This window comes from Thalia democratica, chromosome 2, assembly GCF_965202585.1.
Source record: "Thalia democratica chromosome 2, ktThaDemo2.hap1.1, whole genome shotgun sequence".
NCBI classification, from domain to species: domain Eukaryota; kingdom Metazoa; phylum Chordata; class Thaliacea; order Salpida; family Salpidae; genus Thalia; species Thalia democratica.
Window position 1 is genome coordinate 51,894,200 of NC_139166.1, and position 67,893 is coordinate 51,962,092.

The following is a 67,893-nucleotide window of genomic DNA, read 5'->3' on the forward strand; positions in this document are numbered from 1 at the left end:
GTTAAACTGTTAAAATGTTTATTTTTATTACATGCATCCTAGATGTTTTTCAATATCATTACTTATTCTGTAAAAAAAAAAATATTAAAATAATAATTAGGACTAGATTTTTAGGCTTTTTGTTTTTCTATAACATACTAACTTTATCCTTTTTTTTCAGTTTTGAAAACAAAACTTGAAAATTTTAGTTCGTTCTTTGTTTTTTTTTTTAAAACACTGTCTTTAAGCACAGTTTGATAATAAAAAACTTTTGCTTTAATCATAAACATATTTTTTTTAAAATCTTTAGATCTGCATTTCGTTGAAAGTATTTTTTTTATTAATAAATGTATTTACATTTTTTTCAGAAAAAAAAAGTTAGTACTCGTTTGGAAAACAAACTAAATATAAAAACTTTGTGCATAAAATAGTTGTTAGCCCTTAAATATTATTGATTTCGCCTAATAACTACTTAGTTGTAGTGCTCAAAACAATACACTTATATAGAAAGTATACACACTCTTTAGCTGTATTTTCGAAAGGTTATTTTATGTGTCAGTTGACAATAAAAAAAATTAAAAAAATTTTAATTAGTTTTTCTTAAATCAATATTTTTAATGTTTGTAAACAGACAGTTTTGTACCTATTTCAAAAATAAATTTTAGCTTGATAACGCACAATTGACCTAAATTGAGCTGAACTTGAAATAGTCTTATACATAATTATAAAATTACTTACACATAGGATAGCTATATCATATAATTTCATAATTTCAAAATTCATTTAGAAAACTATTTTTTTTAATCTGATATGATTCTAAAAGTAGTAAGTCTTTTTTAGTAATGTATATCTACGGTTTAAATACTTCAATATAACTGAATTTTTTTTACATATTAAGTATGAAGCTGAAAATTAATTATGCTAAAAATTCATAGTTATTGTGTTGCTTTGATTGAATTACAAACTAAGTTATGGTTTAATTGTAATTAGTTAAAAGTAGTAAAACTGAAATTTAGTTCTGGTTTTTTTTATTTAGACTGTGGCAATTTAATGGTAACAAAAAAAAGCTTATAATAAAAAAAAAAACCACAAACCTTTTGATAAAATATCTAAACGCTAATAAAAAAATGAACAATAGTGTTTGACTTTAATTCAACTAACTGAACAAAAAAATTACCAAAGATAAAATTCATGTCAAGGTGAAATAAACTTCCTTACAAAGGAAATAGAAATCAGTTTTTAAATTAACATACACATTTTATAAAAACGTAAGTATTGTAAAAGTGTAATTTAAATTTATTTTAAGTGTAACATTTTTCTTAAATAATATATCGATTTATTCATGTTGTTTATTGCAATATTAAGTTTTATTTACCTTTAAAAGCTTAATTAAAAAAATTAAGAAATCATCAAAACACAGCTTAACTAATCTTGATAAAAAAGCAAACACTTTTTATTTTGAAAAATGTATTGAATATTATTGGGTTTAGTTGTTTTGTATAGATTAAAACAGTTTTTGTGTATCTTTTTTATATCCAGTTTTCTACTTAAAACTTTTTTAGAATTTTCTCCTATTTACTCTTTATTTTAATTTTATAACAGTTGTAGCTCTAAAAAACACTTGAACTAATAAGCATTGTATTAAAATAAAGCTTAATTAAAAGTAAAAAATAATTTAGTTTAAAAAAAGTAGCTTAAAATATTAAATATTTAATTTTAAAAGGAGCTACTCAAAAAAATTCTCAGTAGATTTGATTAAAGTTTAAATTCAGAAGTTTTAAAACGTAAAAAATCAATTATAGTATATTCGATGTAAAGTAACATTACTAAACCAAAAAAAAAAAAACTTTAGAAAGTTTACTTTCAAATCAAATATTTGTTAAATTGATGAAAGTGATAAGAAAATACTTAAGTTACAAAACCTTATTTTTAACATTATCTTTAAATAGCAATTCAACAACTTTTTTTATTATAAAATTTTATTTTTAACACTGATCTTTAAAACAGATTTATAAAGTAAAAGTCTTTGTTTTACTTCTTAGAACTATTTTTAAAAGGGGTCAATTTAATCAATTTTACAATTCTAAACCGGGGCTGGCAATTTTTATGGCTAGGTATATGTCTAAGCAGGTCAACTCGCTAAGCACTGTATTCTTTAAAACATCATTACAAAAGGATATAAACTTTAAAAAATTGTAAAAAACATAAAATAAGCTTTCTAAACAGGAACCGCTCAGTTTCAACCCGCAACCATTTCCAACTCGATCAAATCCTAGAACCGCTTACCAACCAAGGGTATAAGGTTTAGGCGTAACAGTGAAAGTAAAAAAAAAAAATAAATAAATAAAAAATAAATACATAAAAATTAACAAATAAAGATCGAAAATTAAAATAAAATTTGTTGGGAATTGTACAGGTGGGAAATGATCGTGGGTGGGAATTGTTAATACTCGATGTATTGTAGCTAAAACACGTCGTAGGTCGATTTTTTAATTGGGTGGCCGCAGTTTGTTGACCTTATAAAAAGTTCTTGAAAAAAACATACTTAACCAAAATATAACATACTAAAATAATAATGATTTTTGTTAAAACTTTATAAAACATTTTATTGAGCTTAAAATAGACCAACTTATTTTAAAAAAACATAGAAATAAAAGTAAATCAGCATTTATAAATATGGTCGATAGACCTAATGGTTTATAAAAATAATTTATTTACAAATAAAATCTGAAATTTCTAAAACAAAAGTAATCTAAAATATTTTTCAAGTACAATGTTTAATTGTATAATATTTTTGCATGGAAAATAGATTTTTTTTAAATTGTTATTATAGGTACATATTCCGGACCATTATTTTTATAAATCGGTATAGAAAAAAAATGGAATGATAAAAATTATACTTTTTCAAAAAGCCTGTTCTTTTTATTTTTAGACTTTAGTTGTTACAACTCTGTAAACATTCTAATTTGAAAAATTTAAGTAAAACTAAATAAACGATGTAAACAAATACAAAATACTTTAACTAATTAGTATATTAATAAAAAAAAAGATAAATAAATTAGCTAAAATTTATACTAGCTTTATATTTAGTCAGCTAGTCTATCTAATGATGTAACTGTTACATAATTTCAATACATATTAATGAAGAACTTCATAAATTTAACTACGCTAAAACAATTGTTAACTATTAAATTCAATAAATTTTCATATCTAATACAAACAACAGTTTTGTTTGAATTACAATAATCTTGACTAAAAAATACCCTTCTAAAATATATGAAATTACAAGTATATTCTAAAAATATTTTAAGATACTATTCTGGCAAAATACGCAAAATATTTATATTTTAAATACTCAAGTGGTCTTTTTTTTAGTATCTTTCAGTTTAACTTTGAATCTTTAAAAATGGCCCCGGTCTTTAAATTGTTATGTATTTTGGTCCATAGCTTACTAAATTAAAAAACTAGAATTTAAAAACAAAATTTAATATAAAATTTCGATGTAAACTATTTTCTTAAAGAACATCTTTATAAACCGCTTTAAACAGAACTTTAAAATTAAATAGTACTATTTAAATGGTAAATAAAAAATCGAACTAAAAATCAATAAAACTAAAAAAAAACAATTCTAGTAATTTATATCATAATCGTTATGTTTTTGTTTAAAAAAATTAGTTAAACATGTATATAACTTTAATTTTTAAAGGGATGAAATTATATAAAAGGTAAAAAACTAACTTTACAGCGAAATTATAATATTTTATATAAAAGTTAGTATAATATTGCATTCGTTTAAAGACTTGTAAAAGAATATCAAACAGCATTTAATAACTATTTAAACGTAATGGAAATTTTTGAGTTAAAGTTTTTGTTCATCACAGCGTTTAAGAGAAAGCTTGCAAGGTCACGTGTTTTACTGATGCAACATTGCGTTTGCATACTACCGCCATGTATAAATACTCATCAGTTGGAGAGGAGATTATTCTGGACCCCCTTACTGCTGCTAAGATATAATAAAAAATATAAATTTATATTGTTTCATTATTTTATTTAAGAATATTTTCTTCTCATAAGTATTTTTATAATATTAAGTTCAAGCAGCTAATTATCATTCGAATTTTAACCTTCTCAAAGTATAATTCTTGGAGATTGAAATTGTGTTTAAAGGTTTTATCAACACTCAAAGTAATTTCTAAACTTTTTTCATTATTAAAACAAAAAAAAACTTTTCAGAACTAAAAGACCATTTGTTAAAAATCTTTAAGTTATTTATTTTCTAATATACCTTAAATCTTTTTCTTTTTTGATTAACATAAATAATAGTTTTGAGACCAAGTTAAATTTTGATATGTGTTATTTTTTTCTTGTTTTAGAAGGAAGGGTGGTGTTTATCTTCCAAAAAAAAAAAGGCAGAAGAGAAGTAGAGGAATTATATTATTCCAAAAGTAGAGAAAGAGGAAGTGTAACATAATATCAAACTGCATTTGATAACTGTATATGACCAACCTTACAGATTGTTAAGATATAATAACATTAATAAAGTGTTTCTTTTAATTAAACTCTTTTTAATGTATTTGAGTTTATAGTTTTCTTTTAAATCAGTCGTGCATATCGATAACAGTATAATTTTTATTATACCCTAAGCACATGGCGAAGTTTGCAGTATTTGTAGTCAGTTAACTGAATTCATAAAGTTCTTCTAAACTGACATTTTTATTTAAAACACTCTTATTTTATGTTTACAAACATAAAGTTTTGAGACTTAATTCAATAGAAGTTAAAAGTTTTCACAAATTTTAAAGATTAAGTATTTTTAAGCAACAACAGAATACTTGTAAAAGCCTTGTTTAAATAAAGGAAAATATAGTGGTGAAAATGATAACTAGAATTTAAGATGATTTATTGGAATTACAGTTTTTGTAAGTTAGCAATAAAAATGTTTTAAAAGAGCTTTAAAAGAAAAAAATATCTTTGTTTGTACAAGTAAAACAAATATTGCTGCTCTCTTTTTAAAATAAACTTGTTAAACTATGTCATTACGTTTTTACTCTTTTTAAGTTGCTATTGCACTCCTAAGCTTAAAGAAAAATCAAGTAATTAATACAATAAAACATTAAGTTACATAACGACAAACAACCATATTTAAAACAAAACTTAGATGTTAATCATTACTGAGTTAAGTAGTATTTATATTATGTTTATACGTAAAGTTTTTGTTTCTTTGTTAAGTTTTTGTAATGGTTAAAAAAGAGTTAAAAACTTTAAAGTTATAATTTATTTTTTAAATTTATAAAAGATTTTTTAAAGGGTGCTATTGTCCCTTATAGATTGTTATTTGATATAAAATTATTTTATAAACGTCTCAATAAGATAGTTATACTATTTTTATAAATATGATATTTTGAATATCAAATTTAAGTAAAGTCTTGATAAAAAGTTCCAACTGTATATATTTAATGACATTATATATTAAATGTTTACATTTAAAAAGTACTAGCTTATAAACTTTAAACAGGAATCATTAAAAAAAATGAAAAGTACTGCCAACTTCTTTTTAGAATGAAATCATTCAGTCAAACTAATAAACGCTAAGTGGTGTATTAAACAAAGTATGAGTTATTGCTTATTAATTGTCAAACACTTGTGTTAAGAGATAACTGTTTTGATTTTGTTATTTAAATTTTGTTAAAAACAGTTATTACATAGTTTCTTAATTACATACAGTAAAATTGTGAGGCATAGCTTGCTTGCTTTATTAAAATATTAGTTTTTTTTTAAATTGATTTAAAAACATCTACAAAAGTTAGATAAAGTTTATTTTTTAGTTAATACAAAGTATATTATAGTTTATATTTGTCTATGTTTTTATGATAACAGTATAATAAAAAATTTATTTTTTTATTACAAATTAACTTCTACTAACAATTAAAGTATTTTTCAATTTTTAAGAAAAAAAGCTTCTTCGTCCTTTAATCTATTTTTTAAATAATAAAAGTTTGTATTTATTTAAATTGTGTTGACTTCACTATGCTAAATCAGTATACACAATTAAGACGAAAACAGGAATTTATAGACAAACTAATGTTATTAACGAATCCTAACTGAAAATGAGCTTAAATTTGTCAAACATGTCACCTGCAAAAGTGCGTCAGTTGATCAGAGAGGGAGGTATAAAAGACGTACCAACTACTAAGTTTTGTCAAGGTTGAGCCTAACTACATATTAACTAAGTAAAAGTATTTTGACTATCACTTATTAAGTCCTGGACAAGACTTTGAACTGAATCCGTGGTGTACGACTCGATAACCGAAAGGTTTTTTCGTACACCAGGTTCTTAAGCCAAACTTTTTGAGCGTTCAAAAAACAGTTAATCTTTTCCTATACATTTTGTAACAATTTTCACAACAGGTTACGACCAAGCAAATATTATGATTATTCCTTCCAAGTATGCTGATGATTTTCGAAACTTTGCCGAAAAAAATAGCGGTGCTCTTCCACTGCTCTTTGCCAGCAAGCCAGGACAGTTTACAGCTCCTGAAATTTGCTTTGAAGAAAGTTCAGACATCAGAACTGATGTGCCCCTGTACTTGAAACTAGTTGATGGAAAAGTGCAGAAAGAACTTGCTGATCTTAAAAGTATTTTTATATGTGTTTTTTTTTACAAAGTTCCATATGTTTTTCATCTAAACACTTTTTAAATTACTTATGTTTTGATCTAAATACTTAATTACTACTTATATAAGATATATTAATTTAGAGTTTTTATTCGTATTTTTGTAAAATAAACCAGTTGTATTGTTTTAAGTGTTAGCTCTTAAGTAAAACAACTTAGGTAAAATATAGTAATAATTGTGTTTTAATATGTTTTAAAAGAAGATATGATATAATAGTTTATTTATAATCCTAGAGTACCTAAATTTATCTAAAATTTAAAAAAGTAGTTCATTGCTAACCAGATAAATTTAAAAATATATATTTCAGATGAAAGTATTGACGATTTTGTTTCGTTATATCTTGGGTGCAGCTTTTCGTTTAACAGAATTCTGATAGAAAACAGCATCATTCCGAACACGGGTTTCGACATGAACTCGAGCAAAAACGTTTCAATGTACAAAACAAACATTCCTTGCATGAAGTCTGGATGTTTTAGTGGAAATATGGTGGTCAGTATGAGATACATTCAAAAAAGTAAACTGGATTCAGTAACTGACTTAACATTTCCTTTGGTTCATGTGCATGGGGCACCAGTACACTACGGAAACCCAAGTTTTTTATTTACTATTTTGAATTACGTTCTGATAAATATTACTCGCTGAAGTTATGTGCTTTCATTATAAAAACTTTTTATCAAGTTAATAACATTAACTTTTAATTCATTTGCATTTAAATAATCCAAAAAATAGGTTAGAAAACTGTATGAATTGGAGTGCTCAATACATAAGAGCTTAATTATTAAAATTTGTTCAACGATTGTTACTTTAGCTGACATTGTTTCTCCTGGAAGGGTCTTCAGAGCTTTTAAAGTAACAACAAAATAACACAAAGCAAACAAATATATATAGTAAGATCAAGTAAAAAGAAAATAATTAATTATTAAGTATTGTAATTATGTACATCAGTAAATATAAGGAAAATTAATTAATTTAAAATGAAAACTAAGCAAAAACACTCGTCAAAATAAAATTTACAACAATAAATAAATACTAAAAATAACTAGATCTTAAATGTGGACACATAGAAGTTAGCTCTTTTCTTGTATTAAGTGTTTTAACTCTGTCCGCATCGGGAATGGCCATTCTTTCTAGATTGCAAATAGAGCAATTATCTGCCTTTCTGGGTACTGAGCAGTTTATTTTAAATAGCATTTGCCTTTTAATTTCTGAGAAATCGATACTATTTAATATAGTGAATTTAGCTAGGGCTGTTGCTTGTAATTTCTTGAGGATGCTTTACTTGTGTTCTTGCGATCTTGTTTGAAAGAAAATCCCGTTGAACTAATGTATTTCTATCTCTGACTGTAGCTTTGTATACACCCTTTAAAAGACATTCACCATTAAATGTGCAAATTATCTTGTTTCTGCATTTGCACGTTCTGTTCGTTTTGTTTGTAGCTATACCGTTTGCAGCATTTAAATTATCAAGTTTTTATTGACATTCTCAAAAACAGATACATTGTTAATTTTTTAAGTTAAAAAAAACAAGAATTTTAAACAAATAAGCTTGCTGTGGTGGAAACCTTAACATTTTTATATTTATAATACCAAAACAGAAGGTTTTGTAGGTGAAAAGCTTTTGCTAGTCCGTTTTAAAAATTCCTTTGTTTAACCAAAACATTTTCTTGTATAACTGAGGATTGAAAAAAATCTTTAAAATTGTTTTGTGTAGATTAAAACTACTTAAAACAAGCCTATAAACATGATATATACAAACTACTATGAGTTCATACTTTTGGGTAACCTTTTTTTAAATTCTTAAATAAAACATTCAGAAATTATTGGAATAAAAAACGTTGATCAACCGGACTATGGCGAAGTATCAACAATGACGAGCGAAGACGATGTGGCTGTGTTCTGGTGTTGCGGTGTCACGGGCGTTGAAGTGCTGAAAAACTCACGAATTTCGCTCGCATACACGCATGCCCCTGGCCGCATGTTCATCACTGATAAGTTGACGACTCCGGTTAGCAAAAATGAAAGTGTTCACGGAGGTTAAACAATAAATTGTTGCTTGATTTAGCCGTAGTTTACAGCAGCGTTCTTATTACTTACCGTAACAGGTTTTTTTAGTGTTCACTTGTTTTAGAATTATAAATGTTTAAGTACGTATAAAGTGGATTTTTAAAAGCATGCTTTACAGATTGCAAAGTCGTTGAAATTAAAAGAGGAATGTACAGCGTTGTTTCAAACAGTACATACAAGAGGTTAGGCAAGTTAGCAGAAATATGTGGTAGAGATATTGGAAATAGAGGAGTTGAGGATCTAAAAGTTGAAGGAGATTTTGAAAAATCGTGCATGGCTCTTTTTCAGGCAAAAAATATCGCCCTTACGACCGGCTTTCCCGTAAACGTTTCTCCTTATGACGAAACTGACGGATTGCCTGGTAATTTATTTTTTTTACTAACAATTGCTTATACTGTAATGTAAAGTTTAAAAACGATTTTTCAAAATAGTGATAAAACGTTAAGTTAATAAAGTATTTACTCTTTTTGATGTTTTATCTATCGAAAAAACTTAATGTTAAAATAGAACTTTAAAAACCACACAATCTTAACGTTACAGGAATCATCACTTTGCTTTCCACGCTCACTAGTTTAGATAAAAAAGTTACTATCATAAGTGACGATCACAATCGTAAGCTGTACCAAGATATCATGAAAGAGAGCTACAAAAATGAATACATATCTAAAACTGTTAAAGTTTTGTCTGCATCCGAAATTAGTCAGAGTAAGCTCGAGTTCGACTTGGTTTTAGCAACTGAAAGAGCTGGTAGGGCGAAAGACGGAAAGTAAGAAACTTTTAATAGCTAAAAAGTTGAAACTAACATACAAATTAAATCATTTTTAGCTACTACTCAATGAAAGCGCGCAACATATCCGATCGAGTCAATCGTGAAGTCGATGACCTTTTTGACGAAGTTACTAAAAGTGACGTCAAAGTGACCATCGGAATAGGTGACGGCGGAAACGAGGTGGGAATGGGAAGAGTTTTCGATAAAGTAGTAAAATTTATTGGCAACGGAGAGAAGATTGCTTGCGTCACGAAGACAGATTTACTGATGGCATGTGGTTCGTTTTATCTGATATATTATATGTTTTGGTTTTAAGAAAACAAATAGAGAGATCTCAACTACTGGAGGAGAAATAATGAATTTATTCTTTCAAGAATTTATTTTACAAACTAAGTTTCGGTAAAAGACCTCGTCAGTGCTTAAATAAATTTAAAAAGACATGTGACAGTCATGGAAAATAGCATTTAAACAATTAAATTAAAATAAAAATTTACTCAACATTTTTTACTTAAAAAACTAAACGAATTATGTTTTAATATTAAGATTGAGTTTAAGGTGAAGTTTAAATTCTAGTTAAGTTTTAAATCAATATAACAATAATGATAATAATAAAAGCTGTATGTAGCTTTCTTTTTTCTTTTAGTTAATTTTCAAAGTAAACATTGCTTAAGCAAAAATGTAGTTAATAAAGTGAGCTAAAAGTTGAGGTGCATTTTAACGTAGCTTTTTTTAATCGTGACGAAACTATTGAAAATTTAAACAATCTTGTGCTTGCAATAGCTATGAAAATTTGAAATCCCGCCCGAATTCTTTATATAAAAACTTATAGTTAAATCAAATTTTTACCTAAAAACTAAACAAGTTAAATTATAATATTAAAATGAATTTTTGGCAAATTTTAAATTTTTTAGTTAAGTTTGAAAATCAAAGAATTACACATAATATCAAAAAAAATCTGTATGTAGCTTTCTATTTTCTTCTAGTTGATTTTCAAAGTAAACATTGCTTAAATAAAAACTTCTTAACTTAAGCTCACTTATTACTATTAACTACATTTTTGCCTACTTTGCCACAAATTCAATCTTAATATTATAATTTAACTTGTTTTGTTTTTAGGTAAAAATTTGTTATAATTATAAGTTTTTATATAAAGCATTCGGGCGGGATTTCAAATTTTCGTAGCTATTACAAGTAGAAAATTATTTAAAATTTCAATAGTTAAGTCACAATTAAATTTAGCTTTATTAAAATGCATCTCAACTAAAACTTACTTAGTACCATTAACTACATTTTTTTAAGCAATGTTTACTTTGAAAATTAACTAGAAGAAAAAAGAAAGCCACATACAGATTTGTTTTATTTTATTATTATTTGTGTTGTTTTTTAATTTTTAAACTTAACTAAAGTTTTAATTTTACAACTTGTTTTGTTTTTAAGTAAAAATTTTTTTCAACTAAAAGTTTTTATAAGATGTATTCGGGCGGGATTTCAAATTTTCATAGCTATTACAAGCACAAGATTGTTTGAATTTTAAATAGTTACGTCACCATTAAAATAAGCTACATTAAAATTCACCTCAACTTTTAGCTCACTTTATTAACTACATTTTTGCTTAAGCAATGTTTACTTTGAAAATTAACTAAAAGAAAAAAGAAAGCTACATACAGCTTTTATTATTATCATTATTGTTATATTGATTTAAAACTTAACTAGAATTTAAACTTCACCTTAAACTCAATCTTAATATTAAAACATAATTCGTTTAGTTTTTTAAGTAAAAAATGTTGAGTAAATTTTTTTTTTAATTTAGTTGTTTAAATACTATTTTCCATGACTGTCACATGTCTTTTTAATTTATTTAAGCACTGCGAGATCTTTGACCGAAACTTAGTTTGTAAAATAAATTCTTGAAAGAATAAACTCATTATCTAATGAATAGTAAAGTACTTAATGCTAACAAAACATTAAAACGACCAAAAACATGCAGAGTATAAACTCTTAATAAACGTTATTTACAATTTAATTATTTTTATATATGAACAAAAATTTCATAAACCAACGAAAAGCTTTTTTTTTTCAATTCGATATTTAATTAAATTGTTAAAAAAAACAATCAGACATTTTTACAGGTGTTAGTAATTGGGGATGCCAAGCATTGGCTTTTGCTCTTGCAATTTTACAATATTGTCCGTACCATGAAAGGTTTTTAAGAAAAGCAGTTGGTAAACAGTCAGTATCTAAAAATTTGAAAGTTCCTACTGTTAAAATTGTTAGTCACTAAACTATAAATTGTATTTATTATACATTACCTACGTTCTTAAGTAAACTTTATTTTTATTGTTGCACTTAACAGGAAAGAAAAAATTTGTCTTTAGTTGAATCCTTCGGTATAAAAGACGGGATAAGCCCAAATAACATAATGTCGGTAGATGGAATGGAATTTGAAAACGAACACAAAACCATTATTGAAGAAATGTCACTGTGTTAATTTTCTTAACCGTCAGTTTTATATAAGAGCTTAAACTTTTTTAAGTTAAAGCGTAAAAATACATTACATGGCTTTATTAAAAGCAGCAGATTTTATAAAATCAAATGTTAACATAGAACATGAAAAGACGGCTTAAAATTTCATAAAGTCATATTGAGAAAATAAGTCTTTTATTGTGATTGTACAAAACTGTGCTTTAATTTAAAAAATTTTGATTAGTTTATCAAGTAGTACTTAAAAACTAAAGTTTTTATGTGTTTTATTTATACAAAACTTTTATTTATTTACCATCGTTTTTAATTTATTTTGAGATGATGATAATAAAATTTAACTAAAAACATCATGTTAAGAAACGTTTCACAAATAACTACCTTTTTTTGCACTTAAAAAAAGTTACTTAAAAGCATTACGATTTCATAAACAAACTCAAGATAATTAAAGTCTTTCTTGATATTCATAGTTTTTGAATTTAAAAGGTGTATGTGATAACAAAAAACGTCAGACGTTTATATAAGTAAATACAAAGAAAAATCTTAAATTTTTTCTGAAAATATTTTTAAAAATTAAACTAAGCATCTAACTTAAAAAATATCAGTCTTCTTTACTAGCTAACTCTAAAATCTTAAAATGAATTGATGTTTTAAAATATAGACAGTTGGTTTACAAAAAATAATTTAAAAGTTGAAACAACTAGATATAATTTTTAATATACATTTGTATATTTAATAACATTAAAAAATCTTTTTTAAATTTGTATACTTTCTAATCAAAGATAAAAGTTATTAATCATTACAGATACTTTGTTTTCAAAAATTACTATAAATATCAACTACTCCTTTTTGTTTTAGTTTAAATTTTCAGATAAACATTTGCAGTCAAAATTAGAACGAACTTGCTTTATATGTAGTTTGACAATACGGCTATATTAGGTGTCAGTTAACCATATTTTATTTTTTTAATTTAGTAGTACCAACGTTAACAAATAGTTTTATAATAGTTGTTTAACAATATTACCTTACAATTTCCTGAAAAATAATTTTGAATAAAAAAGGAGAAAATGTTTAATAAAATAAAGTAGCTTTATCTTGCAATCATAATCAAAGTTTACAGTATTTAGTCTTCAAACCATTAATATTTTTAAACTTAAATGTTTACAGTTAAAAACAGTAAACTTCCTTTTAAGTTCGCTCTTTTTGAATACACATTTTTTACCAAAAAATGATGTGCAAAAATATGAACTTGTATTTATTATGTTTTCTTTAAAGTTTTACTCAATAAAGACTCTTCATTTTTTTTCAAGTTTTACTTTAAAAAACAAAATTTAACAATAAATAAAATGAAAACATACTGTTTTTATGTTTTTGTCTTTTTGTAAGTTTAAACTTTTTGAAACAATAAAAAATATTTGAACATCACTTTAATAACTATTAGCTAGTATTATTTAAAATTTAAACTTTATAAGTTTATTTGGCATAATTAATTATATTAATATTTTTATTTCTTCCTTAATAACAACTCTGTTTAAGAAATTATTATTTCTGGTTGTACTAAAGTACACAAATAATACAATAATTTTACATATGATGTACCACACTCGCTTTTGCCCAGAAAATTTTTATTGTTGGAAAGAGTTGAGTTTGAGACTGATGTTTTTTCCCATTAAAAAAAATAAATGAATGTACTTTTGTATATAAAATACTTTTATTAAAAAACACATAAACAAAACTATTAAGTTTAAAAATTTACTAGTTTTTTAAGAATGTTTATTTTTTTATTTCTTATTCCAGGACGGAAAGTAAAGTAGAAGCGCAGTGGGTTTCAGGTTAGGTAAAATTCCCTTTTTATATTGTTTACATATTTTTGATATTTATATCCATGTTTACAAACTTATATTCAAATTGTATCTTTACCAGGGCCTAAATTTAAGATGAAAATTTAATAATGTAGTTTATCAAACGATAAAATTAAAAACGCACAAAACTTTTGGTCCTAAGACGTGTTATTCGATACAAAGAACCTTTGGATTATTGAGTCTTGCACGACGGATATCTTTTGTAATATATAATAATTATTATATAACTGTAACTATTATATATTATAATAATATGCAAAATAAATTCAAAAAAAATAATTTGATATATTAATTTAATTGCATTAATAGTTTTTAAAATATTGCATTTAAATGACTATAATATAACGAAAATTAAATATCTCAGTTTAATTTATTTTATTAAAACTTTAGCGGCATGCAACATTAAAACGTAAAATTAAATTAAAATATTGCAATTTATATTATACAGTTTAAATTTAATTTGCTTTTAATATAATATTAATATATATAAAAGAAATATACTAATTAAAGTATCTTTATAAAATATTTAATTGACCTGTTTTTTTAATTATTAAAATTTTACCATTTTTATATAATGCAAATTAAATTTATAGTTTTAGAGAAATATATTAAAACTTTAGCTGCTTAATTCATTATTAAATTAGATTAAAATAAAATATTTCACTTTAAATTTAATTTACTTATAATACAATACTAATATATGTAAAAGAAATATACAAATTAAAGTAAATTTAAAATATATCTAATTGAATTTTTTTTTCAAGTTATTAAAATTTTACTATTTTTATATAATGCGATTTAAATTTTTAGAGAAATACATTAAAACTTTAGCTGCATAATACATTAGATATTTGATTGATTTAAAATATTTCAGTTTAAATTTAATTTGCTTATAATACAATATTAATATATATAAAAGAAATATACAAATTAAAGTATCTTTAAAAAATATTTAATTGACCTTTTTTTTAATTATTAAAATTTTATTATATACCATACCTTTAGTAGCCATTTTTATATAATGCAAATTAAATTTATAGTTTTAGAGAAATATATTAAAACTTTAGCTGCTTAATTCATTATTATATTAGATTAAATTAAAATATTTCACTTTAAATTTAATTTACTTATAATACAATACTAATATATGTAAAAGAAATATACAAATTAAAGTAACTTTAAAATATATTTAATTGAATTTTTTTTTCAAGTTATTATAATTTTACTACTTTTATGTAATGCGATTTAAATTTATAGTTTTAGAGAAATACATTAAAACTTTAGCTGCATAATACATTATATATTTTGTTAAATTAAAATATTTCAGTTCAAATTTAATTTGCTTATAATATATTATTAATATATATATAAAAGAAATATATAAATTAAAGTGTCTATAAAATATATTTTATTGACTTTTTTTATTATTATTAAAATTTTACCATATTTATATAATGCGATTTAAATTTTAAGTTTTAGACAAATATATTATAACTTAAACTGCATAATACATTAATATATAAGATAAAATTAAAATATTTAAGTTTAAATTTTATTTAATAATAATATAATATTAATACTAGTATTATTTTTATATTTCTATTTTTTAATTAAAAATACAAATAATATAAAGTTATATATCGCATATTATCATTTTATTTAAAACAAACAAAATCAATTTTATTTAAACATATTAATAAACATAAGTTTAATGTGCAACGTAAAATTTAAACAAAACTTTAAAAGATAAACATATTTTTTCATTATCATTGATCATGTATACTGTCAAGGTAAAAAATTTTAGATTTGATTATTCATATTGTTCCATTGATTAATCATTTATATTTTATATGAATTCAGAGTAATTCTAAATACTTGATTACCGTAATATAAAGATTACATATTGTTTAATTAAATAATTATGTTTCAAGTTTTTTTAAAATTTTTATGTTTCACACTATTTATATTGTGCACTTTTTACTGTGTAAATATATTGTAGTTTACATTGTGATGACCTCGTTTGATTTTGTTTAAACGAGTTAAATTTTGTTTTGTTGTAAAATTTAAAAAGTTGTATAAATTTTTTTATTATTTTATTTTATAGTAATTATTAATTAAAAAAAAAATATGCCCTATTGTAGACATAATTTGAATATATATTTGAAAATTTGAATATTATTATCAAAATTGAATATAAACTTGAAATACTCTTTTAAAAAGATCTGTCGAAATGGAAAGAGGGGATGGCTAATTTCAGCTCGATATTGGTCCAAAGTCATTTTCTATTCAGAAAATATTTAATATAATATAAACTAAAAATATAAAACTGATAGTTTAATTTTTCATTTTCATGTATAACAAATCTGCCAATATAATGGCATAGGGGGGGGGGGAAATTTTTAATTTTAATTAAAAATAATATTGGGTCCCATGTGAAAGCATGGGTCCCAATCCCAAGTGTCAAAATTGAACAAGGTGACAAAATTGCATAAAGAAAATTTTGCACCAAGGGTCAATTTTGCAAAATGAAAAAAAAAGTTAGTGACCCATAGTAACGGTTAGAAGTTGATGTGACAATACAGAATGCTTTGTGTTGAAACATTGCTTTACATGAAAATACAAAGTTAAAAACACAACACAGCCTGAATTTATCCTGTAACTTAACCAATTTAACAACATTATTAGAATTATTATCATTATTTATAATTTTATTTTTATTCATTAGTTCACTCTTTTTAATATAACTGTTGCAAAAATTTTGTGAATCAGATTTATTATCCACTAATTTAAAGGTTTTAATGAAAGAACTTATTTTTTTCCTCCCAAAATAGGTGCTAGAATAGATTTTAGTTGAAACTTCTCAAGAGAATCAAAACTACATGGGTGGTTGGTGTCTTTTAACGGGTTAAACAAATGATCTTTTAAGTTAATAACTTTTCTAAAATGGGAATCCGGTATGGTACAAAAATTCTTTTTTTTTTTTAACTGGACAAAAATGATTAAATGTATAATTAATACTATTTGTTTGTACAACATTAGAGGCAGTGGTCCAAACAATAGTGATTAATCTAGGATTTTTATTGCTAGACAAAGAACTTTCATAGTAATTGGGAAATTGATTTTGAGGATTATTATTGAATTTCAGTTTAATATTGGTGCAACATAGTACTAGGCTAGGTAAATACTGGAAATTTTCCTAAAAAACTGATCTGTAACAAAACACTTTGAAAATAGTTACTCTGACCTGCAACAATGTTACAAAAGTTTCTTTGAAAATTATTATTGATGTGTGGTCTGAGGGCATAGGGGCCCTAATGACAACGTTAAAAATCTCTGAGTTGAACTGCAAGATTCAGGGTTCGTGCGCGATTTTTTTTTCATTTAGCCTGACTGAGACCAATTTAGCCTGACATTTTTTTAAAGTAAGGAAAATCTCCTTTAGAAGTAATTTTAGGTATTAGGGGGTCTTGATTAGTACTATTGTAGTATCCGAATTCAACCAGCTTTAACTTAAAAATATTTTGAGCTTTAAAAATCTGCAAAAAGCAACTTATAGCTTAGTTACAACTCAATAAATAAGACTAAATTGTGAAAAGGTGATTTCCCCCTATGCCCTTGACATAACAAATTCAGTGATAAGTTTTAAAATAAGTTTTATATCTAATCTAACACTAGTGTAAAAATTTAATATATATCACTAAACACAATTGTTCAATTTGATTTAGCAATGAGTAAAAACATTATAACCATAAGATTTATAACAAAACGACGTGAATTGTTGTGTTTTATTAAAATTTAAAACAAAACGCTTACACGAGTACTAAAATAAGTAAAAAAAGTAAAAAATGTTTATTATAGTATTTAGACTAATACTTAAAATTGATACATAATTATAAATCCTAAACTCTAAATAAATACAGTGATTGTTGATCGCATATCAGATTTAAAAAGCTTGTACTGAAATCGCTATTTGTCCCTGCGTTGTGATAATAGTGAATAAGTTTACAAATTAAGTAGCTGTAAAAATTGAGAAGTTTAAATTTATTAAAGCAATATGACGTTTGCTTAACGACCAATTTTTAATACAAAATGCTATTCTTGTTGTAGCAACGGTCAGTTATTGATGAACTCTGATTGATGAAAGCAAATTCCACCTTTGAATTGAATTGAATCTCTGAGTGGAATTCAGTTAAGCGTTTGAACTTTTGTAAATTTGTTGCTTTAAAAGAAAGTACCAAACTATAGATTAAACTTTGTTGCTTATTAAAGAAAGTACCAAATTATTAAATTATTCTTTAGCTTTATTAACTTTTTGTACAATTTCACTTGAGTTAATACGTATTTTTTAAATTACATTTGTTATTAAATATTGTATATTAAATTTTGCTGCGTAACTTATAACCAGTTGTTTTTAATTTAAGTTACTATTTAAGTGATTACTAAACTATTAGAAATAATTAAGACTAAGAAGGGTTTAAGACAAAAAAAAAAGTAGCGGGTCTTGCAGATACTGAGCCATCAGTATCTGCTGACTTCAATGGCGACTCTGACTTGATATCGAACTCACAATCTCCCAGCAATATTCAAGCGACCATAAACAGCGCTCATGACACAGAAGTAAGCGCGCAGACTAGGGAAAATAATAAAATTGTAGATTTTAATGCTTTAGATGAAGTTGATTTAGATGTTGAGGATTTAGCTCACTTATTAGAGCAAGCTACGGTTTTAGAGAAAAAAAATAATTAAAAAACGAATTAAAAGTTAAAATTAGCTAAGAAAAATTTATTGTACTTAAAATTTGTACTCCCACAAAACTTAGTACTTATATCTTAAAGCTAAGTTTTAGTGTTGTAAATATCTCTAATAACCTTAAACAAACAAACAGTAAAATATATGAATAAACTGCTAAGAGTTTTAATCTAAAAAGTATTTGGTATAAAGCCTTTAAATTAGAAATTAAAACAGTTCAACCAGCTAAGCTGTGAAAAACATAGCTGATGTAAACAAATTTAAACAAACAGCTAAGTTGTTGAACTAAACGGTAATGTTCAAACTGTATTTTTTTTATAAATTTTCATAATTATGACGTAAATAATCTACTCGAAACAAAATAATGAAAACTCTTTATTTTTTTTTAGAGATTCAACAAAAGGTTTTAAGCATTTATTTTTACAAATACTGACTGATTTTGTCTTTAATAACTAAATCTTTATTTAAGAATAAATTCACATCCCAATTTGATCTTAAAAAGATTTCTTAATTGTTTTTAATCAAAAATTTTCAAGCATTTGAACTGAGAAAAACTGAGATTCTGAAATTTTTAAACATAAAAACTGATTTAGCCTGACGTTTTTCAACTTTTTTCAAAAAAACTGATTTAGCCTGACTTAGCCTGATTTAGCCTGACGCGCACGAACCCTGAAGATTGAAACCTAGTGGTTGACACATATACAAAAAAATCTTTTGTAGTATCTAACCTATTCAGAGAATTAAAGTGATTTTCAACTAATATCAATAAATAATATATATAACATTTGGTTATGCTCTTCAGGTCAGCACCAATAACAAACTGAAAATATAAAACTTTTGATGTCTTTTTTAACCATAATAAAAGCAATTAAATACTTTAACTTATTAGTTTATTATATATAGATTAACTTTATTCATGTATTTTTAATAGATAAATTTTTTGCCAAAAATTATGATTATATAACACATCAAATGTATTATAATTTCAGCTTGATATTGGTAGTCTATATAAATTGTTTTATTGAAATAATCATTAAATAATGTAGATTAAAAGCGATTAAACATTTAAGTTTTATTAGTTTAACATAAATATGTTAAATTTTGTTTATTACTTTGCCTAAAATCATGGTTAAAAAACACATTGAATATAATACAATTTCAGATTGATATTGGTGAAACATCATTCTTGGTAATTACCAAACTACAAATTGAAACCTAGTGGTTGACACATATACAAAAAAGTATACTATTGTATATTAATTAGAATTTGAAATAATTTTGTGCATGTAAGTGATAATGTATAACACTTACATATGACTTATAGTAATATTACTATGAGTAGTATATACTACTTATAGTATACTTATATAATATACTAATATAACTATAGTATAGAAGTATATTAGTAATATTAGTAAACTAAAACTCTTGTGTGTAGCCTTTTTTTTCTTATTTCTGTTTTTTTTGTCAATTTCTAATTATTTGAATTTTGAGCTCCTTTCTCTAGCTTGCATTTTTTCAACTGAAAGCGCAGTGTATTACTGACTAAAACTAAAAACAGACTGCGGGTACCCTTTAGTAGCCTTCCAGGACAAGACATAAAAGGTATCCGTTGTGTACGACTCGATTACTAAAAATATTTCTTTGTGCACTCGGTCCTAAGAACAATTATTTTAAGTGATTTTTTTTTGTCGTTCAAAAAACATTGGTTTGTTTTTTAAAGATATAGTGTGAATAAATCATTTAAAAAATATTCTTAACCTTTATTTTAAAAATAACCACTTTTAGTTAAAATATATGGTGAATTTGTTGTTATTTATATTTTATATGTGTCGACTGTCGACCACTAGGTTTCGATCTTGTAACGTTCAGCACAGAAAATTTTCAAAGCTTTCATTAAAAAAGGACCCCCACGCCTCAAGGCAACAGTGTAGGGGGTTTACCAAATATTTAGAAGAAAAATTTTTTAGTGTTGTTTCCAATTTTAAATAAGGAGCATAAAGTTAATATTATAGTCAAATTTATTAATTTTTCAAAAAACATAAAACTTTAATGTCAATTATTTTCCTTATCTTAAAAGCTATCTCAAGTTGTTATTTTATTTTAGAGAACGCACCTTTGTCTTTAATTAAAAAAAATATTTGGTTTGGGGTTGGAATTATTTCATGGGGTCCCTCCAAAAATAAAGTTTTTTTTTTGTTTTTTTCATTATTATTGTTTTAGAACCAAAAATAAATATTTTTTTTAATTTTTTTATTTTTCCTTTATTTTGCATGTTGTTTAAACTCTTAAATGTTTATCTTATAAATAATGTTAATATCTTTTACGATTTGGCCCCAAATCGAAATGATGTATATTACACTATCATTTGCCTTGGCCATTTCCTAGATAAAAAATTGATAAAAAAAAAAAAAATAGTAAGAATGTGAATTACAACAAATTTAATAAAACTAAAATAATTTAATTAAATTTGTTGTAATTCACATTCTTATTATTTTTTTCTTCCTTTTATCAATTTTTTATCTAGGAAATGGCCAAGGCAAATGATAGTGTAATATACATCATTTTGATTTTGGGTCAAATCGTAAAAGATATTAACATTATTTATAAAATAAACATTTAAGAGTTTAAATATCATGCAAAATAAGGGAAAAAATAAAAAAATTAAAAAAAATATTTATTTTTGGTTCTAAAACAATAATAATGAAAAAAAACAAAAAAAAACCTTTATTTTTGGAGGGACCCCATGCAATAATTCCAACCCCAAACCAAATATTTTTATTTTTAAATTAAAGACAAAGGTGCGTTCTCTAAAATAAAAAAATTTACAGATAGCTTTTAAGATAAGGAAAATAATTGACATTAAAGTTTTATGTTTTTTGAAAAATTAATAAATTTGCCGATAAAATTAACTTTATGCTCGTTTTTAAATATCATAGCTCTAATTTTTGATTTGATTGTTATATGTTTGGCTTAGGGATATAAGTTAAAAAAAAAGATAGAAATTGTATAAAAAATAAATCTCTGTTTTATGCATGTAAATAATTTGCATGCACAAAAAAGGTTTTTTTATGTTTGTTTTAGTTGTTCAAACTTTTTTTGATTAATTTTTATGTGTTTGGGTAAGGTGGATTAGGGATAAGAGTGTGGATTTTAAAATATTGTAAATAAAATAATTATTACTTAATCATGTTTTAATGTATGCAAGTTGTTTGCAGATTTTTGAAGCTTCCTGAATAAAAGAGTGAACACATTTTAAATTGTTCTTCAAGTGGCCTGCCACCAAAATCTTTTGTTTTTATTAAAGGATGGAACTTGTATTTCTACGTATTTTCATAATGCAGCTATTGTGGTAACAAACATTTCTAATATTTTTTTAGAAACACTAGGTTTGCTCCCTGTAATCATTATCTTTGCAGAGGTAATAGAAATACTGATGGTACTATTTCTAGGTCAGATCTTAAAAATAACAATTTTAATATGCTTAAAAAACCTATTTTCTAAAAAAGTAAACTTTTAAAAGACTATTTCTAAGTTTTCTTATAAGTTTTAGAACCAGCACTATATTTGATTAGTTGAAATAAAGTTTAATTTACGATGGGCCAGTTTGCCTACCCTTATTTTAAGTTTGGTATAGCCTTCTATAAAATATGATGGCCAAGTTTTTGGCGGTTTCAGTAAAAAAATCAATTATTGTTTTAATCAATAAAAAACACTATTTTATAATGGATCACAAGCATTTAATAACTCAAGAACCAAATTATGAGTTTTTTATACAAAAACTTACTTTATATTGTTTTTATTTTTAGTTTTTGTAACAATAAAAGTACATAAAAGCCATAATTTGCTAATACCTAGTTTAAATACTAAATATATCTAGCAAATAGTTCTAATAATAAATAAAAAACAAAGCAATTAAGCTCTCTGAATAAAATTATTATAGATAAACCAAAAAAAAAATTACTTCTAAAATGTTTCACTGATAAACTTGAAATTTGTTCAGTTCAACCTACAGATCAGTCTGTAGGGTTGCAATCTGATGTTTTATAAAAGAAAACTTATCTACTAATAAAAGCTATAGGAGAAAATAGAAACTGAGACAAATTTAAAATATTTGAATTAAGGTAAATTTTATGAGTTTATACAAAATATGAGTAAAATAGTTTAAAATGGTTTAAAAGAAGTTAACGTTAGCTTATAAAAGCATTGGTCTCCAAAGTTAGCTTCTATAACAAGACACTCAAAACATAAAACAAGGTTTTTTTTTATAACAGTTTAAATTTTTTACTTCCATAGATAAAAAAATCAATACAGACTTGACTCCTCAATATAACTTGGGTGAGTTTGAAACTTTGAAAAAACTAGACATTTTTCTAAACATCAGGCAAGTTTTTTATGACTGTTTTTCTTAAAAATTTTAATTTTATAAAGTCCTTTAGTTTTGATTTAAGGTTTATCAACAGATTTTGTTTTTGCTTATACTGCAATTTTTACATTTTTTTAATAAACTAAGTTTGGCGTTACTCAGGCAAGTTTTTGGTGGCTCAGACTACTATACCCAAAGAGTTGCAACCCTGAAGGTACCTTTTGGTATCACTAATGATAATCAGTTATTTCAAAAACTTTAAAAAACAACTGATATCTTCAAAATAGGCCCAGTTAAAAAACAAGTGGTTTACCTTACTTCCTATTTTAGGCTCAAAAACTTACCTATATACCAATTAACAGCTACTTGAAAGTCTGCTAAATAGCATACTTCAAAATTGTGTAAATATTGAAAAATATTGAAAATACCTTTTAATCAATAATAAACCTAAGAAATGTTAAAGTTTTGTTAAAAAATATTTTAAATGTTTTTATTCTTCAGCTTCAAAAACTATATTGATCTGCTGAAGTGTAACTTAGTTAAGCTATCAATAAATTAAACTAAAATTATTATTTGTTAGATGAAAACTTTTTTTTGTTGTACAAATCTAAGTTGACACACACTATGCTAGTTTTAATATTTTATAAACACTAATACTATTAAAAAAATTTATAACATTCAACCAAGCTCATTTAAAAAAGTTTTTTTTCTTATCTTATTTCATTTTGTTCTATACTTCGAAACAATCTGTTTTTGTTTTTTTAACTCATTTCATTAAACATTCATTTTATAAATTACAAGGAGTTGTTTATTTTTAATGACCTATGCCTTTTTTTGCTTAAAAAGATACCTGCCCTAAAGTTTTTTAAATAGATAGTTGAACTAAAACATATGTTTTATTTGGATGTTTTAAAGCTTGTTTTTGTATTAAATAGATAAAAAAATCAATATTAGTTTGTTTATTGAAAGTAGTACCTTGTATAAATTGTAATATTTATTTATTATTGTAACTTTAATAACTTGCTTACGTTTTTTTAAACTACTTATAAGTAAATTATTACGTTGAAAAAAGTAGTACAACTATGGTAGAATTTTATTTATTAAATATTTTAAAGGTTGAAAAGTAATTTTTTTAGTTTATAAAATTTTTATAGCTAAAGTTTGACAAACTTATTATTTCATTTATTTTCAGAAAATCTTCAGTTAATTTAAGTTTTTGTGAAAATTTAAAACAAATTTGCATTTTAAAGTTAGTGATGTCTGTGCTTGTTTCAGTAGTTTTAGCAACTTTAATTTTAGCACTACTTGCTTCCTACTCAGGCATACTATCACAAATATTAAAGTCTTATAGTTTTACCAAGAATTTTTCTAGAAGAAGCAAGATTAATGGATTAAGTTCAATGGATGAATTTCTTAATTTACCACTTGACCTAAAATACAGGCCAAATTCAAGTATTCTAATTTTTGAATACTCACAAAAAAGAGATTTTGAAACACTTCAAGATCCTTCACATATATGTAAAGCTTACATAAACACAACAAAAAGTTATATAAATACTGAAATATTTCTACTTCTAGTAGTAAGATCAGCTTGTAACAATTTTAAAAATAGAAACTTAATAAGAAAAACTTGGGGCAATGAGACTTGGTTAAAAGACAAAACTCTAACTACAGTTAAAATCGTTTTTGTTATAGGAAATTGCAGAAAAGGCCCTGAAAGTTTTATCCTCAATGAAGAACTGAGTCATTATAACGATCTACTGCAGTTTGATGTTGATGAAGAGCTCAGAAACTTGACTAGAAAAGACCTGTTATTCATGCAATGGTTTTTAAAAAACTGCCGGAACGTTCCTTTTGTTTATAAAGGTGATGATGATGTGTTTCTAAATGTAAAAAGTATTGTTCTGTTTCTACAAGAACTAAGCGTTGAGAAAGCAAAAAATCTTGCCCTTGGATTTGTCATGAGAAGCCAAAAAAGAGTTCATAACATACTAAGTAAATACTACATGCCCTATAATTTATACCCACACGAATACTATCCCAAATACCTGTCTGGAACTGGTCAGGTTTACAGCAGTCTAGTTATTGAAAGACTTTTCAACGCGAGTTTGTTTTTGAAAATTCACCCAATTGATGATGCTTTTGGTGGCTCTCTCATGGAAGCTGCTGGAGTGAAACCGATGCATGATAGAAGGTTTAAGATGTGGGGCTTCAAGTCAGACTACTCTATGTGCAATGTGAAAAAGCAGTTTTTGATTTATTTTCGTGAAAAGTCACTTTTGGAACTATGGAAGTTTTGGAAAGATTTCAATAGATATGACTATTCGCACTGTAATGAAGTTCCAAAAAATAAACTGTTAGTTACTGAGTTTTTAAAATTAGTATAAGAAGAAGCAAACAAAAAATAATTAATTATTAAAAACCTACTTGTTAATATTTTTGAGCATAATAAGTTTTTTTTTTTCTTAATTATGTACTATGATTATTTTTTTCTATAAACCTTTTAGCTGGTAAAATATATCAAACTTCTATAAAATTTATTCAGTTTTAAGCAATTAATTTATACATATTTATGATACTTTGTTTTTAGTAGAAAAATCCTTTACTTGAGTCGAGTTTGAGCTAAATAAAATGATTTGTACTACAAAATTTTCCTTTTTAAAATCTAATACCCAAAACTAGGTATTTCTTCTTTAAATTGAAAGTTTTTTTTATTCAAATTCGTTTAGTTTTTTTGTTTTAATTAAAAAAAATATTTTTCATTAAAAAAAGTTAAGATTTTTTTTTGTTTTAATCGACTGTTTAGTATTTGTAAATAAAGTTTACAATATTTTTAGTTTCAGACTTTAGAGATGAGTTTAGTTTTTTTTATCCAATAGTTTTCTTATCAAGAGAACTTTATTATTTGTCGTTTTCTATTTTATAACTAATAGATTAAAATACCTATAATAAGTGTCTTAGCTTTATATATTATTTTTAGTAACAGTTGAGTTACGTAAGTTATAAAATACAAACAAGGTACTAATAGTAACTTTCAATCGAAATTGAAAAGTTTGTATTTATTTTAAAACTGCAGAGCATCAGCTGTCCAACTAACAGAAACATTGCTCAACTTCATTTTAGTAAAGTATTAGTACAGTGTTTATTCACTTATCCGGACACGTTGGGCAAGATTTTTCTGTAAACGTGTCCGGATAACCAAAATTCAGGATAAGTACAAAAAATCAATTTTTTTCATTCAATAATATATCTGCTGCATATAATGCAATACATAATAAAAGTGTTATGGTAAAAACAAATACATAGTAATTGTGAGTAATATATAATAAAGTGATAAATAGTAAAAGCTAAACTTAAGGTCAATTGATTTATTTTTCTAAGGTAGAAAAATATCAGACTTACTAACCCTCTGCAACTATATATGTTTTTTGAGGGTCAAGCAAGTAAAATTCATCATTTGCAATTTCACCTGCCCTAACTATTAATTAAAGAAAAAATTAACTTTTGTTTAAAAAAATAATAAATTAAATTTATCTTTAAAAACAAAAAAAATGTAAACCTATCTCTTCAAAAAAAAAAAAAAAAACTTTTTAAACAAAGAAAAAAAAAAACAGACAGAAAGAAAACGAGAAACTTAGACTATATTTAAAGTCAATTTAACGGAAACATATCACTCCTAACAAACTAGTTTTTTATTGGGAGTTTTACTAAAATAAGAAATAATAGACGTTTGTTTTATAGTTTTTCCTACGTTTTTCAGTAAAAAACTCATGGAATTTAAAAAGTTGCGAAACTTTTTGAATGAATTTTTGTGTTTACTATTGAAATTTTTTTGAGTTTTTTTCTGACCGAAACTGTCCGGATAAGTGAATAAGCACTGTACTGCATTTCATATTGCTTAAAGTTTATATCTTTGCTTCAATTTACCGATTTTGTTTATCTTTTAAACACAATTAATTCAACAATACGTTTTTATAATTTAAAAAAAAGTTCCTCTGCATTTTAAAATTAATCCAAACTATAAAAGAGGAATTTGACAGATAAATTTTCCCATCTACTTTTTTAAATCCTAAGACATCCTAATGAAATTTAACTATTTTTTATAAATAGAGTTATAATTTTGCACAATATCAATAATTGTAAATTATGTCATGTTTAAAAAAGTTATAATATCATTAACAATTATGTAATATAAAAAAAAAACATATAAAAAGTTTAACCAAGTTATCTATTGGATGAACTAATTCAGACCTCGGTTCAGTAAATTTAGATGTTTGAAAACTTGAAAGGTAAACTAGACTTCTTAATTTTATATTTAGATCCTATATTAAAATGTAAAAATATTTTAGTTGACGGGTCATATTTACCAGAAAAGCCTTTTGCGGGCTGGACGTAGTAATCAAAGTTTTATCTTTAAAATTGAAACAATCCTTTTTAAGTTCTATGACGTACGAAAAATCAAATTAGTGTTTAGAAATCTCAATGTTAGTTGCTTTACATAAGTTTGTTACCAGGTAAGAATAACGTATAACCCTATGCTTAGCAAGCTACGTCCAGTCAATGAGCCTAACGTTGACCGTTCCTAAGTTGTGATTATGTTCTACTTATAAGTTAAGAAAAATCGGTTAAAAATTTTCTGATTTATTCATATTCAGATTAAACAACTTGTTATAGAGGAAGGGTAGACAACCTGCATATAAATCCGGCTTGCGACTATATATTTAACGATAACAATTTGTACTAAACAAATATTTGAAAAAAGTGATAACAATTCCATTTTTTAATGGTTGATCTAAAAACCTATTTTAGTAAAAAAAGTCTTAATACAACTTGAATATTTTTATATAGTTTGTTCAATTTAATAAAAAATAGTAAAAATTAATAACGCATGACTGCAAAGTTTAAAGCCAGTAGCAGATTATCCAACATAAACTTTTAATACTATTAGTTAACTTAAACAAAAACTTTAAATTTCAAACTCTAAAAATATCTTTAAAAAAAAATAATTTTTATCTTAGGTACTCAAGTCAATTTACAAACTTAAATAAATTAAAGCGTAGTAACTTACGTCTGGTGTCAAATACCCATTAAATATATTAAAATTACTTGTAGTTATCTATCGAAATTCCATCACAAATGTGAAATTGTTTAATAGAGTATTTTTACGCCTAATGAGTTTTTTAAAAAACTCAAAGATCTTTAGTTTAATAATGTATTTTAGTTTTGACTTCTACGAGCTTTAAAATGTTTTTAACTTTATTTTTAATTATTTTTTTAACACGATAAATAATTTTCAAACATAGTACTAAAGTTTTATTCAGTAGTTGTTAGAAGTTGAAGTTATGATTTAGTACTTTAGCTACCGGATCCACAAATTTTTACAGGATCTTTTTTTAAATTAAGATCCAAATATTATTTTCAAACCAAGATCAGGTCGGATCTTAGATCCAGTGAATTACTAATTGAAATGTAAAAGTTTTTAAATAAGCTTTTCAAGTCATTAAAAATACTTTTCTTGAACTAATCTGATTTAAAAAAATTACAAAACATTTAAACTGGATCAACTAAATCTCATTATAGATCTATAAAAGAATTGCCAAAAAAATCTTAAAACAATCCTGGGATTTTTATAAAAAATCAAAAATTCCCTGAGTTATCCTGAAATTGAAAATAAAAGTCAACATATCCTGAGTTTCCCTGAGGTTTTCTAGAATAACAAATATCTTAAGTGTGTGGCTGCCCTGTAATGAGTAGCTAAGAGCTATTACTTTAAAATAAAAAATTTTTATCTAGCTTACAAATTACTGTTTAAAATTGTCTCAATCAAATGATTAAAAGAAGTTTTAAATTCTTCATACGGTGTAACTACTAGGCCTAGTAATAGTCTAACGCAAGCAGTCTTGTTATAAATATTACAAGTTTTACGTCGTTAGAATTCTATTTTCTAACTGTTCTAGATGCATCTTTGAACTAGAACTTTAAAATAACAATTGCTTTGGACAATAAGTAATTTCATTTTATACAAAAATAAAGCATGCTTTTAAATATTATTAGTTTTTTTGACTTTCTGTCGTTTAAAATTTTAAACGTACTATAGATGCATAAAAACTACAAAAAAAAATTGAACGTAACTCATACTTTTGTAAAACCTTTATGTAACTAAAAGTAAAATTTGTTTATTATTTTGTTAAAGATAAGATTTAATCTGATTTGGGTACTGAATAAAAATTATTTTCATGTTATCATTGGCAATGATGTTTGAACGTTTTAAAGATTAAGTTTTGCACCAAAACTAAGGTTTAAGCGTGACTCTTACAATATTAAAAGGTTTCTACTATTTGAACAGAAAAATATTTTGAGTGACTACAAGCTATCCTGAGCTCATGCGTTAAACGATAATGTATGTAAGTGTAATGGTAACTGCAACGTCAAAACCTATATATATATACACTAATATTAATAAATGTTAAGTACTAGATAAAAGATTCTAAGACAGTAATTTCATACTATCAGTAAGATTTTTATTAAAATAAAAAAGTTTTAGCTATTCTAAGAAGCAACCTACTTTAAAAAATAAACATGACAGCTTTGAAACTTCCTAAAAAGTATTTTTTTGTAATAAGAGATTGTACTTAACTAAGTAAATTATACTACTAACTAACTTGTACTTAGGAACCTAAATTATATCTCAACCTAAGTAAGGGTGTGTACTTAATTACGTTATTCAAACTATATAGAATAGTTCGTGAAAAGTGATCTTTAAAGACTTACTTTTTCAACATTTATTTTGATAAGAGTGCTTATTTATCTAAAAGTTTTGTACTTGAAAAAGTTTGAAAATAACATGTTTTAAAATTTTTGAATAGATCAGTAATTATAGCTTTAAGCAAATTAAATTATTCTAATGTTAAATATAAGATTAAAACTCCAAAGTCTTAAAAGACAAGTAAAAAAATGCTATACGATCAAATTAGTTTGCTAAACCAATGTATATATAATCATTAAATATCTAATTAAGCTAATACTTGTCAGTTAAACTTTTTCGAAGATATATTAAAGTAACATACATTAGAAACTTTTTTTTATTTAATATAATAACAGTTTTATTGAATTAAAATATTTAATAAAAAACTTAGACTTTTTCTAAATCCGACAAAAAACACTGTAATAAATTTAATGTTTCATATTTTTGATATTTTAAAGAATAAAACTTTAATTTGAGGCTACACAAGAGACTTTAATAGTTTAGACTAGTATTGAAACTTTTAAACGCAAGACTTCAGTTTTGAAATTTACAACCTACTCCTCCTACTTAATGACATTAAAATAACCATTTAAAGCGTAGGCTGTTTAAATAACGTTTTCAAATTACTAAAATGGTGAACTTAATATTCTGCTTTTAATAATTGTGTATAGAAATATTCAAAACTTTTAGCTTTAAATAAAAAAGAAACGCTTAGTATTTTGATACTAAAATAGTAATTAAATCTAAGCATAAAAAAAACTATCAACTGTTACAAGAAAATTTATGGAACATTGTTTTGTAAAGAATGTTTAGTATCATTATTTTTATAACTTAAAAATTTTTGCTTATTCGTTTCAAGAAAAACGTAATTTTTTTGTAATTATTATAATTACAGTGGCATTAACTTAATGAACTGAAATAATAGCTATTAAGTCAGTATTCTGTTTTCTAATAAAAACAAATTATACAGTAATCTTTCTTTATTGTACCACATATGTTTCTGTGTGTTAATCAACACACTTCAACTGGGTTCTGTAAAAAAATAATTACTGTAATGTAAGAAAAGAAGCATAGAATAAAGTAGAATCAACAAAATCGGCGAAAGTCTGCAGAACAAGTCCGGACTTTCGTTTGCCGTGAGAATAAAGTAGGTGTATACATGTTTTCATTAAAATAAAATAATTTATCAGGTTAACAGTTAATTATAGGTAAAATACTTAAAGTTAAATCCGACTGTTATAAAACTATATAGTATTTGTAATTATTAAGTCTAAACTAAGTAAAGTGAACTAAAATACACAACGAAACAATAAATCATAATATAAACAAACCTATTACTTTAATGGAAAGAAATACCGATTTAAATTTATTTTACTGTTGTCAATGATCGAATAAAATACATCCAATAATTACGTCACGATGTATATGAAGATTAAGACAGCTATTTAATCTACATTATAAAGTTGGTTGATTTAGTCTTTTTATTTGGGAAAGCTGTAAAGTGCTTTAATATGAAAAGTAGTGTGTAATCTATTTTGAATAAAAATGAAACAAGAACCATTAGTTAATGTATCAATAAAATTTTTCAACGGTGAAGACAATAAAAGACACAAGAACTTGATATAACGTGTGTTTTATATATTAAATGTTTGTAAAGATTAAATCTAAAACTATAACAAAATCAAAGTTAGATACCATTAGGAAGCAGATTTAGTTTAAATGTAAAAATTTAAAGTTTTAGAAAACAAAGCACAAAAAAAAACTTGTTATTAAGCTTACAAAGCACTGTCCAATAATTAAGTTACAGTGACATACATAAAATCACAATGACTTAAATTAAATATATATTGTATATAATAATTAAAAAAATAATTGATTGTTATTTTATAAAGTAGCAGTCGGGTGTTTAAATTAAAGATCCCATACAGATATTTTAAGTATTTAATAATTAAACTGTGTTATATATGAAAGTTAAAATGTAAAACATAAAACAACAAGGTGGTCATATGCTAAGTATAAACCTGCAGTAAAAAGACCTCTAGCTCTATTGGGCGTAGTAGGTAAAAAAAAACACGGTTTATCTGTGATTTGAATACAGGCTTCCATTTAAACTTGGAACTTAACACATAAAGATGTGAAGAATTATAGTCGGAGGGTAGAGTGAATATAAGAAATGTCGGATAAAAGGAAGTGTCATGTGTGAAGTAAATATATAAATAATAAATAAAACTATATTTTACTTATAATTGTATTAATATATATTAAGTGAACGTGTGTGTTTTTATGTGAAAGAGGAATGAAAAATATGGAAGGTGAGAAAGCGCCAAGGTGTTATTTGAAGAAAAGCCGTCGGTTGTGTACACAGTTGTTTGAAATATCACGTCTTTTGTTTAGTAATTGTTTACTATCTTCTGCTAAAATTGCCATTTGTTTAAGATTGCATATTTGGCAGATCTTGCTCGCGCTACTGATGTTATTGTTGGCGTGGTGAAATATGCTCCATTCAATTTCTGGTTTGGTTTCACACCTGTCAAAATACCGCCAAACGAAATCTGACAATCTTGTGCTATTCTTTATATTTACATGCTTAAAAGTATACTTATGCCCGGTGTACCTATCTTCAAAATGACCTCCTGTCGTACCAATATACACTTTATCCTTAATATTATCATTATTTTTGTTATAATATTCACTAAGCTTACATTTAACACGCATCTTATACACGACATTTTTAATTAAGCAGTAACTATGTAACGGACGATTTAGTTTATTCGACTTACGACAGTTACTTTTTTTTACTTACATTGTTCTAGAATTTAAAACCACGTTTAATTACTTCATTGAAATTGATATTACTGATATTGAAATTATTCTGTCCGTTACATGGTTACTGCTTAATTAAAAATGTCGTGTATAAGATGCGTGTTAAATGTAAGCTTAGTGAATATAATAACAAAAATAATGATAACAATAAGGATAAAGTGTATATTGGTTCGACAGGAGGTCATTTTGAAGATAGGTACACCGGGCATAAGTATACTTTTAAGCATGTAAATAAAAAGAATAGCACAAGATTGTCAGATTTCGTTTGGCAGTATTTTGACTGGTGTGGAACCAAACCAGAAATGGAATGGAGCATACTTCACCACGCCAACAATAACATCAGTAGCGCGAGCAAGATCTGCCAAATATGCAATCTTAAACAAATGGCAATTTTAGCAGAAGATAGCAAACAATTACTAAACAAAAGACGTGATATTTCAAACAACTGTGTACACAACCGACGGCTTTTCTTCAAATAACACCTTGGCGCTTTCTCACCTTCCATATTTTTCATTCCTCTTTCACATAAAAACACACACGTTCACTTAATATATATTAATACAATTATAAGTAAAATATAGTTTTATTTATTATTTATATATTTACTTCACACATGACACTTCCTTTTATCCGACATTTCTTATATTCACTCTACCCTCCGACTATAATTCTTCACATCTTTATGTGTTAAGTTCCAAGTTTAAATGGAAGCCTGTATTCAAATCACAGATAAACCGTGTTTTTTTTTACCTACTACGCCCAATAGAGCTAGAGGTCTTTTTACTGCAGGTTTATACTTAGCATATGACCACCTTGTTGTTTTATGTTTTACATTTTAACTTTCATATATAACACAGTTTAATTATTAAATACTTAAAATATCTGTATGGGATCTTTAATTTAAACACCCGACTGCTACTTTATAAAATAACAATCAATTATTTTTTTAATTTTTATATACAATATATATTTAATTTAAGTCATTGTGATTTTATGTATGTCACTGTAACTTAATTATTGGACAGTGCTTTGTAAGCTTAATAACAAGTTTTTTTTTGTGCTTTGTTTTCTAAAACTTTAAATTTTTACATTTAAACTAAATCTGCTTCCTAATGGTATCTAACTTTGATTTTGTTATAGTTTTAGATTTAATCTTTACAAACATTTAATATATAAAACACACGTTATATCAAGTTCTTGTGTCTTTTATTGTCTTCACCGTTGAAAAATTTTATTGATACATTAACTAATGGTTCTTGTTTCATTTTTATTCAAAATAGATTACACACTACTTTAAAGCACTTTAAATATTAAAGTACTTTACAGCTTTCCCAAATATAAAGACTAAATCAACCAACTTTATAATGTAGATTAAATAGCTGTCTTAATCTTCATATACATTGTGACGTAATTATTGGATGTATTTTATTCGATCATTGACAACAGTAAAATAAATTTGAATCAGTATTTCTTTCCATTAAAGTAAGTGGTTTGTTTATATTATGATTTATTGTTTCGTTGTGTATTTTAGTTCACTTTACTTAGTTTAGACTTAATAATTACAAATACTATATAGTTTTATAACAGTCGGATTTAACTTTAAGTATTTTATCTATAATTAACTGTTAACCTGATAAATTATTTTATTTTAATGAAAACATGTACATACCTACTTTATTCTATGCTTTTTTTCTTACATTACAGTAATTATTTTTTTACAGAACCCAGTTGAAGTGTGTTGATTCGTTAACGCACAGAAACATATGTTGGTACAATAAAGGAAGATTACTGTATAATTTAATTTTATATATATTCCAGGGAACTTGTTTCATTAGGATCTTTTGTTAGCAAACGATTAAATCTATATTTAAAACAGTTATTCTGTTTTTATCAATTTTCTGAAAACTTTGCAACAATTTTCGATTAAACAATTTAAATAACAATTTAATGAAACTATTTTTTACAAAAATTATTTTAACAAAAAAAGTTATGATTTGCATGTTTTATTCTTAAAACAACAAGTATCATATGAAAATGTGCATTAGAACTTATACAATGTTTAAAAAAGAGCATCAATAAAATAAAACTTTTTGAAATATTGCAGGAATGAAAGTGAAAAAAGCTACTCATATGTTGATGAAAGAAAAATAATTTACAAAAATCAAACTAAAAAACTAGTTAAGATGTTTTATATAATAAATCAATTCAATAAATATTTTTTGAGGTTTTTTAAAAATTTATACTTTTATATACTATATAAAAAATGTTATTTAGTCATTATAGTGTACTATTTATATATAAAATAAGTGAAGAAAAGTGTTAGATAATTAAGTGTCTAAATAAACACTGCATTACAATTATAAAAAAAAACTGGTTGTAATGTAAATATTGACAGGCTACAAGTTAAGTATTTTAAATTACTTCTATATCACTAAAAAAAGACTGCAGATTTTAAAATGATGTTAGAAGGATCAAAATGCAAGCTTCATATAATTAAAATAGTTTATCACCGTTAATTCATTAAAATAAATTATAATCAAAGGAAAGTTTCGTGATTTTGAAAAGAAAAGCTGTTGTACCTGAAAGTATTTTGGCTTGGCTACGTGCTTATTGGCAATGGATGAGCTTCGGTATTGAAGACCCACTCGTTCAAATTAACCAGGTCGTCTTCGGAGAACAGCAAATACAAGTATCTATAAAAAGTAAGAAAATCAGGTAAAAAAATTAAAACCGGAATTTTTTCAAAACAAGTTTTTAAGTATGTGTGGGGTAGTTTGTTTTGCTTAAGAGTTAGTAAAATAACTTTACTTAATTTAAAGCTTTAAGAACATTATAAAAATTACCTAACAGACTTATATGAAACTGTATAGTTCTGACAGTTATAAATAAATGTCTGTCGACTTAAAAGTTTTACAAAGGTGATTGCTTGAAAATACACAAAAAACTTAATTTATTCAGTTTTTTAACTGTTTTACTTTTACTGTGTATTTAAATGTGCTTACTTTCAGGACAAATAAAGGGATTCAAGTTATCATAATCAAATAAAAACTCAAAAAATATTAGTGATAGTACAAAAAGTATTATAAATCTATAAGTTATGCTTACGAATTGATCTCTTGAACCTTTATTAACATTTTAATATGTTTATTAAGTTTTTAACTAAAACAAATGAAAACTTAAACATATAAATTTTATAAACAAATGTAAGTGTAAAAGTTAAAATGCTAACACACCTCAAATAAACAACATTTTTTAGCTTTGTTTAGGTCAGCGATTCTTAACCTGGGGTAAATTCCCTTGTTTTAGTGGGTAGATTTTCTTTTTTACAAGTTATGTAAATTAATGTTTATTAATTGTCTTCTTAATTAATAAGTTAGTGTTTTACTGTAATTTTTTTTTAAGTTTAGTAAACTCTTTAAATTATACGATTTTTTTTATCTAATAAGCTTAAAGTTCTAAAATATAGTTTTGTTCCTGAAAATTAAACATTATTTTGTATATTTGAGATAAACTGGGTAAATAGCCTTTTAAAAAGGGGTAAATTTTGTTTTAACCATTAAAAAAGGGGTAAAACATGAAAAAACGGTTAACAACCGCTGGTTTGATGATAGTAAGTTACATACAATTTATTTTTGATTTTAATAAAAATAATTCTCTATAAACTAGTTTTTTTTTCTTGTTAAAACTTATGCCAAACGCTGATTGAAAACAATAAACAAAAAAAATGCAACGAACTAGCTTAAAGCATAAATATTCTGACCTAATTTACCTTAAACGCAAGTAAAGCATCCGCGCCTTAAGGTTTTCCTTTTAAACGACTTCATTAATACCTAATCAACTCGTTGCGTGACGTTTTTACAAAGCATTTAAGTGTAACAGACAAAATTAAATACTAGCAATTTATTTAAAATATAAGCTTACCGTGTCGCCTCATACAAAAAGTAATTAAGTTTTAAGAAACTGAAAAAGTAATTAATTTGATTCTAGTTTTTATTTTATATCATTGTTCATTGTTTACAGCAACTCAAATAAATTCTAAATAAATTAGCAAATTTTATATAAAGTATTATAAACGGTAACGAAGACCTAGTTCTTATTGCACAAAAATATTGTTAAAAAAAAGTTTTAGTATCATGGTATATTCTGATCGAAAAACAAATTTCTTAATTAAAGTTTTTAGAAATAATCAATTATACAATTTATATTTTATAAGAAAAATTATCAGATTTTCTTAACAACAGTTCTATAGCTTGTTTGCAAATACGTTATCATAAGTTGATACTTTAAAATATTTAGATATAATTAAACTTAGAAATAATCTGATACCACTATTTCTTTGATTAAAAACATACAAAAACTAGAAACTACACAGGTTTATATAAAAACATCTTATGTGAATGCTAAACATACTTTAATGTTTCAGCAAGGAAGAAACTTTGTTGAACGTCGTCTTTTACTGGATTGTTCTGGTATACATCTTTTAATCCGCTGAACCCTCCTTCTGTCTTACAATGCTTCAGAAGTGCCTGTTGTACAATTCAATTTTGCCAGTTGTATAAAATAATGACAGTTATAAATATGGCAACTGAATTTAAATTACATGACAAAATTAAGTGAAGATGCATCAATAAGGTTTTAGACATAATAACCAGAGTTCAGTGTACTTTCAGTTATAAACAGAAAGTTTAAAGTATTAAAGATACAATTAAGCGTTGTTTTCAGGATTTTAAATATTACAGAAAAAAATATCTAAAAGTAAATTAATTTTTGTAGAGAAATTAATGCAAACAAAAAACTTCTTCTAATACTAACCTGTGTTGCCTCCCAGCCCCAATCTCTGTACTTCTGCTCTTTGGTCAACCGCCACATGTAAAAGTAGCTTTCGATGACCTCGGGTCGCAGTATGTAATACTTGTCTCGTTGCGAGATTGCCGTGGCTTCGCGTCCCCCTGATAACCCAAAAGACTCAGGTCCCAATTTTGTGTCTGTTTTGTTTAATTGATATTTATAAAATCTAAAATATACTCGTAAACAGGAAAGTCCTTAAGTTTTTTTTTTTGAATTTGAAGTACAAAATCTATTGATAAAATTGTACAACTAAAATAACTTTATGTAAACTACGATTACCCTAACTCATTTTCATAATTAATTAACATAACAGAATTAAAAGAAAAATCCCCTTCATGAGATACTTCCGCTTTACAAGTAAATAACTTATTCAATTTTTAATTCCTTTACTAGTTATTGCCCCTTCATCGCCAAAATAATTTTGTAAACCCTGTGTGTTGAACCAAGTCCAACAAACTTACTGGATCTGTCGTAGGACTCGTGGCACGTGTGGGTTAAATCGGCTCCCAGCTTCATGAAGTGTTCCGGATCCGAGCTGCCCCTGGACCCCAGCGCGAACATTCCACCGCTGAAGCAGGTCAGGTGCTGCATCTTCGGCTCCAGCCTGCCGTTCCTCAAGTCACCGGCGTACACCAGCCCGCCCGGCGATGTGCCTATTATGTTGGCTTCCAGCGCCTGTTAGCGGAAAATTTGTTTTCATTGGTATGTGTAATTGAATTTAATTGCTTGCTAAAAATTAAAAGGGAATTGCTGTTAATTTCATGCGGTTTATGTTTACGTAAACTGTTTGAAAATTAATAATAACATTCAATGAAAACATGTTTTAGCTAAGTTTTTGTCGACTTCGAAAAAAATCACTAACATTTATCCTAAGTTTGCTTCGAGTACTTGTATGACTGACAAGTACTTTTTATTATTTTTACTTTATTAGTGCTTATAAAAGCAGCTTTCAAGAAGAAAAATAAGTTAAAACTTAAGATTAAAAACTTATAAAAACTAATAAAAAGTTGCAAATTAACTTTAAAATGATGCTTTTATAACGTGAGGTTAATAGTTTTACGCTGTTGCGTCTTGTTTGTATTAAACTTTTAAGTGTGTAGGTGGTAATCAATTCTTAAATGCACTTATAATTAACCATATGAATGTTTTTCACTATACTTTAATTAAGTTTGAAAAAACTAGAAAAAATAAGGTATTTCCATATGTTATATTTTTGGTCCGTAGAACATATTTTGTTTAACCAAAAAATAACGAAAATATAATATGATTTAGTTTTACACTTAACGAATACTAACAATTTTTACGTTTAATAATAATAATATTAAATTTGGTCTTTACTATTTTTAGACTACGAAATGTAAGATTTTAAGGTAATAAACTAAGTTAATACTCATAAAAAAAATAATAATTCACGTCAACGACACGTCAATGAGTATGACTCGTAGATAAAACAGCGCTCGTATTTATAATCTTTTGTTGCTCGTTGTTTTTAAACTAATTTCTAACTATTATAACATTGTAGTTAAAATAAGCTTGCTTTTGTAAATTAATCCCTTATAATTCAAAAGTACATTAATAAAAGTAAATACAGATTAAAAGATTATACTAAACAATAGCAATACATTTTTAAATCTAGTTGAACTAGAACTATTTTTTATAGAATAAAAAAATATTTAAAAATTAACTCAACTTAATATCTTATGTTTAAAAAAATGTTTAGTTAGGTCATTTATAAATTTTCGGGTATAACAGTCTTTAGATGACAATGTTAAATTGTTAGCTAAAAACAGATAACACTAAAATTATTACCAAACTTATAGAATTTAAATTGTACAAATCTATATCTTAAAATACCTTGACGTAATAAATCTTTACAAAAATAAAAAATATGTTTCTGCTTTTCGATCATTAAGAATTAGTGTTTAAAAAAAATATATTCAAAACTTTGTACTCTAAGATATGCATAAAGTTTAAATAGTTAAAAAAAATTAAATTCACGCTTGAAGCCGAGTACAAGCAACATTAATGTTGAACGCAGCAGAGATATCACATTAAATATTAAAAAGGCATAACAAAATTGCAGATAACTTTGACACAATGTTACGTTCCTTTTATAAAACTTGTACAAACTTTCACTGCTTCGTCGTACATGACTCGGGCAGTCGTGTCTTTTTTACCGGATAACAACCACGCTTTCAGCAGGTACTCGTAAAAGCTGTCACCTAAAGCTCCTAGCGAAACGTGACCTGTTGAAGAAAAATATGTTAAGAATTAAGTTTAGTTGTAGGTAAACTTAAAGTAAACTATGGTTTATATTATTTAAAACTAAAACACTTAAATAAATGTTTGAGTGTTTAAGTATTATCATGCTCTGTTAGTCTATGATTTACATAGCCAAGTAGGTGTGTTTTTTTGATTTTACTTTAAAAAGAGTATTTTTACTGTGGATCCTTAAAGACTAAGTTAAAAATAAGTCGAATACCGGATATATTTATACATAATTTAGTTGAAAGAAGTATGTTTAGCCCAATAAAAGGTTAAAAAACAAATATAGGAAAACGAAATGTTGATTATATAAGTTATTAAATAAAAACGGTCCAAAAATTAACTAAAGGTTTTATTGAGCTGCTTCAAAAAATAGTACAGAAAAAAGAAAGTAGTTGGGATGAAAATATCTCAAAGTAATCAATGTAGTAAACTAACGGGTTCCCCAAGCACCAGTTTTGGGATCGATGTAGTTCGGGTATAGGCCCTTATCCTTTTGTTTCTTCTGCATATAGTCTCTGATCTTCATAACTTTTGCCAGGTATTTTGGGTCTCCTGGTATTTACAGTTATGTCAGTGTACTTACTTCTCTAAAAAAACAGTGTAAAACTTATTTTTGTGGCAATAATTTTAATAGAACTATTTTTGCTGCTGAAACTGAAAAATAGCTTATTTAGTTGTTTATTCATATGAGTAATAACTTAGTAAGCGACAAAATATGAGTATTGACAAACTAATAAAAATACAACGTAAAAATAATTTCATATGGCTGTTAATATACAACTGCACACAGAACTAATAGTTTCAATAATTGTGAATGATTTATTTGTACTTCTAACTTTTGAATCATTTTGTTTTAAAACAAATATAAAAAGTAAATTATGAGATGAAAAAAATTAAACAGTTTATTCAATCGATCTCAACTTCAAACTTTTTTTTCAAAAATTTAAAAGTTTACATATTAATAATTATATCTTATAATGCTGTAAGTATTTTTTTTACAATATACATTTACAGTTATTTAATGAAATATTTACTGTGAACAAGATAGCCTACAAAATAGTTTTTAAACTGGTTATTGATTATTTACCTTCAACATAGGTATCATAAAAAGAAAAACGGGAAACTACCAGTATATCTAGTCAACATGGCAAACTCTAAATGCAGCGTTCCAAATTCAGACAAAATAGATTTGCTCCCGGAGGCCCAGCTGTAGTTTCTTGTTTTTTTACTGTAAAACACAAAAAACTAAGACTAAAATTTTTATAACAACTTTAAAAAAAGCATTAGATAAATAGATATTTAACACAAACTAACTTTCAATAAATAATATTTTTGGCAAAAGTGACCTGGACCAAATTTATAAACTGAAATAAATACAAGTTTTACAACAAAAGCTAAGTAAATAAGAAAACGTGTTGACAACTTAATTCAAAATGGGTCAAGCAGAAAGTGAACAAGCTCTCGATATCACTCAGCAGTAAACAAACACGCATTTCAATTTAAAGTTTAAACTTATTTTCCTCTTATAATCACAATGTTAACATTAAGCACCTTCTTTTTAATAATTTTTCTAACAACAAAATTAAAATATATACTCGAAAACAGTAATATGTTAAAATTAAACTTTAAAAATTCAGTAAAACTTTTTATTTTTTGTTTAAGTTACAAAGAAAATGACAAAAATATTTTTTTTTCAAGTTAACAAAATACTTTTAACAGATAACCAACAAATTAGTTTACAGATATTGACTGATTAAAAATAACTTTAAACATGTACAATTAATACTCACTAGCGTAAAAAAAAATCAGAAGAACAAAAAAAAAAATAAACTAAAGAAAAACGACAAAACAAACGTGGTAGGATTAAAAAGGGCATAAGGAATTCCGGTTGGAGTGTCGAAAGCAGGAATGAGCAGATCGGCGATTTCTCTCGCCTTGTTAAGCATTGTGACGTCATTGGAGAGGGCGTATGCGGACAAAAGCCCTCCGATAAATCTGATATTGACTTCAAACACCGACAAGTCGTAGTGCTGAAACAAATAAAGGCTTAATATTCTACAACCTAATAAGAGAAAATTAAAAGTTTAAAATTGTATATTAATATATATTTACTTATTAACCCAAAAAGCAATTTAGCTCCTAAAATACCCATTATATTTATTATTCTTGTTCTTTATAAATTTTATGATGATAATTAGATTTTAAGTAAAAAAAATGTTTTAAATTAGGACAAAGCAAAGCATAACATTTTGTATTGTAAAAAAATATTTTAGTTTTAATTTACATGAAGTTGAATAAAACCTAATGTATATATGGTACTACGTACTTGAAATAAATACCAGAAAAATGTTGTAAGCTAAAAAAACTGAGTAAAGATTACCACTATCATAGTAAAGTAGATGTTTTAATATAAACAAAACTAAATTTAAATAAAAGTACAAAATTAATTCACTTACAGATTTAAGTTGAAGGGTTCTTGCCCAAGTCCTACCCTCATCAAATTCTTTTGTCATTCCCATCAAGTAAAGTGTGTCAAGTGCATCTATTATGGTTGCACCTATATCTGCGCTGTTTATTTAGTATATGTTAGTAAAACATACATAAGATACAAAGCATAATACTTTTACACAGTTAAAGCTTTATTCTAAAGCTCAAAATGTTTTATCTAGATTTAAGGAAATTAGGCAACTAGGTAAATGTAATTAGGAAACTCTATATTAATAGTTTAAACTTACTTTCCAAATATAGCTGTTTTGTGTCGTTTCTTTGAAATGGGTTTGACTTCGCTGGCTCCCCATGCGTACTTCTTGTAACCGTCCCATGCTACTTGCATCATCTTTACAAAAAACAACAAGTCAACAAAAAAAAAAAGTATATACATATTACTTAAAAAGTAAACCTTGTCCAATGTAAATTCTTGTGATATAAATTCACAAATAAATATTCGAAAGTAAATAGATGTTTAGTAGTATTTAAGTAACTTTTTGAGTTTTCTCAAAAAATTTAATAAAACTTTTTACTAAAACGCATACATTTAAAATTATTAAACTAAAAGTTCATTTTTTGCAATCAAAAACTTCAATGAAAATTTATGTAAAATATTTTGAGTTCTCTGTATGTAAAGCCTAAACTTTAATCAAATAAAAAAAAACCTAACTGAACTATATTTAAGATTTTTAACTTTTTTTCTGAATTCAGAACTAAAATTTGTAAATAAGTAAACCAAGTTGTAATTTACTAAAAGTATACATTTTTTTAATTAAAAAATAATATCATGAATACATTTTACTTGAGACAACATTTGTATGTTACAATCTTTTTTTTTTTAATTTGTAAAACAAAAAAATATTGATAAAGTAAAAAACACAATAACAAATTTGTATTTATTTGTTGTATTTGTTTGTTTAAATAGCTTATATTGCATTCTAATTTTATTAGTATTTTCTTTATTGAAAAACAAACGACTAAAAGTTTATTAACATTTGCAATTTAACTTTGAGCTAAAATGTGTTTTAAAAACAAACCTGAATTTACATTAAATCATACATAGAATTAAACCTGTTTTATCGTGTTTCTTTTTTCAACAACATCTGGATCAGTAGGAGTCCCTCTGTTAAAGTCATAAGTTCCAGTTCTGTGTACAGGCTCTACAAATTGGGTAATAACGAAATCATCAACTTTTTCCATTTCAGCCTGCCCAGCCTAAAATTTTAAATTTTTAATTCAAAATATTGGTGTCAAAAACAACATTTAGTTAATAATATAAGCTTTTAAAACGAGAGAACTTGAAAATAATAAATGAAAGATTAAACTAGTTTAGTTTTACTTATTTGTTTATCAAGGCGAGATAGAGGTTAAATTTAACAATAGGCAGGAAATGAATAATTTCAACTTAAGAAGCTAACATACTACTTGCATAAGGGAAGCACAACTAAAAATTTACCGTGTTTGATTAGCTGGATTAAAAAAAGTTTTGTTATTTTTTTATTAAAATAATTTTGTATGAATATTTGTTTGGAACAGCAAATCTAGTGAGAAACATTTTTTCTCTTGTTTTGTACATTTTTAGATACAAAAAAAAATTAATAAAATTTTTTATGAATAACTTAAAAAATAATGTACTACAGAATTAAAAATTTTGTTAGTTGAAACTAATAATGTTTATGTAGAAGATTTACTAATGAACATTATTATTTGAGTTTTAACAAGTTTTTTTTTCAGTTATAGCAACACAATATTTTAAAATGTCACTACTTTGTTTTTACAGCTTTTATTTTAAAGTTTAAGCTACTGACTTATTTTTGACCAAGTTTTTATGGTTATTCTAATTGTTACAATAACAAATAATAAATCCATACTTTCCACATACCAAAGTACGAGTTTAATTTAAACGTAACAATTTATTTTTATTGTAAAATATCTAATGCTTTTATACGTGTAGCATATATTTTTGACGAAATCAACTAAAATGATTTTTCAAAACTTCAAATTACGGGTCATAACTCTGGCCAGTTTAAAGATGTTTATCAACTGTGTAGCGCAAAAACATTTTATAGTTTTTAAACAGTTATTTAGAAAAACTTGTATATAATGTATTCAGCAACTTAGTTTAAGCATTCATAGTGTATTTATTTTATTTTAAGAAATATTGAAAAGTATAGGGTTAACAAATAATCATAAGCATTTCAAAAAAGTAGTTTGTAAATATATCTAGAAGATAAAGTTGTTAAAAAGTGTCTTTATATTTTATAGTATAGTATTTTAAGTTTTTTAGTAAAAAAATATTTAAAAAAAATGCTTAAACAAAACATTTTTTTTAGTGCAATAATAACAAATAATAGTACTTTTAAAAACAACTGTTTTATCAACAACATCTTGATCAGACTCAAAAAAAACCTACAGTAGTTTTTTCAAATCTAAATAGAAATTTGAGACAAATGTTTTTGAATGAATCATGTCTCAAATTTCTGTTTAATACATGTAGTACAAAAAAGTTTCATAATTTAATTTATGTTTTGAATTTTATAATTGTTAATTTGGATAAGTTATACATTAAAAGTTTTGACTTGACCAAAATGATGTAATACATTATATGTTATTTTTTTATAAAATCGTAATTTATTTTAGTTATTATAATGATAACTTTCTATGTAAGAATTTAATAAAAACAAATTATACATTACTTCTTTTATTATACCGACGTATGTTTCTGTGTGTTAACGGATTAACACACTTTAATTGGGTTCTGTAAAAAAATAAATACTGTAAGGAAAGAATAGAAGCTTTAGTAGGTATATACATGTGTTTATTCTAATAAAAATAATTACAAAAATTCACAAAGCACTTCTACAATTGCTTGGTAATTCACAAAGTTTTTGGTCATTAACACTAATTTTCTAGCAACCAATATTTTAGATGTTATGTATGTGCTAAGCTTGTATATATATATATATATATATATACCGCAGATGTTCTTGTGCTAAAACTTTATTTCAACTAACGACGTTTCACTGCTCTCAAATAAATTTAAGAATAGATCTACGGAGTCTATAAAATGTTAACACACATTAGAAAAAAAGCAGAAAAAAGCATGTATAATTATGTATAGTATTTATCTAGGTAGTAACTAGGTAGTAACTACCTAGATAAATACTATATATGTATATATATATAATAATTGAAAGTGTTAGATTTTATGATATAAAACTTGAAAAACGTTTTACAAAAAAAAAATAACAAAAAATAAATGTATTATGTATATACCTACTCTAGCTTCTATTTTTTCCTTACAGTATTTAATTTTTTACAGAACCCAGTTGAAGTGTGATAGTCCGTTAACACACAGAAACATATTTTGGTATAATAAAAAAAGTGGGTGGGTGTCACTTTTGCACGAGGGGACACTTTTGCACGAGCGTCACTTTAGCACGAGGGGACACTTTTGCATGGCAAATCTTTTGCACGAGGGTCACTTTAGCACGAGGGGACACTTTTGCACGGAGGGTCACTTTTGCACGAGGGGACACTTTTGCACAGCGTTACTTTTGCACAAGGAGACACTTTTGCATGGCTACATTTTTTCTCAATGGCAATTTTTTACAGCAGCATTGTTGCACAACGTAACATTTTTACGATGAAATTTTTGCACAGAGGCATTTTGCCACTATGAATTTTTTTTGCACGGATAATCAATTTTGCATGTTGGCCGATTAAAAGTTTTTAATCTACTACCAAATCTGTAACATAAAACTGCAAACTAAAATTTTAAAATATACCTATATTAAAGACAAAAAATGAAAGATCTAAAATCTTAAACAGCAAACGTTAATGTTAGAAACAAACTAACAAAAAGATAAAAAAAAATAAATTATAAAAGATTCATATCAGGGACAAAAAAGTTAATTTATTTAGAAACTACGATAAAAAAATACTTTAAGTGTAAGTAAATTGTTCGAGTTTATTTTGAGATTTAAAATATTATTCAACAACTATGCCTTTTTATATATTTTACTATACGGTTACAAGTTTATTGTTCATATGATAAACCTAGGCCTCAAAACCGAGACCACTTAAACTGGAAGACACATAAAAAAAACAAATAGTTTATTTATTATAACAAAGATAAAAAACTTAATTTGATATATATAGGTTAACGAAAAAGCAAAATTTTAACCACAAACTTACATTCATTTACGCTTTGATGTAAAACGATCAACATCGAATATTTAAATGCATTGACTAACAACAAAAATAAAAAGCTAACGCTCCAAGGACATTAACGTTAGGGTGTCATTGGCTTATTTCATGATCATGGAATGCTGGTGTAAGGATCTCTTGATACTTTTGATGAACATAAGTTCAAACTTTCAAATGTTACTAACTCAATGGCCTATCATGATCACGCAACATTATAGTAGTAAAATAATCCAAGTTTAAATCATGAAAAATAGGCTACTTTATTGCTTTTTTTATTCTCACGCTACATTAAAAAATAAACATCAGGTAAAATCTGAAATACCTTTACACTTCATAAGCTAAGTAAATCTTTTTTATAATTTAACAATTATTTGAAATAAAAAAAAATTAAATTTTTTTTAATAGCTATATAATGCTAATTATAACATCGAGAAAAAATAATTAAAAATAATACTCAAAATTCGTGTTTTAAAGCCTTACTAAATTAAGTTTATCTTTCTGTTTAAAAAGTAACAAAATTCAGATTATTTTCATTTAATGTATTTAATTTTTTTTTTTAATTAGAAATGTGTATTCAACTAGTTTATTTAAATTAATTTAATAATAATAATAATTTTGGTACGTTATTATATTGTTCTAAGTAAAACTTCAAATAAAAACTTTACATTAAAATTTCATTAAAAAACTACCACATTTTATTTATTCAAAACAACTTGTGTTGAAAACCAATATTATTTAAGTTAAAAAAAAAAAAGAAATTTTAAAAAAATGTTGCCGTGCAAAAGTGTCTCCTCGTGCAAAAGTGTCTCCTCGTGCAAAAATGTCCCCTCGTGCAAAAGTTACCCTCCGTGCAAAAGAGTCGCAGTGCAAAAGTGTCCCCTTGTGCAAAAGTGACCCTTTGTGCAAAAGTGACCCCTCGTGCAAAAGTGTCTTTGTGCAAAAGTGACGCTCGTGCAAAAGTGACCCGTTCCCAAAAAAAGTACAGTGCTTATTTACTTATCTGGACTTCACTTATCCGGACAGTTTTGGTCAGATGAAAATTCAAAAAAAATTCAATAGTAAACACAAAAATTCATTCAAAAAGTTTTGCAACTTTTTAAATTCCATAAGTTTTCTGCTGAAAAACGTGGAAAAACTGTAAAACAAACATCTATTATTTCTAATCTTAGCAAAACTTCCAATAAAATTTAATTTGTTAGGAGTGATATGTTTCCGTTAAATTGACTTTAAACTTAGTAAAATTTTCCCGTTTTCTTTCTGTCTGTTCTTATTAAAGTTTCCTTGTTAACAAATTAAACTAAGAAAAAAAGTCTTTCATTTCATTTAAAGAGATAGGTTTACATTATTTTTTGTTTTTAAAGATAAATTGAATTTATATTTTCTGTTTAACAAAAATTAATATTTTTTTTTGAATTGATAATTAGGGCAGGTGGAATTACAAATGATGAATTTTACTTGTTTGACCCATAAAAAATGTATATAGTTGCAGAGGGTTAGTAAGTCTGATGTTTTTCTACCATAGAAAAAATAAATTAATTAACCTTAAGTTTAGCTTTTATTATTTATCATTTTATTATATATCACTTACAATTACTATGTATTTGTTTTTACCATAAGACTTTTAATATGCATTGCATTATATGCAGCAGTTATATTATTATATGAAAAAAATTATTTTTTGTAGTTATCCCAATTTTTAGTTATCCGGACATGTGAATAAGCACTGTACTGTATAATTTGTTTTTAGTGTATATTCCAGTGAACTTCACTAGGATCTTTTGTTAACAAACATTAAAATCTATATTTTGAATAGATTTGTGAGAATTTATAAATATTTAAGTAATAATTATACTATAGTGAATAAAAATTAATTTTTATATTACTATAAAATCTTAAAACAGTTTTAATTTATTAGTTTAATCAACTGTATAGTAAACATAATATTACTACTAAAATCATACATTTATTTTTTGTTATTTTTTTGTAAAACGTTTTTCAAGTTTTATATCAAAAAATCTAACACTTTCAATTATCATAAATCTATACAAGCTTAGTATATACATACAGTTATGTCCCTTATATGATTCTTCAAACAACAGCCAAAATTTAGGTTGCTAGAAAATTAGTGTTAATGACCAAAAACTTTGTGAATTACCAAGCAATTGTAAAAGTGCTTTGTAATTTTTTTTTTTTTGCTTTTGAGATATAGTCTTTTTTGTAAAAACTTTCCAAAATAACTAATGACTGCACTTTTTCATTGTTAACTTTCTCTGAAATATAAAAGGCAATTAAAAAGAATATTGAGAAAAAATTCTCAAATATTGTAAAACATTTCTTGCTTTAGACTTTTAAATTACTTAAAAGTGAAAATGTTTAACTTTAAAAAATTTAAAAAAAAGTCATAATTCTCTTTCTTATCAAAACAATGCTTCACTAATAATATCCTAATATTGAAAATGGACTCAATGTAAAATTAAAATATGAATGAAAATGAGTGAGAACATAAAATTTTACTAAACAATTTTTTTTTGTGTTTTAGTTGGCATCTTCAATAAGGAACTTCTGAATTTTGATGGCTTAAATCTCTAGAGTTATTTAGAGTTTTATTAAGAAATATAAATTTATAATAGCTAAGATAAAACTTATAAACTTGCTAAAAACATGATGGACACCCCTAATGCCAATAGTGTAAAACTAAACTTTTCTTTAAATATTTCAAACTTTAAAGTTTACATCTAAAATTTGTGAGTAGTTGACTAATTTCTTATTCCACATTTCAAATATATCTCAAATATATTATATTTTTATTAATATTTTATAGATTGGGTTGTATTTACTAAGAACAATTACCAATTAAAACTAAATAAAATTTCTTAATAAAATTTATTTAACAAAAATAAATGTTTTTTACAGTAAATATTAATAAAAAGTTTAGTTTTATATCACACTTTTTTAAAATCTATTGAGTAGTAGAGTTAAGTAAATTGGTTATAAGTTTATAGAAAGATTTCATAGAAAAATATCTTATGCTTAAACTAAAACTCTTTTTTATTTAAAGGTGTGCTTTTTTATAAACATAATCTAACATTACACATGTCCTTTATATATTTGCAAAACATTTGAAATTCTGATAATTTTGACTGACAGTGAATTATTTCTTTATATATATATTTTTTTTCTACCATCTTCATCTTAAATAATTGGCAGTTGTTATATATTTTATTTTTTTCAAATTAATCTTGTTTTTTTGAAATAAGGACAAAGTAAGTTGTAAAACTAGTTTTAATAAGATACGTTTAGTGGTCATTAACTTTTTTTACCACTTTTAACTTTTATAATTGTACCTGCTAGTACACTTTTTAAAACTTTTAATACTTTTTTATTAGTTTAAACTAGCAAGCTATTTGTTTGTCTGAATTAGCAATGTATAAATTTTAGAGTGCTTATACTAGTTTTACAAACTTACATTTTTTGAATTTTCAATCACTCCATTTACAAGAGAATCAAGTTTGTCAAGTTTTTCTATATCAAACCTATGTCGAGGGTCTTTAACTACAAGCACTGGTTTTTCAGGCAATGGCGGTGCTTGGGAAATACTTTTTTTCATCAACTTGACTTCATCTTCTAATATTACTTGGGTTATAAATATGCAAAGAAAATTAGCTGAATTATTTGAAACTAAACTGAATAAAAAATTGTAAAACATCAAAATGTTAGTTGACTTTAAATTTAATAAATTTAATTTAGACTTATTTAAACAACTTACCATGCTCATGCCGATGTTCAAAAAGTGCAATGAGATCTAATTCATCAGATTTGGGCATAAAGTAGAAAGTAAATGTACATGATACAACAAACAGGCAGGCTACTATCACTAGTACTAATCGTTTTAATCGGAAAAAAGGCATAACTAAAAATTTATAAGTTGGTTAGTTTCATATAACCTTCTTAAAAAACAAATTTGGATAAAAATAATAAATCTCAAAACAAAAAATTGAAAACCCTGTCACATACCTAAAATTTAAAGTTAGCCTAAATGTATAGTTACAAATACTTTATGTAAAAAAATGTAACTTTTACTTTTTTCACCACTTTTAAAATACAATAAGTTTTAAGAGCTTCATAGGTTCTTTATAGAGGGTGCAAACTATTACTGTAACAATAAAAACCTACAATTTTAGAGCAATTATTAAAATTTTCTCAGTCTAACTTTTATAAAACTTAAGAAAACTTCTCAGAAAATAAATTCAATTTGTTTTAAGTTTTTTTTATTTGAATTCTCTTCAAAATAATAACAGGAACACTTACTGAAAAATTAAAGTGTCTAGGTAAAGAAATAAAAAATTAGGTAGACATATTTTAAGTGAGTTTGTAGGTTTCCAAAAAACACAATGTAAAAATTATGGTCCACAGGTTTTGTATTGGAATCATTTTAAAAAAATTAATTGAAACTTTTTATTCAACAAACACTGGCTAATAGCTTTCATTTAAGAGCTAATATTAATTTCTGTAAAAAAAATGTTAAACCACCTATGCACGAAGTCCAGTATTCTATTAGATCAATATGAAGGGTTAAAAGATAATAAGCGATATAACGCTTTTAAAAGGCTCATTTTTATCTTAAATCTATCCAAAATTAAAAACCAACACTTAAAACTACCTTACATAAAAGCCAAAAGTGTAAAAACCTTTATCAGAGTTTCCAAAGTTTTGAAAAAAAATGTTGCAGGTTTACCATATTTCTTCCAAGTTTTTATAAGTACAAGTTTTTTTGTCCATTTTTAGTTAAAAGTAATTTTAAGGTTATAAATGGTATAAAAATATTGAAAAGATACTTTAATGTATTTTAATAATATAAAAAATTCTAAATAATATTTTTTTTGTATATGATAGATTTTTCATATCTAGTAAAGTTTGTTATTTCACATGTATAAAAATGATTAAAATTCTAGGTTTTTTAGTAACTTTTGTTTAAACTCCACAGATTTTGCTAGGTTTTTTTCAATTCCTAAATTCCAGATTTTTTCTGCCTAAATTGTCAAATTACAGTTTTTTTGGTAACCCTGCTTTATTGAAAACTATTCAAAAGATTTGTTGAAAGATTTGTCAATACACTTTAAATCAAGGGTCAGCAAACTGTGGCCCATATGCTGCTGCTTTTTGTTAAACTTTTGTAGTTTTTTTTTTTTAATTAAGTCTTAATACTCAAAGTATGCGTTATCTTATTCTGAAAATAGGATAACAAAAAGGTGTTCTCAATTTTTTTAAATTTAATACCTATAGTTGAGTTTTATGTCAGATATAAAGACATTTGGGTCCTAGGTAAAAACAATCATACTTTAATGTAAACCAAAATTCGATTTTTTACCATACCCATGAACCTAAGTTGTTCTTAAAGTTTTCTACCACTCAAAGTATAAGTAAAAATCAGTTTGCTTAAATTATACTTCTATTATCTAATCTATAATAACAAAAAATAGTAACTCTAACAAGTAGAAACTATTTACAAAGTTTTAAGTTATCACTTTTTTCATCTAAAATATTTATATTTTTATTTATTATATCCATTACTTGTTTCATATTAAAATACAAGAATATATAAAAAATAAAAAGCTTGCTTGTTTATGTTTAATCTTTGAAGGGTTATAGCTCGGTATAGGTAATTATATGCTTTCACTATTAAAAACAATTTTACTAGATTATTTCAGCTTTACTTTTAATTCTTTACTATACTTATGTTTATAATTAATAAAGAGGTCTTTTTATTTGGTTAAATTGATGTTTTGTTTTTCATTGTTGTCATATCAGTTCTTAGAAACTACAAGTTATAATTAAGTAAGAGTGACATCAACAAACAGTTAATAAGACATGAAAAATAACAGTCAAAAGCATTTTCCAGTTCAAAATAAACTTTTTCATATCGACTATTGTTGTGATTTTACTTATCATATCAAGTTTTTTACTTTATAATTAAAAATATTATTGTTAGAGACACTTTAAAAAAGGTATATTTTTTAATTACAATTACTAATATCGTAAAAAGTTGACAAAAAAACCAAAATTTTCCAGGGAAAATGATTTTAAAAACCATGTGTGATAACCCTTTGAAGTTCTGTTCAAATATGACTTTTTATAGCTGAGGAGCCAGTATACTATCAAAATCCACCTGACTTTTTTTTTCTTTTTTTTCTAATTTATTTTATATGTTTTTTAAATTTTAGTTATTTATTTTTCCCTATCACTGTTACCCCTAACCCTCGATCAGTAAGTGGTTCTTAAGTTTGACTGGGTGGATTTTGAAAGTGTTCCAAGGAGCCTTATAAGTGAAATTTGATATTTAATCAACAGGGTTGCCAAGAAAACCTCCCCAGAAAACGTTTATCATTGCAAGGGGTGGAGTTTGAGACTGATGTTTTTTTACCATAAAAAAAAATGTTTTAGACAAATTTTCTCTAGGTTTTCAAAATTTCTTCTAGGTTTACTACTTAACTTAAAACTTTGCTACTTAACATGTTTAAAATAATTAAAAAGTTTAATACTAAATTTTTTTTTAATTTCAGCCTAAATTGACAAATTCCAGGCTTTTTGGCAATCCTGTATCAAGTTCTAAAAAACAGGGTTGCCAAGAAACCTGAAATTTGACAATTTTGACAAAAAAAAACTGGAATTTGAGAAATTTTGAAAAAAAAAACTGGAAAAACCTGTAATTTTTTTACAATTTTAACAACTATTAAATTCTTTTAAGATATTTAAAAGCAGACTCAGTTTCGGTCAAAGACCTCTTTAGTGCTTATTTAAAAAATCTTATTTTAATAGAAATTTTAACATGTTTAGTAATAAATTTGATTCAACACAAAATACCTATCCTGTAAATATTTTTTTTGTCATCATCAAAAAATTTTTTATTAGAAATACATTTAAAGTAACTTTACAGTATCTTTTCAATGTTATAAACTATTTAACACAGTTTCTTACCTTAAACTAAAAATAGACCCAAAAGTGTGTACTTTTAAAAACCTGGAATAGATAGGAAGTTTAGGTGATACTTAACATTACCATATTGGGATATACAAGGAAATTTTATATCACTTTACAATATTGAAAAGGTAACTTCTAGTTCATTTGGAATCCTGTAAATTTTCAGGATCCTAGAAGTTACCTTTTCTATATTATAAAGTGATATAATATTTCTTTGTATATCCCAATATGGTAATGTTAAATATCACCTAAACTTCCTATCCATAAACCTGGAGGAAATTTTCAAAACCTAGAAAAAATTTGGCAAAAACATTTGGCTACCCTGTAAAAAATTAACCTTTAATACTATATATTTTAGTTTACTTTATTTTGCAACTCATAATTATTTTTCTTTTAAGCTTATAGCTGTATTTTTTTTCTTTTAAATACTAAACAATTTTGTCATACTACATTATATAAATAGAAGTTGGTCTAGTCCTAGGACAAAGAAGTAAAATACATAGAAAGCCACTGTTTTTACAGTTTGACCAACTTTATCAATTTTTAGTAAAGTTGATAAAATAATACTACACTGGTTTGATTGTTGAAAATTAAAGGTCTCTACTTTACAAAAAAAAAGTTATTATGGTATTTTGAATTACTATGATACTACTATGGTACTTTGAATAATTTCATCAACTTACTGTAGCTAAGCAACATTTAAACAGTTATTTGCAGTTATGGTTTATTAAAAAGTTTTGTATTTGAATCTTGGTACTATTTATTTAGAAATTTTTACAAAAATACTCATTTAAAAAGTTTACTTAACACTTTAGTTTTTTCTTGTGAATTTTGTAATCTTTTACTCTTTAGTACAATTTAAACGTTAGCCTATAACAATCTTAAGTGCTTTTAATTACTAACTATTCTATCTTATACTTAACTTTAACCGTTAAGAATTACTTACTTCTAAACTAGAATATTTACACCGACTTGTTTTACATTGAACTCTTTGAGAGTTAACTTTTTTTAATTAATCTTAGAAATATATGCTTTTAAAAGATTTTAGCAACTTTCTTCTTATATGAAGCACTGTAGTATTGTTTACTGAACTACAAACTCAAAAAGTTTGGTCTAAGGACCTGGTGTAAGAAAGCTGAAGAAAATTAAAAATTTACATTTACTGAACGAATGATTTTTTTTTTATAGTTTAGTTTATAATAGTTTGCAAAATGCTGCAAAAATAATCTTGAATAGTAATTTTTAGCTTCAAGTATACAACGAGTAAATTTTTTACACCTAGTGGATGCTTTATGATTTATTAATTTGTATTTATTCCTAGTTAAACTACTCGTCATCGTTTATTTATATAAACCTTAAGTTTAAGTTTATGTTTGAATTTAACTGTTTAAATTTTATTTTAAACGTCTGAATTTATTGAACAGTTATTTAAAAGTACTTTTTAAATAAAATAGTCTTTTAGAAACATTAACGGTGGTAAAAAAGGATTTGATTAGGTTTTTTGAAGGGATAAAATATTTTAGAAAGTTTCATAAATTACTACAACCGATTTTTTTAAACTAAAAAAGTGTCATGTATACAGTACACAGTTATTCTTTAGTTAATAATTCAGACTTTGAAATTAATTCTAAGTGATAGTTTTTCAATGTTTTTTTTTTTGCCTTTGCTGTAAAAATAACATTATTTAAATAAAGAAATTGACTATTGGACTATTGAATCTTACATTAAAAAAAACTCAAATTAAACCTAGACTAATAGTGTTACAGTTTAATTACAAGTTCTTAAACAGTTTTGTTTTCTTTGTAAATTTGTCAATATTTTTTTATGTTAATAAATCTATCAAGTTTTAAGTCTGTAAATATATCGGGAAAGTTTTTTTACTAATACTTACTAAACTAATTTGTAAAGTTAATTTTGTAATTAACTATTTTAAGTTTAACTTTTTAAAATATTTATAAGGGTTTACAAATTATATATCAAAAAAAAAACTATACTTAATTTATTAAAAAAATAATTTTCTAAATAGTTTCTTTTTTTTTCTAAATACTTCAGGAATCGGAAAACTTTGTCCTAAAGTTGCCAAAAAGCATTTTGTTTGGAAATTTTATCTTAACTATTTTCGAAAAACTCTGAGCTGCATGGATTCGATTCAAAAAAAAGTAAAACAGATTAAAACACAGTTGAGTAAACAGCAACAATTAGTGAATTTCTATTTCTGACAAGTATAGTGCGGCCCGCGGTTAAATGCAGCCCTTAAAACACCTAAACACATACAAAGTTAAAAAAAACTGAACTACGCGACTAACAAAGGCAACCGTGCCGAGTCGGCACTGCCGAGTGCCGATCTTTGTTTAAAACTCTAAACATAGAAACATTCGATGTTTAATCATCATCTTTTTAACATCCTTGATATTTGAAACTGTTTTTATACCAAGGGGAAACAAAATCTTAAACCAAGTTTTAAAATTTGGATCTACGTTTAAACAAACATATATAATATTTCAAGTTGTTGTTATAAAAATAACTATTTGTTTAGTTTTTTAAACAAAACTAGTTATTTGTATAAAAGTAGTATATATAAAAAGCAAGTTAAATAATTTTTTTACCTAAACAATTAAATTAGCTTCAAATGAGTCAATAGATTTTCTAAATACTTGTAACCTTAATCATTTAAGATTACATCAAGTTACCTTTTATTTTTTTTTAAAGAAACTTATTTTAAAACCCTTTATTAACGTTTTTCTACATTGTTATCATCTAACGAAATTAATCAATTTATTTATTTAAGTTTATGTTAAACGGTGATAACACTTTTATTATCAAATCATCAGTTAGTTATCTGCAATTCATAAAAAATCACTTTTATTATTTAAACCTTATTTAAAAAATTAAAATACAGTGACATAACTACACTTTTAGATTTTGATTGTAATTTTATTTTGTATCAAGAAAATGCAAAGATTTAAAAAAATACAAAAATCGCTAAATTTTTTTATCTAAAATTCTATCAACTTTAATATTTGTTTTAGAATCGTAGCTATTTTCAAAAACAAACTAATAGCTAATCAAAATGAACATTACTGAAAAAGCGGTCAACTAATAGTCATAAAAGCGCCTTTTGACAAATTTTATTAAAAAGAGGCGATATTAGTTTAAAAAGTAAAGGAAGGGTAAAAGCTTTTTTTTTAAGGGTTAGCTCTGTGTCTTTTAAAAAAATCCAGATGTATAATTTCTGGAAAGGATTTTCAAAAACAAAACGTTATTAATTTTAAATATTAGTCTGCTACTTAACTTGATTATAAAACAAACAAAGTCTTTTTTTCAATACAAATAAATTTTAACAAATTTTTCTGAGTTTGATACAGTTGTAAAAAAGAAAAAAAGACTGTAGCATTATGGTTACACTAGAATATCTTAAACAAGCAAATAACAAAAATGTAATTAAAAGTTCTTAAAAATCATAATCAAGTATAACATAAGAGTAACTGATTTAAAACCAAAATAGTTTAACTAAGCAAGCGTTACGAAAAATCAAATTCTTTCTGCTTACATAATTTTGGTTTGATTAAGTTAAATGAATGTAGATGGCTTCAATTTTTATAAGGTCAAAAATATTGTTACAACTTCTAAATACTTTGAATCTCATTTCATTGTAACTTTCTCCTCATACTTGATTTTTAACAAAGTGTTTTGATATTGAGGATATATTCATAGCATTTGAAGTTGTAGTACTAATAATCTATGGCTGATTTTTGATATGTTTTTTACACACTTTGGAACGTGCTCTTTTATTCTAGTTTCAAGATGTCTAGAAGTTTGACCAATAAAGTTGTTTGAGCAACAGCATTCAAACGTGTAAACCAAGTAACTTTTATGTTTGTTAAATATGAGGTCTTTACCTTTAGGACTCAAAACAGAACTAGGTGTAAAAATATCTCCCGGTTTGGCTGCATGGTATATTTTTAATTTTTTTTATGTTTCTTTGATCTAGGTCGATTTTTCATCTGAATAGGGCAAAAAAAAAAAAACCTGACATCTCTCAGGCCCATAAGACTTGTAGCTTAAGCCCTGGTCGAGTGTAAGTTTCAAAGAAAACCTAAAATATACCCAAGATCTTTTCTTTGCTCTTCACCGTTTACTCCAGAATTTTTAGTATAAGTTTTAACACTACCGTCAAAAAGTATACACGAGCTAATACCGTCAATTTAAAATATCTAGTGTAAGTTTCAAATTATTGCTTTATAGCCCCTGTTGCCCCTTTGTAGTTTATGGCCCACTCTGGGAAACCCTACACTAAAGGTACAAAATACTTTGAATTAAAATATGAATAAAATAACAAATGACTTTTTTTTTTGTCATATTCTAACCTTTAATCACTAAATTATTTAAATTGTTTTTAGTGTGTGTTTTACAATTTCTCATTTACTATTTAAAACAAGAACTTTAAAACAGAAGAAAAAATAATACAAAAGGTAACAAATTTTAATCATTTATAAAATAATTGTTGTTAATAAATAAATACAGTAAAAAAATAGTTATATTCTTATAACATGTAATAAAACTTTTCTTATATGCTTACTTTTGTGATACTAAATATGTACAGGTCATAATAATTCAATGAATTTTTTAATATATTACTAAAATAAAACATATAAAATACTCTAAACCGTAAGTCAAACTTTTATAGTTTGTTTTGTAGACAACTTGTTTGTTTGCTAGGGTTGTTTACAAACAAGTTTAAAGTATTTTCGTTTCTATTTACTTTTCAAAACTAAAAAATAAAAAGGTAATTAAAATATATAAACTTTACTACAAAATTTATATTTTCATAAAAACTTCAAAAAAGTTTAAAAAATAGATAATTAAACTTGAAAAAAACTTAAAAGCAATTAATTAAATAGTATTAAAAGTTTAATCACAACTGTGAAAAAGAGTTTTATTTACTTTTTGTAAAAATGGATAAATTGTTCATTAAATTTTTGATAAAATTGTTTCATCATTTTTATTTACCCTAGCTTATTTAGACGTAACACTTTTTAATGAGCTATCGTTCTTGAATAAAAACATAAAAAATATTATTAAGCAGATTTTGTTTATTTTTTGTCTTTTTACTTTTTTTTGATTGTAGTATAAATAATATCAAAAACTATCTGGGTTTCGAGACAAAAAAAACTTTGAAATTTATTAATGTCAAAAAATAAAAGGTATTTACTTTCATACAAAATTCTAGTACCTCGTAAAACTTTTTTTTGCACATGTTAGATTTTGTGAAGACAAGTATGTTTTATATTTTTCGTGCACCAGGTCCTAAGACCAAATATTCTGAGCGTATTTTTTGTCGTTCAATTAGTTGAGAAATAAAATTAAAACAAATTGTCTAAATAAGCTAAAGTAGGTATAGTTTATAAGTAAAATGCCAGCATAAATAAGAAATAATTAAAACACAAAAGTAAAAACTAGTACTTGTAAAATCAGAAAAATAAAACTAAAAGTTTTTAAGTTGGTGGTTTTAAGTGGCAAATTAAATTAAGATTTATAAAAATAAATATTGGTTTATTGAACGAACAAAACACTGCTTATAAAACACAAAAAGCTAGATTCATCAAGTTTTGTTTCACAAGACTAAAGTTATTTTTATAACTTTGCTTAACGTAACACTGTAAAATTCAAAGCTTTAATTAAAAAACTGTACATAATTGTTTAATAGCTCATAAAAAACACTTTAAATGATTTAACAGTGTTTTATATGTACTCACAAAAACATTAAAATCAAAAGTTTATGTTAAATAAATATTTTCTATAGTTTTCGACTATATTGTTTTATAAGAATGACAAAGAAAAGTTTTCACTTAAGTAATAAAGTGAATTAAGGAAACCAAGAAAAAACTTGAAAGTTCTTAATTATCTTATCATGCTTTTGAATAATAGCTGATATGGCTGTGATGTATGTCGTATGATTTGTAAATTCCAAACAGTATGACAACAAAAAACGTTCCAAGAACTATCAGACCAACTACTTCAAGAATGACGTTTTTATCTGTTTTCATTATTTTATTGGTAAATGTTACATTTTATTACAAAAAGTGATAAAAAAATGTTTTTAACAATTTATCTACTGCAGTTATTTTTATACAATAAAAAAAACTATTGCATAAAGACTTACCAACGATTGTACACCTCAGTCCATCAAACGGCCATTTGCATTTAATAGAAAAAAAGCTAATTATTCTGTAAAAACATATTTTTCAAATTTAACTTACTTGCAAAACGGTTTAGTTGAATTTGTTAGTTCACACAAACCTCCGTTTTTACAAAAACTAAGTCGACCATCGGAGCAAGGATCTATATATGTACAAAGTTTTGTTTACATATCAGTTATTTAAAAAAAGGATCAAACCAAAAAAATAATTTAAAAAAATATTTGTAACAAGTTAAGAAGATCAAAACGAAATTAGGGTACTTACTATTACTATATACAACTATCACTATATATTACTATAACATGTTTTACTAACTGTGACACTCATACGGTGTTTTGTGTGTGAATCCCTTATGACACCTGCACAGGAAGGATCCATCAGTGTTTATGCAATCAGAATTTTTACACGCATCAGGATTTGATTCGCACTCATCGATGTCAACACAAGCTTCGTTGTTTCCATAGTAACCGGCGTTGCATACGCATACCGGCTTCTTATTGGTCAGTATTTTGCACTTGGAGTTCTTGTTGCATGCAAGATCACATGCATGTGCTTAATAAAAAAAAACAAATAGGAAGAACATTGTTATTCACTTATACTTGTTTACTATTTATTTATAGTCATATTGATCAACACTAGTTAAACATACAAAATCACTAATCAAAATTTTAAAGCTAATACAAAAGTTGATAGTTTAAAGCAGTGCTTCTGAAATGGGGTTCCGCGGAACCCTAGGGTTCCGCGACGCCTCTCTAGGGTTCCGCGAAGGCTTTCGAAATTAGAAAAGAAATTTGAAAGAAAAAAAAACATAAATCATAAAACTTCAAAAAAAAATGTAACACATAAAATTGAAAACATATATAATTATAGCATTCATTGATCTGCTTAGTGTGTGTCTAGCGGTAGGACTTTTAATCGGTAATCATTATTAATAGGTGTCCTGGTTGCGCAAATTTTTGCAAATTTTTTGAATTTCTATTTTTAGAGAAGTCATGAAAATACTGGCATTATCACTAAAGCAAACAATGTAGGAGCAATCAAAACAAATTCTAAATGTTTACACAATAAAACTAAATAAAAAATCTTTATCAGAAACTTATTTCTAGTATATTATATTGTTTCAAATGCTGTAAAAATGTTTAACAAAATGTCTATTAGCTTGATTAAAAATTTAATATGTATAAAAGCTACTTTTTACTTAAAAAATGCTACTATAATTTAAAAAAAACCTGGCCAGGCCTATAGAATTTTTACAGAAATTGAATTTGAAATAGTTTTTATAGACTTACATGATAAAAAATGATACTTTAATTTTAAAAGTTGTGGCAAGGTCTTTAAAATTTCCACAAAAATTGAGTTTGAAATAATTTTTAAATTTACATGATAAAAATGTTTAAATGTTTATGTGTTAGTAAAGTTTTAAAGTTTTTTTAAAGTATTAAATGCTTTTTCTGATTAATTATTATAACTCAATTATATTTTATTTGATATTCATTTTAAAAAAATTACCTAAAGAAAATGACAAAAAACTTTTAATATTCAAAAAACGATATTATTTTTAAATTGATGATTTTAAAATAATTTTTTTTAATTATGGTTTGCTTAATCAAGGTTGTTTTTTTTATGTAATTTTAGTTGCAACATTTTTGTTTGTTGAAACATTACTGTTTGTTTAAATTAATGCAAAAAAACACATCTTAAGGAAAGCACATTATTTCTACTATTATTATTATTGTTAAAAGTAGTTATCTTTTTTAAAATTTAAGCTTCTGATATATATTTAGGCCATAGGGGAGGGGTCCATGATTATTTTCTACAAAAAATAACATTGATTCTTATATGAAAGCTTAAAGTATAAACTACAGGCCAGTTTTTATAGAATTTAAAAAGTTCATTTAAGTTTTGAGATATTGTAACTTTTGTAAAAAGTTTCCAATACAAACGTACGGACCGTACATTTTACAAAGTCAATTTTCTCGGAAAATTAAAAATGTGTTTATGAACCTTTATGTTGTTTAAAAAGGTTTACTTTTTCTTCCTTGGTCAAAACCAACTTTTAAAAATTTGATATTTTAAGTTTTATTATCAGTATTAGAAGTATTTTTATTTTGAAATAACCAAGTGGAATGTTTTACTTTTTTCAGACTTTATTTTACATACTATTTTAGCATGGATATATGTTTTATATTTATTTTTCGTTAGGCATTTTACACGTTTATTACAGTAATCTGTGGATTCGATTAGGTTTATGTTCATTTCGTTATTGTTTGTAGCTCTCATTTTATTTTTATTATGCAAGGAAAGATTTTTATGACGTTGCGATTAATTATGTTCGATTTTGTTTATTTATTATAGTATCATAAAATACTTATTGCCTCTGGTTCACTTTGAGTTTGACTCGACTTAATACTATTACAATTGGTATGACTTCTAACAATGATATAGTTTTGCTAAAAAAATCGTTTTTCACTGAAATTTGTTTGTTTTTTGCAGGAAATATTATATTAAACATTTTATGTAAAATTAAATTAGGGGTTCCGCGGAAAAGTTGAACTTTGGAAAAGGGTTCCGCCACTAGAAAAAGGTTCAGAAGCACTGGTTTAAAGTATTTGATTTAAATTAAAAGCTTAGAGCATTATATAAAAAGTTAATCAATGCTTTAGCTAAAAAATACAAACTTGTTAATTCTGTGTCTATTAAGGGTTCGGAACCAAAATCACCTTCAAATACCTTAATTGTAAGTATTTTAATGATTAAAAAAAATTCGAGATATTAATAAAACTGTCAGTTCATTTTGTTTTTTAATATTACTTCTAATACTTAATGCACTAAACAAATATATTTTTTTTTGTAATTTAACAACGTTTTGAAAACAACAATACTCACATAAAAACAGATTACTAAAAGTAACTGCTAGCACCAAATAAGTAGAAGTAATTCCGTTTCTTACCATATTTTCTTTTGTGTTAATAAAAACTGTTGAAGTTTTGTTTTGAATTTTGATCGACATTAAGAGAACCAATTTAGTATTAAATTTATAAAACTTCTTAAGTTGAAAAATTAGAGAGTAAATAATATGCTCAGCTAACTTAACTTTCATCTTATAAAAAAGACTACATGTATGCCATAGAAAAATCAATCAAACAGTAAATTACTAGTAATTCTAAAGCTTTTAAAACTGAAACGAAAACTTTACTTTTTAAAAGAAATAAAAAAACAATCAAATTATCTTAATAACTTTGCTATGGTAACAACAAATTAAAAACTTTTATTAACAAGAAAGTGCTAAGTCTAAGCTAGTTCTACATTAGTTGGAAACAATAGTTTTCTCAATAGAAATCATCTAGTCTTTTGTTTTACTTTAAGTACTATATATATATGTTAATCACTTATATGTTAATTACGATATGCTTAAACATTTTTCTTTAAAAAAAAAATTAATTCGTGTATTGTTAGTATGTAAATCAAAATCTAGTTTTTATGAAGAAAAGCTTTTTTTACCACTATGGTTATAAACTTTTGATTTACTTGTTACAAAATATTAAAAAAAATTAGCAATTTACAAATCAACATTTACAGTAACTTAATGCTATATTAAAATCTTAAAAAAAAACGTGATTGAAACAAAAAAAAAAACTAAGCTAAACAGTATATGTGATTTTGTAACAAAGCTGGACTTTAAACCATTCGTTTATTTTTTTTACAGTATGCTTAAAAATGCTATCAATATATTTTAAAGCATGTGGTTCTATAGTAGTAGCAGCATGCTTGAATAAGCTAAATTCCCGAGAGGCGTAAGATAATGGTGTTATTTGCCGTTGGTGTTTTATAAACATTAGCACTGACTAATTGACACAAAAATTAATGTTGTTTTATGTTTATTGAACGACAATAGAAAAGCGTTCAAATAATTTGGTCTAATGACCTGGTGTACGAAAGAACCTTTGGGTTATCGAGTTGTACACCACATGCTTTTGTAATTTATTACTAAAAACTAATAAAACTTTAAAAATTTTAACTTGAATAAATAAAATAAACGATAAAAGAAAGAAAGATAAACTATATCTCATATATTAGTTTATATTAGGTTTAGTAAGTATACAAGTTTATATTGTTAAAAAAAGTAGTATAGCATTGAAAACCTGATGTTAAAGATATAAAACTTCTAAAACTAATTTATGTTCAATAAACATAAAACAATATTGATTTTTGACAATAAAAAAGAATAAAAACATTGAGTTTTTTGTTTTACTTTTTTTAGTTTTGAATGGACTGTAAAAACAAAATGACTTCCTATTTGAAAATGTTCGAAATTTATGATGTTTTAGACTAAACTAATTAGGCTAAGTAGTTTGCTCAGCAGAATTTAAATCACTATACCTAAACCAACAAAAATGTACTAGTAGTTCAGAATTTTCTTGACAAAAAAGACAGTCGATTGCAAAGTTTAGCTGTTAAGTTATTAATTTTTTTTGTATTTGTATGTGTAAGTCTAAAAATTATTTTTTGCTCAGAAGATTTTTATGAATTTAGATGATATTATCTGAGAAAAATTTTAGTTTCTAAGAACTTTTAAATCAAAAAAACGTTACGTGCCTCGGTCGATAATTTAAAAAAAAAATAATAAAGATAGAAATGATAGGCATCACATAAAAATCAATGGTATGAATTTATTTTTAGTCTATTAGTTATAATTTTCACTATTGTTTAATTTGTGTTTGTATTTTTTAAACTAGTCGGAAGACTTTTGGCCCATCTTGTAAATTTTACAATTATTTTGATAAAAAGATGTATGGTTATTCCTTTCATTAGACTTTTTGGTAACTTGCAAAATTTAGTAAATATATCTCTAAACGTTGCAGCAAAATGTTTTTCGAAAGTTCAATTGCATAAAAAACTACTTGGCTATAAGTTAACTGCAATTACGTTTGACTTTAATTAAACAAATTACATTTTGATGTTTTTTAAGGAAAAAAAATATTTTCATTGTAGAAAGTCAAAAAAAGTAATAAATAGAAATTGTTAAGCTACTGCAAGTCCTTTCTGAGTTTTTAGATTATTTAAGATTAAGTTTATTTTTTTTGTTACTAATTGCTTCTGTTGTTTTCCTAACTCTTGTTACGATTTAAATATCGATCTTTGTACACTTAAATGAATTTATTCATAATTTATATAAATAATGCTATTAAATTTAATTTAAAGCTCAAAAACTTGAAACAATTATAAGACAGAGGATTCAATAAGCTTTGAAAATAATTTGCAAGTACAAAAAATGCACAAAATACAAAATAAATTTTACTTTACATGCATATAAAGTCATAAATGACATAATTTACATAATCACTTTCACCGTTTTCGCTTATAAAAAAGCATTCCAATTGTAAGTTACAGATTAAAATTATACAAAAGTAAGTTAAAAATAAAATTAAACTTTAAAATTTAAAAACCTCAACCATCAACCTTTAATGAAAAAATGTTTCCATCTGTTGTTTAAATTAAAGTTAGTTTAATTTTGTTGTGTTTGACTATCATCAGCCAAGCTGAGGTTTTTTTCTGTTTACAATAACTAAAACGCAACACCATAAACAACAATTCATGCGAAATTTTGCGACCTTGTTGCATATTATAGAAATAATCAGGCAAACATAATCACAATGAATCATTGTATCAGTCTAACCTTACCAACTATTTTTATTATTTTTGTTTACTTAAACGCAATTAAACATATTTGAAAACATGGAAACAATCTTATTCTAGGTAGTGTTTATAAGTAATACATCTTACAGCAGGGATTTCTAAACTTTTTTTTTCATAAGGCCTCCATTGTAGAAATAAAATGTTACGCCAAGATTTATCAGAAATATACCCTTAAATACGCCCAAGACCTTTTTTCTCTTCTTTTACAACTTATGACCCTCTGAGTTTCTGAAAATTTTCCATAATATTTAGTATAAATTACATAACTACCCTTAAATAGATCTAAGTCCACTTTTTGATCTTTATAATCAGTTCCAGAATATCTAGTGTAAGTAAAACCATGGCCTCATGGCCCCCCTAAGGCCCCTTTGCAGCTTATGGCCCCCTAAATTTCTAAAATAGTCCCCGCTTTTGGAAACTCTGGTTTAAACTCTTAAAACAGAAAACTCAAGTGGTTACATTTATTAAAAAATGAAATCAAAAGTTTTTGGAATTTGGAAAATCGAAGAATCTGTAAGTTTCTTTTGACAAATCTTACACTCGCTCTAGCAAACTTAAACATAACAAAGCTGTTACATGTAGTTTTAAAAGCGTTGAACTATCGTAATGTAAAGTTTTAGCTGTTAATTTTTTTTGTTAGTTTCAATGTTTCAGTGTTTACCAAAACACCTTAAGTTTTTTAAAAACGATCCGAAACATTAAATTTTGAAAACCGAAAAGTAAATAATTTTTCAGATATTTTCAAACTCTTTTAGCGACCTTAAACGTAAAAAATGCTTTTAATGACTTTTTGGGTACTTCATTATATAAAAATTTTTTATTCTAAACAACTTTATATTACTATGTAATCTACAATATTGATACAGAAAAAATTGTAAAAAGTTTTAAAATTCAATTTTTAAATTTATACTATCAAAAATGTTTTAAATATTTAAATTTATTTAGAGCAAAAAAGAGTTTAAATGTTTTTGATAAGTAGTTGGACTTTGTTTCTTTTGGTCTTAAGTTACCTTCATTTATTACAAAAAGATTGTGTAGTTTTGTAATTTAAAAACAAGAAATAAAGTTTAACTATAGTTTGTAAAGTAATAAAAATAAATAATATATACTCTAGTTAAGAATTTTTCAAAACTTTTTAGACCTTAAAGTTATCAAAAAAAAAGTTCCCAAACATTTTTTATCATTTTGTGTTTATTTAAGACTTTAAAAATAAATTTAATGTGACAGCCAATTGTGTCAATTTTCAATTGTAATTCAAAATAACCGCTTGTTCGTTGCTAAAACTAAAAAAATACTTCTTAGTATTAAGCAAAATTTAACTTTATTTGGCAATAACAAAGTCACAAATGGTTGTAAAAAAGCATGTGAAAAGCATAATTAAGTTTATTGTAAAACATACTGCCAGCGTCGTTTTACTGTTTCCCATAAAATGATGTAAGTTATAAAGTCTTTTGTAGTCCATATGGCTTTAGCAGTCTATTGCTTTTGACCTTTTAAACAGAGTTTTGTTTGCCGCTGTGTACTTTTATTTTCATAAATATACCTTTACATATTTAAGAACCTTTTAAAATAAATCTTTTATAGAACTGAAAAATAAAATTATTACAGTGCAGTCTTTAACAGTTAGAAAGCTTTTATTAATTTATCACACAAACTAAACTAAGTAAACTTATAATATTATTTTTTTTTAATTCCAAAATCAAGCAAGTTACTACAATACTAACTGAAATTCAACTATGTTAATTTTAAATTACCTCTTCTTTTTGAAGTATAGAGTTCAAAAATATACTATTTATTATAATGCCTAAAAGCTTAAATGTTAAAAACCAAGTACAAGAGTATTAATAAGAATTATCAATAAATGAAGTAAGCGACCTGGTTTTTTCCTTATTAGGACTCATCAGGCTAACACGATGAACAACTAAAAATCAGTCAAAAAAACGAGGTTGACTAGTTTGGAGCTGGAGCGTTTGTTTATAGAGCTACAGTTTTTCATATAATATAATGAAAAATTGGCTAGTTTGATATAACTAATTTAGATTTGTTATAAGTATTTGTTTAAATTTTAAAAGGTATTTATGTCTATCATAAATAAATAAGAAAAATACACAGTTGAAGCTCTAAATATATAGGTATTTTATCGAACTCGTGTAAATGAATTTAAAACCGAATGCATATTTTAAGTTTCAAAATTTCAGTACAAAAGTATAAAATATCACAATTTTTTTAATCTCTAAGTTATAAGCGAGGTGAAGATATTATTATTTTAAAGTTTATAACAAAACTTTTGTAATATCAAGTAGCCATGTAGTTTCCAAACATAGTCAAAAGTTTTAAATGATAGTATGTAGTTACATCATGTAATAAACTAGTAGTGAAAAATTTAAACGTGATTCAAATTAAAATAGTAAAAATAAATGAAAACTTTTATTTTATTAAAATGTACATTATTTTTCTAGATAATTTATTTAGATTTTAGCATAGATTTTTAAAATTTATGATTGTACAAAAAAATAAAACTTTTATTTTAAATTTTCACATTTCCTTTAATGTATACAAATAAAATTTTCTAGTTTAAAAAAAGTACAACTTTTAGAATGATAAAGTTAGTCAAAACAAAAAAACTCGTTAATCTTTATTAAGTGAAAATTCAAGTTACATTAAAAAAATTTTAGCAGCCTTATAAAAATCTAATAT

At 25.0% G+C, this 67,893-nt stretch overlaps 3 protein-coding genes across 4 annotated transcripts; 2 read left to right on the forward strand and 1 right to left on the reverse strand.

Moving 5' to 3' along the window:
• Positions 1 to 6,070: 6,070 nt before the first annotated feature.
• LOC145849838 (D-glutamate cyclase, mitochondrial-like) lies at positions 6,071 to 12,243 on the forward strand. The gene is made up of 9 exons (XM_082954915.1): positions 6,071 to 6,183; positions 6,388 to 6,615; positions 6,961 to 7,245; positions 8,468 to 8,686; positions 8,836 to 9,078; positions 9,258 to 9,483; positions 9,543 to 9,763; positions 11,616 to 11,755; positions 11,840 to 12,243. The coding sequence occupies exons 1-9, from the start codon at positions 6,087 to 6,089 to the stop codon at positions 11,972 to 11,974; spliced, it is 1,794 nt and encodes a 597-aa protein (XP_082811041.1). The 5' UTR covers positions 6,071 to 6,086; the 3' UTR covers positions 11,975 to 12,243.
• Positions 12,244 to 24,341: 12,098 nt separating this feature from the next.
• On the forward strand, positions 24,342 to 32,242 carry LOC145828682 (lactosylceramide 1,3-N-acetyl-beta-D-glucosaminyltransferase A-like). Its single transcript, XM_082936436.1, has 2 exons — positions 24,342 to 25,272; positions 32,139 to 32,242. The coding sequence occupies exons 1-2, from the start codon at positions 24,342 to 24,344 to the stop codon at positions 32,240 to 32,242; spliced, it is 1,035 nt and encodes a 344-aa protein (XP_082792562.1).
• A 2,261-nt stretch (positions 32,243 to 34,503) lies between these two features.
• Positions 34,504 to 54,290, reverse strand: LOC145829927 (mannosyl-oligosaccharide 1,2-alpha-mannosidase IA-like). 2 transcript variants are annotated; one of them, XM_082937813.1, is made up of 14 exons: positions 54,246 to 54,290; positions 50,088 to 50,231; positions 49,788 to 49,942; positions 43,184 to 43,327; positions 42,361 to 42,461; positions 42,082 to 42,193; positions 41,480 to 41,655; positions 40,753 to 40,853; positions 40,061 to 40,177; positions 39,488 to 39,603; positions 37,819 to 38,032; positions 37,322 to 37,494; positions 36,920 to 37,035; positions 34,504 to 35,202 (listed from the first exon to the last, which is right to left on the reverse strand). In XM_082937813.1, exons 2-14 carry the CDS (start codon positions 50,227 to 50,229, stop codon positions 35,109 to 35,111), a joined length of 1,761 nt encoding a protein of 586 aa, XP_082793939.1. In that variant the 5' UTR covers positions 50,230 to 50,231; positions 54,246 to 54,290; the 3' UTR covers positions 34,504 to 35,108. The 2 variants fall into 2 exon arrangements, with proteins under 2 accessions (XP_082793939.1, XP_082793937.1); XM_082937811.1 differs by having other exon boundaries at positions 49,788 to 49,945; positions 54,246 to 54,288.
• Positions 54,291 to 67,893: the final 13,603 nt, after the last annotated feature.

Excerpts from the sequence above, each read along its gene's own strand:
- LOC145849838 (XM_082954915.1), top strand. The coding sequence starts at position 6,087 with ATGAGCTTAAATTTGTCAAACATGTCACCTGCAAAAGTGCGTCAGTTG. Across the intron at positions 6,616-6,960 it reads AGAACTTGCTGATCTTAAAA|ATGAAAGTATTGACGATTTT; the intron begins GTATTTTTATAT and ends TATATATTTCAG. Across the intron at positions 9,764-11,615 it reads AGATTTACTGATGGCATGTG|GTGTTAGTAATTGGGGATGC; the intron begins GTTCGTTTTATC and ends ACATTTTTACAG.
- LOC145828682 (XM_082936436.1), top strand. The coding sequence starts at position 24,342 with ATGGATGAATTTCTTAATTTACCACTTGACCTAAAATACAGGCCAAAT. Across the intron at positions 25,273-32,138 it reads TAGATATGACTATTCGCACT|ATCTTGCTCGCGCTACTGAT; the intron begins GTAATGAAGTTC and ends CATATTTGGCAG.
- LOC145829927 (XM_082937811.1), bottom strand. The coding sequence starts at position 50,229 with ATGCCTTTTTTCCGATTAAAACGATTAGTACTAGTGATAGTAGCCTGC. Across the intron at positions 40,178-40,752 it reads CATGTTGACTAGATATACTG|GAGACCCAAAATACCTGGCA; the intron begins GTAGTTTCCCGT and ends TGTAAATACCAG. Across the intron at positions 37,495-37,818 it reads CGAGTCCTACGACAGATCCA|ACACAAAATTGGGACCTGAG; the intron begins GTAAGTTTGTTG and ends TAAACAAAACAG.